The following is a 72,089-nucleotide window of genomic DNA, read 5'->3' as shown; positions in this document are numbered from 1 at the left end:
TTGCGTGACTAAGTTTTTTCTCGCTCGCTATTTTGATTCAAGTGCTGTTTATGTTTTGCAGGTTGGCCCCTGAGGAATGCTGTTTTGATTGGCTAAATTCATGTCTGGTGAAATGATAACTAAACTTAAATTTTAATTACGTAGATTTCTCTAGCTTCTGGCAACCACTACCCTCTGCCCCCCCTTTAATTGTTCCCTCCCCATTTCAGTGGCCCTTCCATAATAGAACATAGAACGTAGTACTGTACAGCACAGGAACAGGCCATTCGGCCCACAACGTTATGCTAGACCAGCTAAAAAGAAAATCAAAAACACCCAAACACTAATCCTTCCTACCTACACCATGTCTATATCCCTCCTTTTTCCTCATATTCATCTGCCTACCCAAACGTCTCTTAAAAACCTCTAATGTATCTGCCTCTACCACCATACCAGGGATCCACCATTCTCTGAGTAAAAAATTCCTCCTCACATCCCCTTTGAACCTACCCCCTCTCACCTTCAACGCATGCCCTCTGGTATTAGACATTTCAATCCGAGGAAAACAATGCTCCCTGTCTACTCTATCTCTAGCTCTCATAATCTTATAAACCTCTATCAGATCTCCCCTCTACTTTTCGTGATTTTTATTAACGACCTGGATGTTGGGGTAGAAGGGTGGGTTGGCAAGTTTGCAGACGACACAAAGGTTGGTGGTGTTGTAGGTAGTGTAGAGGATTGTTGAAGATTGCAGAGAGACATTGATAGGATGCAGAAGTGGGCTGAGAAGTGACAGATAGAGTTCAACCTGGAGAAGTGTGAGGTGGTACACTTTGGAAGGACAAACTCCAAGGCAGAGTACAAAGTAAATGGCAGGATACTTGGTGGTGTGGAGGAGCAGAGGGATCTGGGAGTACGTGTCCACAGATCCCTGAAAGTTGCCTCACAGGTGGATAGGGTAGTTAAGAAAGCTTATGGGGTGTTAGCTTTCATAAGTCGAGGGATAGAGTTTAAGAATCGCGAGGTAATGATGCAGCTCTGTAAAACTCTGGTTAGGCCACACTTGGAGTACTGTGTCCAGTTCTGGTCACCTCACTATAGGAAGGATGTGGAAGCATTGGAAAGGGTACAGAGGAGATTTACCAGGATGCTGCATTATGCATTATGATCAGAGATTAAGGGAGCTAGGGCTTTACTCTTTGGAGAGAAGGAGGATGAGAGGAGACATGATAGAGGTGTACAAGATAATAAGAGGAATAGATAGAGTGGATAGCCAGCGCCTCTTCCCCAGGGCACCACTGTTCAATACAAGAGGACATGGCTTTAAGGTAAGGGGTGGGAAGTTCAAGGGGGATATTAGAGGAAAGTTTTTTACTCAGAGAGTGGTTGGTGCGTGGAATGCACTGCCTGAGTCAGTGGTGTAGGCAGACACACTAGAGAAGTTTAAGGGATTACTAGACAGGTGTATGGAGGAATTTAAGATGGGGGCTTATATGGGAGGCAGGGGTTGGCACAACATTGTGGGCCGAAGGGCCTGTACTGTGCTGTACTATTCTATGTTCTATGTTCTACCCCTGCTGCTCCAAAGAAAACAAGCCTAGTTTGTCCACCCTCTCATGACAGCACAGACAGCTTCCTGGTAAACCTCTTCTGCACGCTCTCCAAAGCCTCGACATCCTTCCTAGAGTGGGGTGACCAGAACTGTACGTAACACTCCAGATGTGGCCCAACCAGAGTTCCCTTCTCTTATTCTCTCCGAACTCATGAGCTCCCCAACACCTCCCTCTGGTTCCCCCTTCTCCTGTTTCCATTGTCCACTCTCCTCTCCTATCATGTTTCCTTTTCTTTAGCTCTTTGCTTCTTTCACCTATCCCCCCCCCCCACCTTCTCAATATCATCTCCCTCCCCACCCGCTCACCTTCCTCTTCACCTGGTTTCACCCATCACCCGCCAGCTCGTAGTCCTTCCCCCTTCCCTACCTCCTTCTTATTCTGGCTTCTAACCCTTCCCTTCCAGTTCCGATGAAGGGCCTCAGAGCGTGGAACGTTCACTGCTCACCCTCCTCCATAGATGTTGACTGATTTGTTGGTCTCCAGCGTTTTGTGTGTGTTGTTTAAGATGAGGTGATGGGCGTGTAAATGTGAGGGACTTCTCCTCGAGATGTTGGAGGGGATATCTAAACTGGAGGATTGTGGAGGTTACACCAATGCAGAGATTGAAGGAGGAGGGAGATAAATATTTGAAAACTCAGGGAATTGAGGGCTGTGAGGAAATTACACAGTAGAAGAAGAGGCCTGGGATGATCGACCCTGATTAAACTGAATGCTAGAACAGATTCCAGGGGCCGGGTGGCCTCCTCCTGCTCTCATTTCCTCGTGAATGTTCTTTGGAGGAAAACTTATGTTCATGCCCAACGTGGTGCCACCCCAGGCAGTCACTGAAATTGATGTGTTGGTGGGTGGGTGGGGGTATGTGTGTGAGATTGTGTGATTGTGCATGTGTGTGTGTCACCAGTTAAAGAGGGAATCTGTCCCCCATCAGGAACCTCTGAGACAGAGAGAATCTTCCTCCCATTAAAGACCCCAATTAAAGGGGAAGTCTGTGTCTGATCGACTGTTCCTAAAGAGGGAGTGCTTTTCTCACCACTTACCCTTGTCAAAGTGGGGGTGTCCACCAGCCCAATCCAGGAACATCAGTGTTATTGGTTAAAGACGGTGTCTCTCCCCGACGGTCTCTGTGGTGTGTGTTGTGGTGTTGATCTCTGTCCCTGCAGATTCCTGCTTCTCCAATCTCCCATGTTCCTCCCATCAAACCGCACTGGGGACAATACCCTTCCTCCCCCTCCCCCTCTCCCCCCTCCCTGTCCCACGTTCCTGTCCTCACCACCCCGGAACGCCACATCCCAGATCACCACGGTAACCATTCACACCCAAAAGCTAAATGATGCTCAGTGATGTTTATTGCAAAAACACAAGTGGTACAAAGAAGGCAAGAGGCAATCAAACAATCTCTTCTGTCTCCAAAGCAGCTCTTTGCAAAGCTTCTCGTGCACAGGGAGGCGTACGATGTTCCTGTGATGATGCTCGTGCTCCGACACAATCCACCCGTCCTGGGACACAGGTCAGCCGGAGACTCTCCAGTTGGTCCCTGTCAGCAACCGGATTGTGGGAAATGGAGCCTATGAGTCACCTCCCGCACGGGCCAAGTGGATCTGTAAATGACGTTACGCTCAAGCCGTTAAGCTGCCTGCAGTTTGGCAAGCTGGTTGGGGCACCTTCCCTCCAACACAGGTCTTTGTTCGGGCGAGGGGGGGTTTCCACTGGGGTGATACAGTGGCGATATGACAAATACAGAGTGGTTGGTTCCTCAATGGCCTTCCCACCCTGTACCCTTCCCCAGCCCCCAAACACCAGTGACTGAAAGCTTGGTGCAGTCAGGCAAGCCGGGACTCCCATTCCCACTGGGAATTCCTAGTGCCCAGAGAATCCGAGGAATTGGGAAAGTGTCAGTGTTATGTGGGGTCTCTCACTGAGAGGCTGAGCCTGGGACTGGTGGGAGTGTGGGATATTGTGACCTGGACTATTAAGGGTGATAGTGCAAAGGTCGGGAGATTGGACTGAAGACAAGGTGACCTTGGCAACAGAGGATCATGGGAATGGATGTGAGGAAGGAGTCCTGGAGAGAATTGTTCCTTGGGCCAGAGTGGGTGAGAGGGGAAAGGTCAGGGCAATGGGACTGATGAGACACAGAGGATGATGGGTACAGGGTCATGGAGAATAGGGGGAAAAATATCTGGGCAATGGGAATGATGAACGGGGGAGAGGGAAAGAGGGGAGGGGTGGTATGATAGCAGGACCGGGGGGATGGAAAGCAGCGTTGGGCCTGGGAGTGAGGTTGGTGAGAGGTCAAGGGTTAGGGGTAGATAACTTTGAGGAGGGCATTCCCTGAAGGAAGGGCGGTGGGGGAGTCAGACGAGTGGGAGGAGTGGTTGGTCCACAGGAGCCTGGTGAACCCACGGGCTCCTGGACTCGGGGCACACTGGTGGCAGGTGGGACCCTGCAAGTGTGGGACACAGGTGAAGGAAATTTGGTAGGTGACATTGCCATGGTTAAGGTGGCAGGTGTGATTGGTGACACCAGAGATCAGAGGCACCTGGCAGGTCCCCAGATGGTTGTTCCAAAAGATATCTTCATCATAGACATCCAGGGTGAGATTCACGTTTCTGTGGGCAACCACCACCCCCAGGTCCAGTCTGGTGTTCCAGGTAGGGTTGTTGTTGTTATTTATCACCTTGGTCCGACCTTTGGCATTACCGTAGGAGACCACCACAAAACTGTCCGTGCCTGTTATGTAGTCGCCCCAGAGACTGAAGCCTCTCTTGACAGTGACAACCAGGTGCCCCATGCCCTTCTGCTTGGGGCAGCGGTGACGGTCTACCCAGAAACTCTTCTGACATTGGCTGGAACAGGGATCGGATCTGCTTCTGCTCCCAGGAGTGGGGCAGGTGGTTTTGGAGCAGTCCCGTTTCATGGCGTTGGCCAAAATGTACTCGCTGAGGTAGAGCCTCAGCTGTTCCCGGCGGTGGTCAGTGCTAGGTAGCAGGAGATGGAGAGGGGCCAGCTGGTATTTTATGATACCTGGTGAGACCTCAAGGCTCTTCAGCCATCGGGTGAAGCTGGCAGGGTCAGAGGAAAAGGGGATGTCTGTGTCACCACTGGAATGACCTCCCACGGCTTCTGTCAGCCTCTCGTTGAAGGCCTGGTGGAAAGTTTTGGCCTGGTTCAGGGACCTAGCCTTCTTCTTACAGAATCCTGTGCCAGCTCTGCCCTTGCCCACCGCCACCACCTGATAACTGGCCTCTATCCCCAGGCAGTCCTTCACCTGCTCGGGGGTGATGCCCTCCACAGCAGCTTGGCAGGTGTGAATGGCTGTCACATCCTGGAAGGAGCCGCCCATATCGACCGAGTGAATGAAGTGAGTTCCAAAAGTCTGCACTAGTTGGCGGTAGTGGTGCCGGGCTCCCTCGTAGGAGGTGTTGGTGATCTGGTCCAGACGGGCAGAGAACTGGGGTGCCAGGGGGGGTTGGTCCTTCAGGCGGTAGCGGTAAAGACGGCAACGGAACTCATGTTTAGCGAAGCTGTAGCAGCCTGATTTGGCCTTCCGTATGGCAAAATTCATGAGCTTGGATTTGGAACCAATTGACTGCAAGTGCTGGGTGGGTAGATTTAGGCCAGTGCTCCAGCTGTTGTCCACACTGGAGCCGATTGACTTTATGAGCTCAGAGAGCGAGTGGAAGAGCTGACTGGAAACAGCCCGGGGACAATTACGCAGAGCCCGCCAGTCTGCTGCGGCCAGGGGGAGCCGCTGCCGTGTACCCCCCATCAGTGAGTTCTTACAGAGGGTGCAGGCCCCATCCCGATGACTCCAACTCTCCACGTTCACCACGTACGCCCCCTTGCGTGACAGTGTCACCACATCGAAACCCACTCCAGCCAGACTGGACCCTGGTACCGGGAGCGCTCTTTGGCATTCGCTGGCACTGCCCGTCTGGCAGATGGCTCCCACCCCCCCCAGGAACAGCAGCGCCCAGAGTAAAATCCCCACTCTCTCTCCCATCCTGGGATCCATCACAGCATGGACAGGGCTCCCCTCGGCCAGTGAAGGGTGGTCGGTCTGTAATGAGAATAGGAAATGACGTTACACATGGTTTGCACCCTACATCCACACCCAACCCTTCGCAGAGCATCCTTCTGTTGGACATGAATGTATTAGACATGATGACAGCTAACTTGAATGTGTCAAAGAAATTGCAAGTAGACAAAGCAAGTGTCTTTGTCTTTGCTGTGTGGCATTTGGATAAGTATGTGGTGGGTAGGAAAGGCTGAGAGGGATATGGACCAAATGGAGGATATGTCATGGTCCGGTCCGTGAAGTCTGCATTCTGGTTCATGGTCCGGTCCATCGACCCTTGCTCCAGGTTTTCCTGTCTACCCTGTTTCTGTTCCTGTTCTGTTGAGCACTAATTTGAGGCAGCTGATTCTCGCTGGGGCTGGCTGCATAAATACCTACAGAGACTAGGCTATGGTGGCTGGATTGTTCTTGTCTTTACTCCTTATATCCCTTCCCTTCCCTTCTATTTCCTCGCCTGAAGCCTTGCCCTGTCTTTCCAGTAACTCTTGCCTTGCCTGAAGTTCATGTCTCACCTTGCATTACCTAAAGTCTTGCCTTGTCTTGCCAGTAACTCTCACCTCGCCTGAAATTCTTGTCTCGCCTTGCATTGCTGGAAGCTTTGCCTTGTCTTGCTGGTAACCCTTGTCTCATCTTGCCTGAAGTCTTGTCCTGGAGCCACCCTGTACCTAGCTCCCTTCTTGTCCCTTTCCTCTGTTGGGTAAGCCTGGCCAGATTCCCATTACCGTGCAGTGGGTCCTGTCCCTTCCTGCCGTTGGGTAAGTCAGGCCAGATTGCCGTTACCCTGCGGTTGGTTCTGTCCCTTCTTGTCCCTCATGTCCGTCGGGTGGAGTACTACGCCCTGCCTGCCCAGGAGCACCGCACCCTGCCCAGGAGGAGCTTCAAGACCCCAAGCCTTGAGCCTCGCCTCAAGTCTCAAGCCCGGGCTCCTCGCTCTCTTGTCCAGTCCTGTTCCGGGTTCCCGGTTTCTGTGTCCATGTCCTTGCCCTCCCTGTATCCTAGTCCTGTCCCTAGTACTTCAGTGTCTGTGTCTTGTACTTGGGTCCATTCCCAGCCACCACCTTATAGCAGGATAATGTCACCGTGGACAAAACCACCAGCAGGCTGAACAGGTAATTTCCCAGCACACGTTCTGGAGCGCGAAGAGCACGGTAAGACAGCTCGATCACCCTGATCACCCACTGCATCCCGACCCATCCCCAGTCGCCTTGACTCTCGTCTCGTCACTGGATCCAGATCGACGAGGGCGAGAGAGTGAGGCTGACGACCTGCGCATCTCTCCCTCACTTCACAAACTGACGTGCAAGTCAGTGTTTCTCATCGCTTGCGATGGACACACACACTACAGACAACTTTGGCCAAATTACCTGTTTCTGTGCTGATTTATTCAGTGACTTTATTAACAAAAGCAGCAGACCAGATCCTGACCCAGGTGAACTCCACCGCCCATCGCCCTCCAGTCCGAACTTCGACCTTCTACCACCGCTCTCTGTTTCCCATTACTAAACCACTTTCCCCCGCACGCTGCCACAGAATCTTTCATTCCATGAACTGCAAATAAGTCTGTTATCAAGTGATCTTAACGAATACTTCATTAATACTTGATGTCTTATATGAACAAGGTTTGTGTTTTTTTTCCTTTTCTCTTGTGCATTGGGTGTAATAACCATATAAACATATAACAATTACAGCACAGAAACAGGCCATCTCAGCCCATCTAGTCCGTGCTGAACTCTTAATCTCACCTAGTCCCACCGACCTGCACTCAGCCCATAACCCTCCATTCCTTTCCTGTCCATATATCTATCCAATTTAACTTTAAACGACAACATCGAACCTGCCTCAACCACTTCTGCTGGAAGCTCGTTCCACACAGCTACCACTCTCTGAGTAAAGAAGTTCCCCCTCACGTTACCCCTAAACTTTTGCCCTTTAACTGTCAACTCATGTCCTCTTGTTTGAATCTCCCCACTCTCAATGGAGAAAGCCTGTTCACGTCAACTCTATCTATCCCCCTCATAATCTCCGGTTGTGTAATTTATACTTTCTTTGATAATAATTGAACTTGGATCTTTGAATTTTCTTGTCAGTGTTTACTGTGGGGATGCTCATGGGAGGCAGTGAGTTCAGGGAAGAGAACAATGACGAAAGGTTATTGATACTACAAAGGGAGGGGGAGATGTTGGGGGTCTTGAGACATATAAAGGTGAACCAATCCCCAGGACTGGACCAAGTGCATCCTAAGACACTGTGGGAAGCAATTGAAGAAATTACCGGCACTCTGCAGAGACTTTTTGTATTTTGCTTCGTCCCAGTTGAGGAAAGGACAGACTGAAAGGGGCTAATGTTGTGATTTTATTTTAGCAGGTCCGCCTGGCATCAGGGGCTGGAAATTTACTGGAGGGGGTTGAGAGTCAGGAGTCCACCTGCATTTGCAAAGGGAAGGACTGATTTGGGAAAGTCGGCATGGCTTTGTACAGGGGGAGTTGTGTCTCATCAGTTAGTCTGAGTGTTTAAAAGAGATGCCCAAGAGACCCGATGAGGGCAGGGTGGTGTAGCGTCAATGTGGATTTTAGTTTGGCTTTTGACAAGGTCCTGCACAGTTGTATGGTTGGGAAGGAGGGATCACGTGGGAAACAGGGTGAGCGAGCTACTTGGATCTAAAATCAGAGGTGGAAGGAGTCAGAGGTCTGTGGTCAGTGGTGTGCTCCAGGAGTCTGTTGTTTGTCATTTGTACAATCAACTTGGAAGAGAATGGAGGAGAATAACTGATAAACTAGTGGGCGACACGAAAATTGGTGGTGTGGTGGGCAGTAAAGAATGTTAGTGTAAGGTTATAACAGGATCCAGATGGAGCAAAGACTGGATGGTTCGACCGGAGAGGGAGGGAGGGAGGGAGAGGGAGAGACTGGGAAAGAGATGGACTGAAGGATTCAGTCATAGCATAAATGACGGGGAGAGGTACAACCACAGAGAGGGAGGGAGAGAGAAAGTGAGGGAAAGACGGAGGGAGAGAAAGAAAGCAAGGATGAGCAAGAGGCAGTGAGAAAGGGGGGACAGGTGGGGAGAGAGGGAGGGGTAGAGAGGGAAAGTGAGGGTAAGACAGGGTGAGAGAGGTGGAGGAAGAGAAAAAAGAGGGTGAGAGAGGGAGAGAGATAAACGGAGAGACAAATGAAAAATGGAGAGAGCGAGAGAAAGTAATAGATCCAGTCCTGTCCATCACAGGCAAATCGCTCCCCACCACTGTGTACATTTACATGGAGTGCTGCCGCATCCATCATCAAAGACCCTCTCCATCTGGACCATACTCTCTCTTCACCTCTGTCATCAGGCAGGAGATACAGAAACCTCAGGTCCCACACCACCAGGTTCAGGAACAGTTATACTCCTCAATTATCAGGCTCTCTCACTCACAGGTTCACTCACCTCTACGCTGAACAGTTTGACTTCGTTTTGCACATCGGTTGTTTTTTACTCTTTGTTTAATTTAATTTAAACTTAATTATATTTTAATATATAATCTGTTGTATTTCTTTTTCCCTATAAGTGCCAGCAAGAAAATAAATCTCAAGGGAGTAAATGGGAGTAAATTCCTCCTCATCTGCATTCTAAATGGACGTCCGTCTATTCTGAGGTTGTGTCCTCTGGTCTTAGATTCTCCCACCATAGGAAATGTCCTCTCCACATCCACTCTATCGAGGTCTTTCAAACATTTTATCAAAGGCTTCAATGTGATCATCCCTCATTATTCTGAAACCAGTGAGTAGAGACCCAGAGTCATTAAACGCTCCTCATATGACAAGCCTTTCAATCCTGGAATCATCTTTGTGAACCTCCCTTGAACCCTCTCCAATGTCAGCACATCCTTCCTTAGATAATGGGCCCTAAACTGCTGACACATACCCCGTGAGGCCTCACCAGTGATTTATTCAGTTTGAAATTTGAACAGAAGCAGAAAGAGGTGAATAAAGGGAGAGAAAAGTGAGAATTATCCAGAGGGAGAGAGAGGAAAGAGATATAGGTCGTGAGAGAGAAGGAGTAATGGAGGGAGAGGGACGGGGAGAGGAAGAGAGAATTAATATTGGATATGAGAGAGGGAGAGATGGGTGAGTTAGTGAGGCAGTGGAGTATTTTAAACATTGCTCGTCACAGTGTTTACAGCATTGACTGTGGGTCTAATGAGGAAAGGCGAGGAGGGTATTGGAAGGAGATTATTCCGGAGAGGGGAGAGAGAGGTTGAGTGATGGAGAGAAGGGGAGGGAGAGGATCGGTCCACACTAGGGTAGCATTGCCGAATGGACACCCTCCTACCCCTGAGACAGAGAAGTGGGCCTACCTGTCTCTGTTCTTCCAGGAACTTTCAGCTTCTCCCAGGTCTGCTCCAGCTGGGGCCTGTCTCTGTGCCTCCCGCTCTCCCTTTGTGGCTGAGGTCTGTCTCAGCCCTGACTCCAGAGTCTGAGCTACTGAGAGAGTCACAGACCTTTTATTAAGGTTCAGAACATGTCGCCAGGAGGGGAGGGGCTGTCTTGAGGAACTCACACTCGTGGGCTACCTCAATCATGGAAGTGAGAAGTAACAATGGGAGGCTTAAAGACGAGACCTGTCCCTGTGGTGACTCTTCCCTCCCTCCTACAGTGGGTTTGGAAAGGAGAGAAAGGTGGGAACATGGGGAAGATGAGGTGCTGGATCTAAGAGTTGTTGGTTTCAAGCAGCATTTTATAAAATGGATGGAATGGTAAAATGGATGAAAGAGAGAGGGAGGGGAGTGGGAGAAAGAGGTGAGGGGGAGAAAGGGGGAAGAAGGGATGGGGTGAAGGAGAGGGACAATGGGAGGAAGGGAGATGAGGAGAGCCAGAGGGAAGGAGAGAGACAGAGGCAGACAGAGAGGGAGGGACAGAGAAGGGAGAGCGAGAGAGGGAGGGGGAGAGGCAGGGAGACGAGAAAAGGAGGCAGTGAGAGATAGAGAGAGAGAGAATTGAGGATGAGATGCAGGAGTGTCTGGGGATGTTGAGGAAAGGGGAGAGGGGTCGAAATCACGGGACAGCACAAGAGATGGATGGGAGGGTGTTGGTAAGTTGAGGAGTGGAGTGTGGTAGATGGAGAAGGAGGGGAGGGAAGGGATAAGGGAAGGAATGCCTAACACATCCAGGCCCGATACTGGTATCTCTCTGGATTGTGAGAGTGGGACGAGGTGTCTCCATCCAGCCTTGTCACCCGTCAGTCTGGAGACTGCTTGAGATTTGAATGCTATGTCTCTACCTGATAACAAGGGAAGTCAAAGCCAACATAAAATCGAAAGAGAGAGCACATAATAGAGCAAAAATTAATGGGAAGTTAGAGGATTGGGAAGCTTTTAAAACCAACAGAAGGCAACTAAAAAGGGCATTAAGAAGATAAAGATGGAATATGAAAGTAAGCCAGCCAATAATATCAGAGAAAATACCAAAAGTTTCTTCAGATACATAAAGTGTAAAAGAGAGGTGAGAGTGAATATCGGACCGCTGGAAAACGATGCTGGAGAGGTAGTAATGACGGACATTGAAAGGGTGCTCGAATTGAATAAGAATTTTGCATCAGTCTTCACTGTGGAAGACACTAGCAGTATGATGGAAGTTCCAGGTGTCAGGGTCTTGAATGTGTGAATTTACCATAACTAGGAAGAAGGTTCTTTGGGAAACTGAAAGGTCTGAAGGTAGATAAGTCACCTGGACCAGATGATATACACCCCATGGTTCTGAAAGAGGTGACTGAAGAGGTCTTGGAGGCATTAGTAATGATGTTTCAATATTTACTAGATTCTTGGAATGGTTCCGGAAGATTGGAAAGTTGCCAGTCCACTCTTCGAGAAGGGAGAGAAGCAGAAGAAAGGGAACTATAGGCCAGTTAGTCAGACCTCAGTGGCTGGGAAAATGTTGAAGTCGATTATTAATTAAGGGGTCTGAGGGTCTCAGGAAATATCCGTAGTCAGCATGGTTTCCTCGAGGGAAAATCTAGCCTGACAGATTTGTGTACTTGGATTTTCAGGAGGCCTTTGACAATGTGCCGCACATGAGGCCACTTAACAAGCTCCGAGCCCATGGGATTAGAGGAAAGATTCTGGCTGACTGGCAGGAGGCAAAGACTGGGAATAAAGGGAGCCTTTCCCAGAGATTCACAAATATGATTCCAGGATTGAATGGCTTGTGATATGAAGAAAGCTTGATGGCTCTGGGCCCTGTATTCACTAGAATTCAGAAGAATGAGGGGTGACCTCATTGAAACCTAATGATGAAACCTATATAGTGAAAGGACTCGATGGGCCAAATGGCCTAATTCCACTCCTATATCTTATGGCTTTATGATCTAAGAAACCTCACTGACTCCCCCATCCATCGTGTCTCAACTCCAGAAACAGCTTGTACATGTGAGCCACAAGAAGCCCGGGGTCAGAGAATTATCATTATCACCATCAAAAACCAGCATTGACACTCTCCCACTGAGAATCTCACACCCTGATTCACACCATCCTGGTGGACCATGACCACTAAACCAGCTGAGCTCGGCCAGGAAACAGTGCAGACATCCTGTTGAAAAGGCAAGAGTAGGCCGAGGCCTACATGGTTAGGCTTGATCTTCACCAACTGGGACAGGACCTGCTTGATCTGCCCTGTTACCCTGGGACCCCCAAGTCAATGTCAGTCACTCAGAGGGGCACACAGTAAGTTCATCAACATTTGGACAAACCACAGACAGATTCCACACTGGGGGTGAGATTGCTGGTGAGAGTCTAAACACAGTTCAATGAATCATGAGACCCGGCCTTTGCAAAGAGAGTTGAGGAGGAGAACATAAACAGACTGTTCCGGCCACCCACACGTCAGTGCACAGCAAGATCAAAACACCAACTGCAAGGAACTGAGGCATGAGACACCAGTCAGTGGACCGAATATCCCTGGATGGCAGTGATATCGAGGGCCGGACAGTAGGTTTGGAGAAAGTCACAAATACAGGTCAGTTGACTGTGACTTTTGAGGTGGTTGCGATGGTGATTGTTGGCAGTGGACGTTGTCAAAATAGATTTCAGTAAGATATTTGCCAAAGTCCCTCATGATAGAAGATTAAGATGTAGGTATTCTCTGGATTTATTGAGTACTCCAGTAAGAAGATGAATCTTAAGGTTGTCTATGGTGACACATATGTACTGATAATAAATTTACTTTGAACTTTGAGGTCTCCACTGTGACTTGGTCATTTGGATTCAGGATTAGCTTGCCCCTAGAAGGCAAAGGATGGCAATCTTTATATCTGCTCAGCTAGGACAGTACAGATGCCAGGTAGGATAGTGGAATGCCCCTCTTGCGGGAGGTGAGAAGGCAGGGAGACCTCCAGTGTCGCTGACGACTACCACTGTGAGAAGATCATCCAGCTGCAGCTTCCAACAATCCGCATTAAGGAGGTGGATCTGGAACCAGATGAGCTCCGGATCATCCGGGAGGTTGATGGGGAGATAGATAGGTAGCTACACCCAGGGTGCGGGACACAGGCAAGTGGGTGACAGTCAGGAGAAGGAAAGGGGTTAAGGGGGCCAGTGCAGGGTATCCCTGTGGGCATCTCCCTCAAAAACAGGTAATACACTTTGGATGCTGTCGGGGGTCAGGGGTGGTGACATATCAGAGGAAAGTCACAGTGGTCAGTTCTCTGGCACTGAGTCTGTCTCTGTGACTCAGAGGGGAAAGGGGGAGAATAGGAACACTGTGGTGAAAGGGGATTTGCTAGTTGGGGGAATGGACAGGAGGTTCCATGGGCAAGAATGAGATTCCTGGATGGTTTGTTGCCTCCCAGGTGCCAGGTTTTGGGATACTTAGATCCAGTCGTCAGTATTCTTAAGTGGGAGTGTGAACAGCCAGAAGTTGTGGTTCATGTAGGTACCAATGACATGATTAGGACGAGTGATGAGGTTCTGCACAGATACTCAGGGAGTTAGGTGCGAAGTTAAAAGGCAGGACCTCTAGAGTTGTGATCTTAGGATTGCTACCCATAACACGTGCTACTGAAGCCAGAACGAGGAAGATTATACAGATCAGTACATGGCTAAGGAGTTGGTGTAAGAGGGAGGGAGTAAGATTTTTGGATCATTGGTTTCTCTTCCAGTGAAGGTGGGATCTATGCAGAAGGGATGGTTTTCAAATGAACTGGAGGGGGTCTAATATTCTAGTAGGAAGGTTTGTTAATGCTACATGGTGTGGTTTAAACTAGAGTTGCAGGGGGATGGGAACCAGAGGGCCAGAACAGTTAGTGGAGTGGTTTTGAGAGCAGATGTTGGTTAGAACATAGAATAGTACAGCACAGTACAGGCCCTTCGGCCCACAATGTTGTGCCGACCCTCAAACCCTGCCTCCCATATAAGCCCCCACCTCAGATTCCTCCATATACCTGTCTAGTAGTCTCTTAAACTTCACTAGTGTATCTGCCCCCACTACTGACTCAGGCAGTGCATTCCACGCACCAACCACTCTCTGAGTAAAAAACCTTCCTCTAATATCCCCCTTGAACTTCCCACCCCTTACCTTAAAGCCATGTCCTCTTGTATTGAGCAGTGGTGCCCTGGGAAAGAGGCGCTGCCTATCCACTCTATCTATTCCTCTTATTATCTTGTACACCTCTATCATGTCTCCTCTCATCCTCCTTCTCTCCAAAGAGTAAAGCCCTAGCTCCCTTAATCTCTGATCATAATGCATACTCTCTAAACCAGGCAGCATCCTGGTAAATCTCCTCTGTACCCTTTCCAATGCTTCCACATCCTCCCTATAGTGAGGTGACCAGAATTGGACACAATACTCCAAGTGTGGCCTAACCAGAGTTTTATAGAGCTGCATCATTACATCGCGACTCTTAAACTCTATGCCTCAACTTATGAAAGCTAACACCCCATAAGCTTTCTTAACTACCCTATCCACCTGTGAGGCAACTTTCAGGGATCTGTGGACATGTACCCCGAGATCCCTCTGCTCCTCCACACTACCAAGTATCCTGCCATTTACTTTGTACTCTGCCTTGGAGTCTGTCCTTCCAAAGTGTACCACCTTACACTTCTCCGGGTTGAACTCCATCTGTCACTTCTCAGCCCACTTCTGCATCCTATCAATGTCTCTCTGCAATCTTTGACAATCCTCTACACTATCTACAACACCACCAACCTTTGTGTCGTCTGCAAACTTGCCAAACCACCCTTCTACCCCCACATCCTGGTCGTTAATAAAAATTACGAAAAGTAGAGGTCCCAAAACAGATCCTTGTGGGACACCACTAGTCACAATCCTCCAATCTGAATGTACTCCCTCCACCACCACCTTCTGCCTTCTGCAGGCAAGCCAATTCTGAATCCACCTGGCCAAACTTCCCTGGATCCTATGTCTTCTAACTTTCTGAATAAGCCTACCGTGTGGAACCTTGTCAAATGCCGTACTAAAATCCATATAGATCACATCCACTGCACTACCCTCATCTATATGCCTGGTCACCTCCTCAAAGAACTCTATCAGGCTTGTTAGACACGATCTGCCCTTCACAAAGCCATGCTGACTGTCCCTGATCAGACCATGATTCTCTAAATGCCTATAGATTCTATCTCTAAGAATCTTTTGCAATAGCTTTCCCACCACAGACGCAAGGCTCACTGGTCTATAATTACCCGGACTGTCCCTACTACCTTTTTTGAACAAGGGAACAACATTTGCCTCCCTCCAATCCTCCGGTACCATTTCCGTGGACAACGAGGACATAAAGATCCTAGCCAGAGGCTCAGCAATTTCTTCTCTCGCCTCGTGGAGCAGCCTGGGGAATATTCCGTCAGGCCCCGGTGACTTATCTGTCCTAATGTATTTTAACAACTCCAACACCTCCTCTCCCTTAATATCAGCATGCTCCAGAACATCAACCTCACTCATATTGTCCTCACCATCATCAAGTTCCCTCTCATTGGTGAATACCGAAGAGAAGTATTCATTGAGGACCTTGCTCACTTCCACAGCCTCCAGGCACATCTTCCCACCTTTATCTCTAAATGGTCCTACCTTCACTCCTGTCATCCTTTTTTTCTTCACATAATTGAAGAATGCCTTGGGGTTTTCCTTTACCCTCCTCGCCAAGGCCTTCTCATGCCCCCTTCTTGCTCTTCTCAGCCCCTTCTTAAGCTCCTTTCTTGCTTCCCTATATTCCTCAGTAGACCCATCTGATCCTTGCTTCCTAAACCTCATGTATGCTGCCGCCTTCCACCTGACTAGATTTTCCACCTCACTTGTCACCCATGGTTCCTTCACCCTACCATTCTTTATCTTCCTCACCGGAACAAATTTATCCCTACCATCCTGCAAGAGATCTCTAAACATCGACCACATGTCCATAGTACATTTCCCTGCAAAAACGTCATCCCAATTCACACCCGCAAGTTCTAGCCTTATGGCCTCATAATTTGCCTTTCCCCAATTAAAAATTTTCCTGTCCTCTTTGATTCTATCCTTTTCCATGATAATTATAAAGGCCAGGGAGTGGTGGTCACTGTCCCCCAGATGCTCACCCACTGAGAGATCTGTGACCTGACCCGGTTCATTACCTAGTACTAGATCTAGTATGGCATTCCCCCCGGTCGGCCTGTCCACATACTGAGACAGGAATCCATCCTGGACACACTTAACAAACTCTGCCCCATCTAAACCCTTGGAACTAATCAGGTGCCAATCAATATTAGGGAAGTTAAAGTCACCCATGATAACAACCTTATTATTTTTGCACCTTTCCAAAATCTGCCTTCCAATCTGCTCCTCTGTATCTCTGCTGCTACCAGGGGGCCTATAGAATACCCCCAGTAGAGTAACTGCTCCCTTCCTGTTCCTGACTTCCACCCATATTGACTCAAAAGAGGATCCTGCTACATTACCCACCCTTTCTGTAGCTGTAATAGTATCCCTGACCAGTAATGCCACCCCTCCTCCCCCTTTTCCGCCCTCTCTATCCCTTTTAAAACACTGAAATCCAGGAATATTGAGAATCCATTCCTGCCCTGGTGCCAGCCAAGTCTCTGTAATGGCCACTATATCATAATTCCATGTATGTATCCAAGCTCTCTGTTCATCACCTTTGTTCCTGATGCTTCTTGCATTGAGGTACACACATTTCAGCCCTTCTACCTTACTGTCTTTACACCGTTTATTCTGCTTCTCTTTCCTCAAAGCCTCTCTGTATGTTAGATCTGGCTTTACTCCATGCACTTCTTTCACTGCTCTATCGCTCTGGGTCCCATCCCCCTCGCAAATTAGTTTAAACCCTCCCGAACCATGCCAACGAATCTACCTGCAAGGATATTGCTCCCCCTCGAGTGCAGGTGCAACCCATCCAATCTGTACAGGTCCCACCTTCCCCAGAAGAGATCCCAATGATCTAAAAATCTAAAACCCTGCTCCCTGCACCAACTCCTCAGCCACGCATTCAACTGCCATCTCCTCCAATTCTTACCATCACTGTCACGTAGCACTGGCAGCAATCCTGAGAACGCCACCCTTGAGGTCCTGTTCTTCAGCCTTCTGCCTAATTCCCGAAACTCACACTTCAGGACCTCATCCCTCTTCCTGCCTATGTCGTTGGTCCCAACATGTATCACGACTTCTGGTTGCTTTCCCTCTCGTACCAGGAGGTCGTGCACCCGGTCAGAGACATCCCGGACCCTGGCACCCGGGAGGCAACACACCATGCGGGTGTCCTTCTCACGTCCACAAATCTCCTGTCTGCTCCCCTGACTATAGAGTCTCCAATGACAACAGCTCTCCTCTCCTCCGTCCCACCCTTCTGCACCACGGGGTCAGACTCAGTGCCGGAGGCCCTGCCACCGTGGCTCACACCTGGTCGGTCGTCCCCGCCAACAGTATCCAGGACGGTAAACTTATTATTCAGGGGAATGGCTACAGGGGTGCTCTGCACTACCTGTCTGCTCACCTTTGCTCTTCCGCCCTCTGACTGTCACCCAATGACCTGCTTCCGACAACCTAGGTGTGACTACCTCCCTGTAGCTCTCATCTATGACTGCCTCGTTCTCCCTTATGAGTCAAAGGTCATCCAACTGCTGCTCCAGATTCCTTACACGGTCTTCCAGATCGCCCAGCCATATGCACTTCTGGCAGATGTGACTCTGCGGGAGAGAGGCGTTCCCCCAAGACTGCCACATCTCACATGAGAGGCACATCACCGTCTCAGGAGACATTGTAAAAACTAACTGCGAGCTAGACCTCAGAAAAAGTTATGATCAAAAGGTTGTGCACAGTGTGACTAGTATTCTGAGCTGCCTATTTTTCAATGCAAAAAGTATCGTAGGAAAGGCAGATGATAGTGCTGAAGATGAGGTAGCTGGTTTACAAACAGTGGCGATGTGTAGTGAGGAGGGGCTGTTGATAGGGCAACATTGCAGACAACAGGATGAGTTGCAACGTAAAAGGTGGACAAAATCAAAAAGGATGAATACAGGACTGAAGGTGTCATATTTGAATTGCACAGTATACGGAATAAGCTGGATGAACTTGCAGCACAACTGCAGATTGGTGGTTATGATGTTGTAGGCTCGCTGAATCAAGGCTGAAAGAAGATTACAGCTGGGAGCTTAATCTTCAAGGACACACATTGTGTCGAAAGAACAGGCAGGAAGGCAGAGAGGGTGACATTGCTCTGTTGGTGAAAAATGAAATCAAATCATTAGAAAGAGGTGACGTAGGGTCGGAAGGTATTAATTCATTGTGGATAGAGCTAAGGAACTGCAAGGATAAAGAGACCCTCATGGGAATTGTATACAGGCCCCCAAACAGTAGTATGGATGTGGCCTACAGATTACAATGTGAGGTTGAAAATGCATGCCAAAAGGGCAATGTTACAATAGTCATGGGGGATTTCAATATGCAGGTAGATTGGGAAAATCAGGTTGGTGCTGGATTCCAGGAGGGGTAGATGTTGGAGCTGATCATTAAGGATGAGGTCTGAGGGTACTTGGAGGCACATGACAAAATAGGCAGCAGTCAGCATGGTTTCCTCAAGGGGAAATCTTGTATGGCAAATCTCTTGGAATTCTTTGAAAAAAATAACATGTAAAATAGACAAAGGAGAATCAGTTGTTGTCACGAACTTGGATTAAAAGGAGGCAAAGAATGGGAATAAAGGAAGCCTTTTCGGTTGGCTACCAGTGACTAGTAGTGTTCAACTGAGTTGGGACCAGTTCTTTTTCGGTTATATGTCAATGATTTGAATAATGGAATTGATGGCTTTGTTGGGGATATGAGGGTCAAATTTTCCTGCAGAGGGTGGTGGAACGAGCTGCAAAGGAAGTGGTCGAGGTGGTACAATTATAACAAATAAGGATATTTGGACAGGAACAAGAATCCAAAAGCTTTAGAGGGACATGGGCCAATTGAGGGGAAATGGGATTAAGTTGTGTAGATAGCTTGGTTAGCAATGATGTGCTGGGCTGAATGGCCTGTTTCAGTACTGTATAACACACTTCACATATCAACAATGATGATGGGAAAAGATTCTCCAAGCCCAGTTGTCCATTCAAGTGGACAACAACCACGTTGTAGGGTTTGGAGGATGCATGCCTCAATGATCGAGAGGGCTATGTTGGCTGGGGTCAGGGCTGGATGCTTTGGCTCCTGGTAGGGTCGCCCATGCCAAACAGGTTGAAGGGTAGAGACTAGACTGAGAGTGGTTCACAGGTCCTCCTGGTTCGGGGGTTCAGCTCAGGGCTAACAACCCTGATGGGCAAAACAAAATTGCTACTGAAACAGCAATGAAGAATCCTTCTACATCTGAGTGTGACGGTATTCCTGAGTCTCCACCTGGGACTTGCATAACTGACAGTAGTGATAACTGAGAGGAAGCTACTGCCATGATGAAGGGAGCCCTGAACACTGCCATGAGATGGGGGACCTTCATTGTTGCCCTAAATGCCAGAGGCATATGGGAGGTAAGTCAGTAAGTCCAGTTGTCCTTGGGACCCAAGCCAAGGTTAGTCACCCAGTGTGACAAGCAACACATTCATTGACACTGGGACAAATCCAGAACTAGGGAGGTATGATTGCTGGTGAGAATGCATCTCCGATGCGAAGCCTTGGTGTTAAGACCCAACCCGTGAAAAGCGAAGTGAGGATGAGTAAACAGACGGGATGGCCACAGAGCTGTCAGTAGCCAGCAGAGTTAAACCCCAAAAGAAAGGGTGAGGACAACAAAAGCAGCTATGGTACAACAACTTGAGAGAGATAGATAGCCAGTGGTCAGTGTACAGATCCTCCCCTGAGAGTGAGGGACTGAGACACCAGTCATTGTACAGATCTCCATGAGAAAGCAAGGGACTGAGAGACACCGGTCAGTGTAGAGATCTACCCCTGAGAGAGAAGGTCTGAGAGACATCTGTCAGTGTGCAGATCTCCATGAGAGAGAGGGGCTGAGAGACACCGGTCAGTGTACAGATCTCCCCCTGAGAGAGAGAGAGAGAGAATGAGAGACACCGGTCAGTGTACAGATCTCCCCCTGAGAGAGAGAGAGACTGAGAGACACCGGTCAGTGTACAGATCTCCCCTGAGAGAGAGGGACTGAGAGTCACCAGTCAGTGTACAGATCTCCCCCTGAGAGAGAGGGACTGAGAGACACCGGTCAGTGTACAGATCTCCCCTGAGAGAGAGGGACTGAGAGACACCGGTCAGTGTACAGATCTCCCCCTGAGAGAGAGGGACTGAGAGACACCGGTCAGTGTACAGATCTCCCCCTGAGAGAGAGGGACTGAGAGACACCGGTCAGTGTACAGATCCCCCCTGAGAGAGAGGGACTGAGAGACACCGGTCAGTGTACAGATCTCCCGCTGAGACGAACGGACTGAGAGACACTGGTTAGTGTACAGATCTCCCACTGAGAAGCACCAGTCCATGTATAGGTATCTGTTTGGGTGAGTGCTACCAATCATGGCTGGGATTCCTCTGTCACTTTTCCTTATCAACGGACTTCAGCTTTAAGTTGTCTCTCAAGGGAAGTCAAATCCAATCTAAAAGCCAAAGAAAGTGTATACAACAAAGCAGAAATTAATGGGAAGGCAGAGGATGGGAAACTTTTAATTCGTTAGGAGGGAAAAGAAGACATATGAAAGCAAGCTAGCAAACGATATGAAAGTGGAAAGTAAAAGCTTTTTCATGTATGTAACAAATAAAAGAAAGACAAGAGTGGATATTGGACAGTGAGAAATGAGGCTGGAGAAATCATAATAGGGGCCAAGGAGGTGGGAGATAAACTAAATGAGTATTTTGCATCAGTCATCACTGTGGAAGACACTAGCAGTGTGTCAGGTGTTGCAGGGTGTGAGGGAACATAAGTGAGTGCAGTTATTATTACAAGAGAGAAGGCACTGAAAAAGCTGAAAGTCCTACAAGTGCATAAGTTACCCAGAAGAGGTGAACTGCACCCTAGGGTTCTGAAAGAGGTTGTGGAGGCATTAGTAATGATCTTTCAAAAATCATTGGACTATCATGGTTCTGGATGACTAGAAAATTGCAAATGTCACTCCACTCTTTAAGAAAGGAGGAAAGCAGCAGTTAGCCTGACCTCAATGATTGGGAAAATGTTGGAGTCAATTGTTAACAATGAGGTAATGGAGTATTTGGTGACACATGAGAAGATAGGACAAAGTCAGCATGGTTTCCTTGAAGGACAATCCTGTCTAATGAACCTGCTGGAATTCTATGAGGAGATTACAGGTAGAATAGATAAAGGGATGCGGTGGATGTTGTATATTTAGATTTTCAGAAGGCCACTGACAAGATGCCACACATGAGGCTGCTTTCCAACTTAAGAGCCCATGATATTACAGGGGAGTTATTAGCATGGGTAGAGCATTGGGTGATCGGTAGAAAGCAGCGAGTGATTGGCTGCCAGTGACTGGTGGTTTTCTGCAGGGGTCGGTGCTGGGATTGCTTTACTTTATGTTCTAGATCAATGATTTAGATGATGGAAGAGGTGGCTTAGTTGCCAAGTTTGCAGATGATACGAAGATTGGTGGAGGGGCACTAGTGCAGAGGAAACAGGAAGGCTGCAGAAGGACTTGGAGGGATTAGGAGAATTGGCAAGAAAGTGGCAAATGAAATACAATGTTGGAAAGTGCATGGTCATGCACTTTGGTAGAAGAAATAAAAATGCAGACTTTTTGCTAAACGGGGGAGAAAATACCAAAAACCTGAGATGCAAAGGGACTTGGAAGTCCTTGTGCAGAACACCCTAAAGGTTAACTTGCAGGTTGAGTCAGGTGTGAGGAAGGCAAATGCTGTCACAGAGTGGGGCGTTGGAAATGGACCCAAATGCAAGACACAGACACTGAAGTACTATGAAAAGGACTTGACTAGAGTAGGGACGTGACAGGGTACAGACAAGGAGCAGGGATAAGAACGCAGACTTGGGCTAGGACATGGACTAGACAGGGAACCCGGACAGGGAACCATGAACTAGGAGCCTGTGCTTGGTCTTCGAGCCAGAGACTGGACAAGGACCCAGAACCTTGGTCTTGCCTCAGGCTCAGACCCCAGAACTAGGCAAGGACATGACATGGCTACAGGACAGGACGTGGCTGGGGTCTTGAGGCTGGAGGCTGCAGGCTGGGGTCTCGAGGCTGATAGCTCAGAGGCTGGAGCTCGGAGACAGACTGGGAACTGTTCATCAACATAGAGCCGGGACTTATCCTTCGAAAAGCTGGGACTCATCTTTAACATGACACTAACATGAGACTGGACAGTACATAGACATAGAACTGGGACTTATCCTTAGACAAGCTGGGACTCAACTTTATCTCCACACCAAGGTGGGACAGGTCCATCCATCGGGTAACGGCAGAACGGCAGTTCTTACCCAACAGAGGCAAAGACAAGACAAGACAGATCCCCCCACAGGGCAACGGCAGACCGGCCTGACTTACCCCACGGTGGCGAGGACAAGAAGACAGATCCCCCTGTAGGGCAACGGCAGAATGGCCTGACTTATCCCATTGAGGCAAAGACAAGACAAAACAGTTTTGGGCTCCTTATCTAAGAGGTGGTGTGCTGTCATTGGAGAGAGTTCAGAGGAAGTCCACAAGGAAGATTTTGGGAATGAAAGGGTTATCATATGAGGAACACTTGATGACTCTGGTCCTGTACCTGCTGGAATTTAACAGGATGAGGGGGATCTCATTGAAACCTTCCGAATGTTGATAGGCCTTCATAGAGTAGATGTGGAGGGGTTGTTTCCCATGGTGTGGGAATCTAGGACTAGAAGGCATAGCCTAAGGAGAGAAGGAGTCTATTTAAAACAGAGGTGCGGAGAAATTTCTTTAGCTAGAGGGTGGTGAATTTGTGGAATTTGTTGCCGCAGGTAGCTGTGGAGGCCAGGTTGTTGGATATGTTTAAGGTGAGAATTGATAGGCTTCCTGATTGGACATGGCATCAAAGGTTATGGGATGAAGGCCGGGGAGTGGGGCTGAGGAAGGGGAAGAAAGGATCAGTGGAGCAGAGTGAATGGGCCCAAATAGCCTAATTCTGCTCCCATGTCTTACAGATTTATGTTCCTTTGAAGTCAGGGCTTTATGCTTTGGCTCTTGGTGGGGTCGCCCATAGCAAACAGGTCAAAGGGTAGAGGCCAGGCTAATCTTACAGGTTCAGGGGTTTAGTTCAGGGCTAACAACCTTGGCTGATCAAACAAGACTAATAGGGAAACAACAATGAAGGATCCTTCAACATCTGAGTGTGATGGTATTCCTGAGTCTCCACCCCGAGACTCACATGAGTGACAGTAGTGAAAACTGAGAGGAAGCCACCGGCATGATGAAGGAAGCCCTGAACACCACCAGAGATGGGGAACCTTCATTGCGGCCTGGAACACCAGTGGTGTAACGGGCAGTCAGTAAGTAAGAAAGACTCTGACCATGTATCCCATCTATTCTTCCGATGATTTTAGAAACATAGAAAGTCCACAGCACAATACAGGCCCTTCAGCCCACAAAGCTGTGCTGAACATGTCCTTACTAAAGAAATTACCTACGGTTACCCATAGCCCTCTATTTTTCTAAGCTCCATGTACCTGTCCAGGAGTCTCTTAAGAGACCCTATCACATCTGCCTCCACCACCATTGCCAGCGATGCATTCCACGTATTCACGACTCTCTGCGTGAAAAAAACCTACCCCTGATATCTCCTTTGTACCTACTTCCAAGCACCTTAAAACTGTGCCCTCTCATGCTAGCCACTTCAGCCCTGGGAAAAAGCCTCTGATTATCCACACGATCAATGCCTCTCCTCAGGTTTATATATAGTCATAGTCATACTTTATTGATCCCGGGGGAAATTGGTTGGAATATTTCTATCAGATCACTTGTCAGCCTCTGATACGCTGGAGAAAACAACCCAAGTTTGTCCAACCTCGCCCTTTTACTTGATCTCGCCAACCCAGGCTGTGTTCTTCTGCACCCTCTCCAAAATCTCCACACCCTTCCTGAAAATCGGGGGACCAGTACAGCACACCAATATTCCAAATATGGCCAAACCAAGGCTTTCTATGCTTCCTGTGATGTTGGAGTCTGAGACCTGAGGAAGCAACTTCAGAATTGAGGCGTGTCTATTTCGAATGAAGATGAGGAGAGTGATGAATCTGTGGAATCATTGTCACCAGCAGCTGTGGAGGCCAAGTGTTTATGTATATTTAAGGCAGAGGTTGATAGATTCTTGACTGGTCAGGGCATGAAGGGATACGAGGAGAAGGCAGGAGATTGGGGCTGAGAGGCAAAATGGATCAGCCATGATGAAATTGCGACACAGACTCGATGGGCCGAATGGACTAAACCTGCTTCCCTGTCTTATGGTTTTATGATCTGATAATATTGCACCTGCCACTCTGCCCACTCCCCCAAAGTATCTGAGACCTTCTGCGGGCACCCTGCTTCCTCAACACCACTTCCCCTTTCACCGATCTTCATATCGTCTGCAGATTTGGCCACAAAGCCATCGATCCGTTCATCCAAATCATTGACATACAGAAATAACCCTTGTGGAACACTGGCAGCCAACCAGAAAAAGGCACCTTTATTCCCACTTTTTACCTCCTGCCAATCAGCCAATCTTCTATCCATGTTAATATCTTTCCTGTAATACCATGGGCTTTTGCTAAGCAGCTTCACCTGTGGCACTTTGTCAGAGGCCTTCTGAACATCCAAATAAACAACATCCACTGACTCTCCTTTGTCTATCCTGCCTGTTATTTCCTGAAAGAATTCCAACAGATTTGTCAGACAAGATTTCCCCTTGTTGACTTTGGCCTATTTTATCATGTGCCTCCAAGTAGCCTGAAACCTCGTCCTTAATAATAGAGTCAAATATCTTACCAACCACTGAACTCAGGCTAACAGGCTTGTAATTTCCTTTCTTCTGCCTCATTTCCTTCATATAGGGTGGAGTATTATTTACAATTTTCTAGTCCTCCGGAAGCTTTCCAGATCCAAGTGGTTCTTAAAAGATCATTACTCGTGACTCCACAATCTTTCCACTAGCTTCTTTCAGAACCCTGGGGTGTAGTCCATCTGGTCCAAGTGACTTGTCTCCTTTCAGGCTTTTGAACTTCCCAAGTACTCACTTCTGCCCCCTGACAATCTCACGTTTCTGGCATTCTGCAAGTGTCTTCCACAGTGAAGACTGAATACTTATTAAATTCATCCACATTACAACATCACAACTTGTGTCACATTACAACTTCTCCTGTGTTTTTATCTAGCAGTCCACTCTTTTACTCTTTATATACATATATACCGTATATAAAGGAAAGGCAGCAGGTCCTGATGAATTAGTAATAGAACAAATTATCGCCCTTGAAGATTATGGAATTGAAAAATTTACTGATTTAATCAATGAGATGTGGTTTTTGAGGAGGATGCAAAGAATATCATGGATGAAGTGAATATTTAATGAGGATGTCATGAACAGAGCAAACACAAAGAGAAATAATGTATGAGATCATGAAAAGGCAATGTAACTTCATTGGACATGTGATTAGGAAAGAGGCGTTAGAATGCACGGTAATTATGGGAAAGATTGAAGGGAAGAAAGCAAGAGGAAGACAGACAAATGACGATGGAGACAGCAGCCAGAGAACTGGAAATGAATACCAATGAATTGATCCACTTGACATGAAACAGGAGTGTGTGGGCCATGGCAGTCTAATCTCAAACTGGGCACGGCACCTGATGGTGATGATGATGATACTGTATATATAAAATTATCCCTATCCTCTTTGATATTATTGGCCAACTTACCTTCCTATTTGACCTTTTCACTTATAGTTTTTTAGTTGCTTTCTGTTGGATTTTAAAAGCTTCTGAATTTTTAAAATTGCCTTTTTTACCAAGCCTTTTCTATTACCCATTGAAATTTATCCCACATCCTGGCTATTTACAGAGGGATCAGAAGTGGAGAGAGTGAGCAGCTTCAAGTTCCTGGGTGTCAAGATCTCTGAGGATCTAACCTGGTCCCAACATATTGATGTAGTTATAAAGAAGGCAAGACAGCGACTATACTTCATTAGGAGTTTGAAGAGATTTGGCATGTCAACAAATACACTCAAAAACTTCTATAGTTGTACCATGGAGAGCATTCTGACAGGCTGCATCACTGTCTGGTATGGAGGGGCTACTGCACAGGACCGAAAGAAGCTGCAGAGGGTTGTAAATCTAGTCAGCTCCATCTTGGGCACTAGCCTACAAAGTACCCAGGACATCTTCAGGGAGCGGTGTCTCAGAAAGGCAGCGTCCATTATTAAGGAGCCCCAGCACCCAGGGCATGCCCTTTTCTCACTGTTACCATCAGGGAGGAGGTACAGGAGCCTGAAGGCACACACTCAGCGATTCAGGAACAGCTTCTTCCTCTCCGCCATCTGATTCCTAAATGGACATTGATCCTGTGAATACTACCTCACTTTTTAAATATGTATTATTTCTGTTTTTTGCATGATTTTTAATCTTCAATATGCATATACTGTAATCGACTTATTTATATATTTATTCTTCTATATTATGTATTTCATTGAACTGCTGCTGCTAGGTTAACAAATCTCACGACACATGCTAATGATAATAAACCTCATTCTCACCTGATTCGATGCAGCTATAAAGAAGTCAAGACAGTGGCTATATTTCATTAGGAGTTTGAGGAGATTTGGTTTGTCACTAAAACACTTGAAAACTTCTACAGATGTACTGTGGAGAGCATTCTGACTGGCTGCATCACAGTCTGGTATGCGGGGGTCGGGGAGGGGGCTACTGCACAGGATCATAATAAGCTGCAGAGAGTTGTAAAGTTAGTCAGCTCCATCTTGGGTACTAGCCTCTGTAATATCCAAGACATCTTCAAGGAGCAGTGCCTCAGAAAAGTGGCTTCCGTCATCAAGGGCCCCCACCACCCAGGACATGCCCTCTTCTCACTGTTACCATCAGGAAGGAGGTACAGACTGAAGACACACACTCAGTGATTCAGGAACAGCTTCTTCCCCTCTGCCATCCGATTCCTAAATGGACATTGATCCTGTGAACACCACTTTTGGCTAATTTCTAATTTACTCTACTTATCTGAATTTAAAAAATTATTTACATGTATACTTAACGTAATTCAGATTTTTTTCTATATTATCACAAACATCCCACCCTGCAAAAACTCATTTCAGGGAGGTAGCAGCATCAATTTCCGGGAGAGGTGGGATGTCTGCAATAGAGTAGCTCCTGAGCAGCTAGCCAGCTAGTTTAAATAACGTTAGCTATGCTGATGAACAAATGACACCTGTTAAACTCACCTCAACATGTCTTTTACAGTCTTAACCCACCATGGGCAATAGAAAAGTCACTGTTGCAAACAGTGCAGCGAGCAACACTGTCATTATTTTTGACCCCTATTAGGCAGGGGTACACTTTAGTGTAGTCTGGGGTGACGTAAGTTTTATATTTTCTTTATTTGGAACACTCTGCCAAGGTGTGCTCTCTCTCTCTGTCTCTCTCTCTCTGTCTCTCTCTCTGTCTCTTTCTTTCTTTCTCTCTCTCTCTTTCTCTCTCTCTCTCTTTCTCTCTCTCTCTCTCTTTCTCTCTCTTTCTCTCTCTCGCCCCTTGAAAATGAGGGTGGATAAATCCCCAGGGCCTGGCCAGATGTTCCCTCGGACTGCGCGGGAGGCAAGTGCACAAATTACGGGGGACTTGGAAGAGGTTTTTAAAGCATCATTAGTTACGGGTGAGGTCTCTTTCTGTCCCTTCCTCTTTCTTTCTGTCCCTCTCTCTGACTCTCCCTTTCTGTTTCTCTCTCCTGTTCAGTCTCTCTCTCTGTCTTTCTTTCTTTCTTTCTTTCTGTCTCTTCATCTCCCTCTTTATGTCTCTCTCTTTCCCTCTCTCATTGTCTCACTCTTTCTGGCTGCATCTCTCTCCAGCTCTTTCTGTCTCTCTGATTAAACATAGAGCATGGAACATAGAACACTACAGCACAGGAACAGGCCATTCGGCCCGCATTTGTGCTGAACCAGCTAAAAGGTAATTTAAAACAAACCCCAAAATGAATCCCTCCTACCTACACCACCCATATCCACCAGTGTTCCCCACATCCATGTGCCTCTCGAAACGTCTCTTAAAAGCCTCTAATGTATTTGCCTCTACCACCACACCAGGCAGCACATTCCAGGCATCCACCTCTCTGAGTAAAAACTTACCCCTCACATCCCTTTTGAACCTATCCCAAGACCATAAGACACAGGAGCAGAATTAGGCCATTCCACCCATCGAGTCCATTCCACCATTCCATCATGGCTGATCCCGGATCCCACTCCATCCCATAACACCTGCCTTCTCGGCCTATCCTTTGATACCCTGACCGACCAGGAAACCATCAATTTCACCCATAGACTTGGCCTCCACTGCAGTCTGTGGCAGAGTATTCCACAAGTTCACTACTCTCTGGCTAAGAAAGTTCCTCCTTGCCTCAGTTTTAAAAGGTCACCCCTCAATTTTGAGGCTGCGTGCCCCCTAGTTCTGGATACCCCCCACCATAGGAAACATCCTCTCCACATCCACCCTATCTAGTCCTTTCAACATTTGGTAGGTTTCAATGAGATCCCCCCACATTGTTCTAAATTCCAGTGAGTACAGGCCGAAAGCTGCCAAACACTCCTCATATGTTAATCCCTTAATTCCCGGAATCGTCCTCGTGAACCTCCTCTCGACTGTCTCCAATGACAACACATTCTTTCTGAGATATGGGGCCCAAAACTGTTGACAATACTCGAAGTGCGACCAGCATTATCTCTTTGCTTTTATATTCTATTCCCCTTGAAATGAATGCCAACATACCATTTGTGTTATTTACCAGAGACTCAAACTGTAAATTAACCTTCTGGGGGTCTTGCACGAGAACTCCCAAGTTCTTTTGTACCTCTGATGTTTGGTCCAAGTCAGCATGGATTTATGAAGGGGAAATCGTGCTTGACTAATCTTCTGGAATTTTTTGAGGATGTAAGTATGAAAATGGACAAGGGAGAGCCAGTGGATGTAGTGTACCTGGACTTTCAGAAAGCCTTTGATAAAGTCCCACATAGGAGATTAGTGGGCAAAATTAGGGCACATGGTACTGGGGGCAGAGTACTGACGTGGATTGAAAATTGGCTGGCTGACAGAAAACAAAGAGTAGCGATTAACGGTCCCTTTCGGAATGGCAGGCGGTGACCAACGGGGTACCGCAGGGTTCAGTGCTGGGACTGCAGCTGTTTACAATATATATTAATGATTTAGATGAGGGATTTAAAAGTAACATTAGCGAATATGCCGATGACACAAAGCTGGGAGGCAGGGTGAAATGTGATGAGGATGTTATGAGAATGCAGGGTGACTTGGACAGGCTGGGTGAGTGGGCAGATGCATGGCAGATGCAGTTTAATGTGGATAAATGTGAGGTTATCCACTTTGGTGGTAAGAACGGGAAGGCAGATTAATATCTAAATGGAGTCAAGTTAGGAAAAGGGGAAGCACAACGAGATCGAGGTGTTCTTGTACATCAGTCACTGAAAGCAAGCATGCAAGTACAGCAGACAGTGAAAAAAGCTAATGGCATGCTGGCCTTCATAACAAAGGGAATTGAGTATAAGAGCAAAGAGGTCCTTCTGCAGCTGTACAGGGCCCTGGTGAGACCATACCTGGAGTACTGTGTGCAGTTTGGTCTGCAAATTTGAGGAAGGACATTCTTGCTATTGAGGGAGTGCAGCGTAGGTTCACAAGGTTAATTCCCGAGATGGCAGGACTGTCATATGTCGAAAGATTGGCGCGACTGGGCTTGTATACTCTGGAATTTAGAAAGCTGAGAGGGGATCTTATTGAAACATATAAGATTATTAAGGGATTGGACACGCTGGAGGCAGGAAGCATGTTCCCACTGATGGGTGAGTCCAGAACCAGAGGCCACAGTTTAAGAATTAGGAGTAGGCCATTTAGAACAGAATTGAGGAAAAACTTTTTCACCCAGAGAGTGGTGGATATATGGAATGCTCTGCCCCAGAAGGCTGTGGAGGCCAAGTCTCTGGATGCTTTCAAAAAAGAGATGGATAGAGCTCTTAAAGATAGCGGAATCAAAGGTTATGGGGATAAGGCAGGAACTGGATACTGATTGTGGATGATCAGCTATGATCACAGTGAATGGCGGTGCTGGCTTGAAGGGCCGAATGGCCTACTCCTTCACCTATTGTCTCTTGTCTCCCCCTTTACATAATAGTTTGCACTCTTGTTCCTTTTACCAAAATTCATTATCGCAACATATCCCAACATTGTATTCCATCTGTCACGTTTTTGCCCATTCTTCCAAATTGACAGGGTCCTGCTGCAATTACATTGCTCCTCAGCACTACCTACCCCTCCACCTATCTTCATATCATCTACAAACTTTACCACAAAGCCATCAATTCCATTACCTAAACCATTGACAAATAATGTGAAAAGTAGCATTCCCAATACTGATCCCTGAGGAACACCACTAGTCACTGGCAGTCAAACAGAAAAGGCCCCTTTTAGTCCCACTCACTGCCTCCTGCCTGTCAGCCATTCCTCAATGCATGCCAGTATCTTTCCTGTAACGCCACAGGATTTTATCTTGTTAAGCAGCCCCATGTGTGGCACCTAGTCAAAAGGCCTTCTGAAAATCCAAGTCAATGACATCCACTATCTCTCCTTTGTCCACCCTGCTTGTTACTTCCTCGAAGAACTCGAAGAGATTTGTCAGGAAAGATTTCCCTTCACAGAAACCATGCTGACTTTGACTTCTTTCATCATTACCTCCAAGTCCCCCAAAACCTCATCCTTAATAATAGATTTAATAATAATAATAGCCCTTAATAATAATAGACCTCATAGTTCATGTTTTCCCTTCTTACAACATTTTTAGTTGTCTTTTATTGCATTTTAACAGCTTCCAACTTCCCACTCACTTGTGCTACCTTATTTGCCCTTTCCTTGGCTTTGATGCCGTCCTCACCTTCCCTTTTCAGCCACGGTTGCCTAGCCCTGCAATTTGAGAAACTTCTTCTGTGGGACATATCTATCCTGCACCTTGTGAACTATTCTCAGAAACTTCATCCAACTCTGCTCTGCCATCATCCCCACCAGTGTCCCCCTCCAACCCACCTGGGCAAGCTCCTCTCTCATGCCTCTGTAATTCCCTTTATTCCATTGTGATATTGATACATGTGAGGTATGCTTCTCCCTCTCAATCATATTATGATCACTGCCTCCTAAGGGTTCCTTTACATGAAGGTCCCTAATAAGATCTGGGTTATTACACAACACCCAATCTAAGACAGCCTTTCCCCAAGTAGGCCCAAGCACAAGCTGCTCTAAAAATCCATTCGTAGGCATTCAATAAACTCCCTCTCTTGCCATCTGACGCCAGTCTGATTTCCCAATCTCCTTGCATATTATAATTGCGTCATTACCTTTATTTCATGCCTTTTCCAGCTCCCCTTGCAAACTCAACCCAATGTCTTAGCTACAATTTGGAGGGCTATATATGATCCAAATAATGTTCTTTTTATCCTTGCAGTTTCTTAACTCCACCCACAAAGATTCGACATTCTCTAACCCTATGTCACCTCTTTCTAAAGATGTCATTCCATCTCTTACCAACAAAGCCACACCACCACCTATATCTTCCTGCCTGCCCTTTCAATACAAAGTATATCCTTTGATGATATCCCCTCTCAGCTCAATGCACACACTCTGGCCGAACTAATGTCACCAAATGGCAGCTTTTTCGAGTTCATCTACAGGAACAGCTTAAGTTCTCTTTAATGTCTTGTTTTTTCCCCTTTTCAAGGTGACCGGGGTTCTGTTGAAGTCTGTGACCTGTAGCTGCACTCATCACGGACGAGGTCCTGCTCCTGGAGCTCACGGACCAGCTGTTTTCTGACGTTCCCCAGGAGCGACCTGAAGATGTGCACCTCCTGAGCGCCATTCTGCGCGGCCCTGCGGACAACCGATTCCCTGCCAGTGTCACCAACTGAGGCGTCCCGGGAGAAGGAAGATCTGGTCTCTCTTTGGAGGCTTTGCTGTTGCTTGGTGGGTGGTGGGAGCTGATACTTCCTGCTAAAGTGGATGGGGTGGAGGGGGAAGGTTGATTCTTTGACACTGTTTGTGTGAGGGAGGGGGAGAGGGGGCTTTGGGGCTCTCAGATTTTACAGTCACTCATTCTTTGGGGTTTTCTTCTGTTTTTGTGGATGTGTGATGTGGTGGGATTAAACTAATTTAGCAAGGGGATGGGAACCAAAGTGAAAAGTGTGAGAATGAGGCAGTTGCTATACAATTAGATGCAGTGTGTAGGGAGACTGCGAGGAAGGACAAGAAGGTGATAGGGGGAAAATTGCAGTCAGTTGGATGAGTTAAAGTGCAACAGGGAGACAAAATCAAAAACGGTGAGGAATACAGGACTGAAAGTGTCATATTTGAATGCACGTAGTATTCAGAATAAAGTAGATGATATTGTAGTGTCCTCTCTATACCTTTTAAAGCACTGAAATCCGGGAATATTGAGAACATTCAGAGTCCTCATGTAGGGTTCCCTAAAGGTTAACTTGCAGGTTGAGTCAGTGGTGAGGAAGGCAAATTAGCATTCATTTTGAGTGGACTGGAATATAAAAGCAAGGATGTAATGTTGAGGCTTTATAAGGCATTGGTCAGACCACACTTGGAATACTGTGAGCAGTTTCAGCCCCCATATCTAAGAATACATTTGCTGGCATTGGAGAGGGTCCAGAGGAGGTTCGTGAGAATGATCTCAGAAATGAAACAGATGAGTAGCATTTTGTAGATCTGAGCCTGTACTTGCTGGAGTTTAGAAGAATGAGGGGGAATCTCTTTGAAGCCTATCAAATATTAAAAGGTTTAGATAGAATGGGCGTGTTTCCTATTGTGTGAAAGTCTGGACCAGAGGGCACAGCCTCAGAATTGAGGGATGTCCATTAACAACAGAGATGAGGAGAAATTTCTTTAGCCAGAAGGTGCCGAATCTGTGGAATTCATTGCCGCTGACAGCTACGGGAGCCAGTTTATTGGGTGTATTTAAGATGGAGGTTGATACAATGAGTGTGGTTGTGATCTTTTGCACATCTCTGTCCGTGTGTGTGTGTGTGTGTGTGTGTCTGTCTGTTTGAACATCTACACACATTTCTCTGCCAGTGTATGAGTGTGTACACCCAGGTCTCTCTGGAGCTCTCAATTTGAGTGACTGTGTACATTTTGGGTCCTTATGCGTCCTTATGAAAATTATATTTTAATGTTCAATTCAAAGAACATTCTGGAGAAGAGATGTGCTCCTGGTAGCAAGAACAGTGTTAGACCACAGAGAATGAGCATTGGAAATTGTGATGAGATATCACACTTGCCTGGACTCTGTGCAGACTGGGTTCTCGTATCACAATACTCAAAGTATCACACATCAGAGTTCTGGCTGAAAGATCAGAAAACTCTTCATGGGAACAATCTCAACATCAAACCCCTTGTACAGATGTTTAACCTCAGCAACCGAACCTTTTCAGGCGGGGCTTCATATCAGAAGATATCCCAATTAAAGACGGGAACTCTCATTAACAGAGACCCCATTTAAAGAGACGCCTCGCACATTAAGAATCCCAATGAAAGAACAAATTGCTCTATTCGGAACTCCTACAGAATCCATCTCTCCCCATCCAGAAACTGTTAGCCTGTTTTGAAGATGAAATGCCTCCCCACAAGACACCAAATTTAAAGCTGAAGCACTTCGAAAATGAGAAGTGACAGAGAAATCCCAGCGGTGATTGCTAGCACTTAGACTACCAAACATTCACTGGTGTCTCTCAGTTTCTCTCTCAGGGACAGATCTGTACACTGACCGGTGTCTCTCAGTCCCTCTCTCTCAGGGGGAGATCTGTACACTGACCGGTGTCTCTCAGTCCCTCTCTCTCAGGGGGAGATCTGTACACTGACCGGTGTCTCTCAGTCCCTCTCTCTCAGGGGGAGATCTGTACACTGATTGGTGCCTCTCAGTCCCTCTCTTTCAGGGGGAGATCTGTACACTGACCAGTGTCTCTCAGTCCCTCTCTCTCAGGGGGAGATCTGTACACTGACCGGTGTCTCTCAGTCCCTCTCTCTCAGGGGGAGATCTGTACACTGACCAGTGTCTCTCAGTCCCTCTCTCTCAGGGGGAGATCTGTACACTGATTGGTGACTCTCAGTCCCTCTCTTTCAGGGGAAGATCTGTACACTGACCAGTGTCTCTCAGTTCCTCTCTCTCAGGGGGAGATCTGTACACTGACCGGTGTCTCTCAGTCCCTCTCTCTCAGGGGGAGATCTGTACACTGATTGGTGTCTCTCAGTCCCTCTCTTTCAGGGGGAGATCTGTACACTGACCAGTGTCTCTCAGTCCCTCTCTCTCAGGGGGAGATCTGTGCACTGACCAGTGTCTCTCAGTCCCTCTCTCTCAGGGGGAGATCATTACACTGACCGGTGTCTCTCAGTCCCTCTCTCTCAGGGGGAGATCTGTACACTGATTGGTGTCTCTCAGTCCCTCTCGTTCAGGGGGAGATCTGTACACTGACCAGTGTCTCTCAGTCCCTCTCTCTCAGGGGGAGATCTTTACACTGACCGGTGTCTCTCACTCACTCTCTCTCAGGGGGAGATCTGTACACTGACCGGTGTCTCTCAGTCCCTCTCTCTCAGGGGGAGATCTGTACACTGACCGGTGTCTCTCAGTCACTCTCTCTCAGGGGGAGATCTGTACACTGACCGGTGTCTCTCAGTCCCTCGCTCTCAGGGGGAGATCTGTACACTGACCGGTGTCTCTCAGTCCCTCTCTCTCAGGGGGAGATCTGTACACTGACAGGTGTCTCTCAGTACCTCACTCTCAGGGGGAGATCTGTACACTGACCGGTGTCTCTCAGTCACTCTCTCTCAGGGGGAGATCTGTACACTGACCGGTGTCTCTCAGTCCCTCTCTCTCAGGGGGAGATCTGTACACTGACCGGTGTCTCTCAGTCCCTCTCTCTCAGGGGGAGATCTGTACACTCACCGGTGTCACTCAGTCCCTCTCTCTCAGTGGGAGATCTGTACACTGACCGGTGTCTCTCAGTCCCTCTCTCTCAGGGGGAGATCTGTACACTGACAGGTGTCTCTCAGTACCTCACTCTCAGGGGGAGATCTGTACACTGACCAGTGTCTCTCAGTCCCTCTCTCTCAGGGGGAGATCTGTACACTGACCGGTGTCTCTCAGTCCCTCTCTCTCAGGGGGAGATCTGTACACTGACTGGTGTTTCTCAGTCCCTCTCTCTCAGGGGGAGATCTGCACACTGACTGGTGTCTCTCAGTCCCTCTCTCTCAGGGGGAGATCTGTACACTGACCGGTGTCTCTCAGTCCCTCTCTCTCAGGGGGAGATCTGTACACTGACCGGTGTCTCTCAGACCCTCTCTCTCAGGGGAGATATGTACACTGACCGGTGTCTCTCAGTCCCTCTCTCTCAGGGGAGATCTGTACACTGACCGGTGTCTCTCAGTCCCTCTCTCTCAGGGGGAGATCTGTACACTGACCGGTGTCTCTCAGTCCCTCTCTCTCAGGGGGTGATCTGTACACAAACCGGTGTTTCTCAGTCCCTCTCTCTCAGGGGGAGATCTGTACACTGACTGGTGTCTCTCAGTCCCTCTCTCTCAGGGGGAGATCTGTACACTGACCGGTGTCTCTCAGTCCCTCTCTCTCGGGGAGATCTGTACACTGACCGGTGTCTCTCAGACCCTCTCTCTCAGGGGAGATCTGTACACTGACCGGTGTCTCTCAGTCCCTCTCTCTCAGGGGAGATCTGTACACTGACCGGTGTCTCTCAGTCCCTCTCTCTCAGGGGAGATCTGTACACTGACCGGTGTCTCTCAGTCCCTCTCTCTCAGGGGGAGATCTGTACACTGACCGGTGTCTCTCAGTCCCTCTCTCTCAGGAGGAGATCTGTACACTGACCGGTGTCTCTCAGACCCTCTCTCTCAGGGGAGATCTGTACACTGACCGGTGTCTCTCAGTCCCTCTCTCTCAGGGGAGATCTGTACACTGACCGGTGTCTCTCAGTCCCTCTCTCTCAGGGGAGATCTGTACACTGACCGGTGTCTCTCAGTCCTTCTCTCTCAGGGGAGATCAGTACACTGACCGGTGTCTCTCAGTCCCTCTCTCTCAGGGGGAGATCTGTACACAGACCGGTGTCTCTCAGTCCCTCTCTTTCAGGGAGAGATCTGTACACTGACCGGTGTCTCTCAGTCCCTCTCTCTCAGGGGGAGATCTGTGCCTTGACCGGTGTCTCTCAGTCCCTCTCTCTCAGAGGGAGATCTTTACACTGACCGGTGTCTCTCAGTCCCTCTCTCTCAGGGGGAGATCTGTACACTGACCGGTGTCTCTCAGTCCCTCTCTCTCAGGGGAGATCTGTACACTGACCGGTGTGTCTCAGTCCCTCTCTCTCAGGGGGAGATCTGTACACTGACCGGTGTCTCTCAGTCCCTCTCTCTCAGGGGAGATCTGTACACTGACCGGTGTCTCTCAGTCCCTCTCTCTCAGGGGGAGATCTGTACACTGACCGGTGTCTCTCAGTCCCTCTCTCTCAGTGGGAGATCTGTACACTGACTGGTGTTTCTCAGTCCCTCTCTCTCAGGGGGGAGATCTGTACACTGACTGGTGTCTCTCAGTCCCTCTCTCTCAGGGGGAGATCTGTACACTGACCGGTGTCTCTCAGTCCCTCTCTCTCAGGGGGAGATCTGTACACTGACCGGTGTCTCTCAGACCCTCTCTCTCAGGGGAGATATGTACACTGACCGGTGTCTCTCAGTCCCTCTCTCTCAGGGGAGATCTGTACACTGACCGGTGTCTCTCAGTCCCTCTCTCTCAGGGGGAGATCTGTACACTGACCGGTGTCTCTCAGTCCCTCTCTCTCAGGGGGAGATCTGTACACTGACCGGTGTCTCTCAGTCCCTCTCTCTCAGGGGAGATCTGTACACTGACCGGTGTGTCTCAGTCCCTCTCTCTCAGGGGAGATCTGTGCACTGACTGGTGTCTCTCAGTCCTTCTCTCTCAGGGGGAGATCTGTGCACTGACCGGTGTCTCTCAGTCCCTCTCTCTCAGGGGGAGATCTTTACACTGACCGGTGTCTCTCAGTCCCTCTCTCTCAGGGGGAGGTCTGTACACTGACCGGTGTCTCTCAGTCCCTCTCTCTCAGGGGAGATCTGTACACTGACTGGTGTCTCTCAGTCCCTCTCTCTCAGGGGGAGATCTGTACACTGACTGGTGTCTCTCAGTCCCTCTCTCTCAGGGGGAGATCTGTACACTGACAGGTGTCTCTCAGTACCTCACTCTCAGGGGGAGATCTGTACACTGACCGGTGTCTCTCAGTCACTCTCTCTCAGGGGGAGATCTGTACACTGACTGGTGTCTCTCAGTCCCTCTCTCTCAGGGGGAGATCTGTACACTGACCGGTGTCTCTCAGTCCCTCTCTCTCAGGGGGAGATCTGTACACTGACCGGTGTCTCTCAGACCCTCTCTCTCAGGGGAGATATGTACACTGACCGGTGTCTCTCAGTCCCTCTCTCTCAGGGGAGATCTGTACACTGACCGGTGTCTCTCAGTCCCTCTCTCTCAGGGGGAGATCTGTACACTGACCGGTGTCTCTCAGTCCCTCTCTCTCAGGGGGTGATCTGTACACAAACCGGTGTTTCTCAGTCCCTCTCTCTCAGGGGAGATCCGTACACTGACCGGTGTCTCTCAGTCCCTCTCTCTCAGGGGGAGATCTGTACACTGATTGGTGTCTCTCAGTCCCTCTCTTTCAGGGAGAGATCTGTACACTGACCGGTGTCTCTCAGTCCCTCTCTCTCAGGGGGAGATCTGTGCCTTGACCGGTGTCTCTCAGTCCCTCTCTCTCAGGGGGATATCTTTACACTGACCCGTGTCTCTCAGTCCCTCTCTCTCAGGGGGAGATCTGTACACTGACCGGTGTCTCTCAGTCCCTCTCTCTCAGGGGGAGATCTGTACACTGACCGGTGTCTCTCAGTCCCTCTCTCTCAGGGGGAGATCTGTACACTGACCGGTGTCTCTCAGTCCCTCTCTCTCAGGGGGAGATCTGTACACTGACCGGTGTCTCTCAGTCCCTCTCTCTTAGGGGGAGATCTGTACACTGACCGGTGTCTCTCAGTCCCTCTCTCTCAGGGGGAGATCTGTACACTGACCGGTGTCTCTCAGTCCCTCTCTCTCAAGGGAGATCTGTACACTGACCGGTGTCTATCAGTCCCTCTCTCTCAGGGGGAGATCTGTACACTGACCGGTGTCTCTCAGTCCCTCTCTCTCAGGGGGAGATCTGTACACTGACCGGTGTCTCTCAGTCCCTCTCTCTCAGGGGGAGATCTGTACACTGACCGGTGTCTCTCAGTCCCTCTCTCTTAGGGGGAGATCTGTACACTGACCGGTGTCTCTCAGTCCCTCTCTCTCAGGGGGAGATCTGTACACTGACCGGTGTCTCTCAGTCCCTCTCTCTCAGGGGAGATCTGTACACTGACCGGTGTGTCTCAGTCCCTCTCTCTCAGGGGAGATCTGTGCACTGACTGGTGTCTCTCAGTCCTTCTCTCTCAGGGGAGATCTTTACACTGACCGGTCTCTCTCAGTCCCTCTCTCTCAGGGGGAGATCTGTACACTGACCGGTGTCTCTCAGTCCTTCTCTCTCAGGGGCGATCTGTACACTGACCGGTGTCTCTCAGTCCCTCTCTCTCAGGGGGAGATCTGTACACTGACCGGTGTCTCTCAGTCCCTCTCTCTCAGGGGGAGATCTGTGCACTGACCGGTGTCTCTCAGTCCCTCTCTCTCAGGGGGAGATCTTTACACTGACCGGTGTCTCTCAGTCCCTCTCTCTCAGGGGAGATCTGTACACTGACTGGTGTCTCTCAGTCCCTCTCTCTCAGGGGGAGATCTGTACACTGACTGGTGTCTCTCAGTCCCTCTCTCTCTGGAGAGATCTGTACACTGATTGGTGTCTCTCAGTCCCTCCCTCTCAGGGGGAGATCTGTACACTGACCGGTGTCTCTCAGTCACTCTCTCTCAGGGGGAGATCTGTACACTGACCGGTGTCTCTCAGTCCCTCTCTCTCAGGGGGAGATCTGTACACTGACTGGTGTCTCTCAGTCCCTCTCTCTCAGGGGGAGATCTGTGCACTGACCGGTGTCTCTCAGTCCCTCTCTCTCAGGGGGAGATCTGTACACTGACCGGTGTCTCTCAGACCCTCTCTCTCAGGGGAGATATGTACACTGACCGGTGTCTCTCAGTCCCTCTCTCTCAGGGGAGATCTGTACACTGACCGGTGTCTCTCAGTCCCTCTCTCTCAGGGGGAGATCTGTACACTGACCGGTGTCTCTCAGTCCCTCTCTCTCAGGGGGTGATCTGTACACAAACCGGTGTTTCTCAGTCCCTCTCTCTCAGGGGGAGATCTGTACACTGACTGGTGTCTCTCAGTCCCTCTCTCTCAGGGGGAGATCTGTACACTGACCGGTGTCTCTCAGTCCCTCTCTCTCAGGGGGAGATCTGTGCACTGACCGGTGTCTCTCAGTCCCTCTCTCTCAGGGGGAGATCTTTACACTGACCGGTGTCTCTCAGTCCCTCTCTCTCAGGGGAGATCTGTACACTGACTGGTGTCTCTCAGTCCCTCTCTCTCAGGGGGAGATCTGTACACTGACTGGTGTCTCTCAGTCCCTCTCTCTCTGGAGAGATCTGTACACTGATTGGTGTCTCTCAGTCCCTCCCTCTCAGGGGGAGATCTGTACACTGACCGGTGTCTCTCAGTCACTCTCTCTCAGGGGGAGATCTGTACACTGACCGGTGTCTCTCAGTCCCTCTCTCTCAGGGGGAGATCTGTACACTGACTGGTGTCTCTCAGTCCCTCTCTCTCAGGGGGAGATCTGTGCACTGACCGGTGTCTCTCAGTCCCTCTCTCTCAGGGGGAGATCTGTACACTGACCGGTGTCTCTCAGACCCTCTCTCTCAGGGGAGATATGTACACTGACCGGTGTCTCTCAGTCCCTCTCTCTCAGGGGAGATCTGTACACTGACCGGTGTCTCTCAGTCCCTCTCTCTCAGGGGGAGATCTGTACACTGACCGGTGTCTCTCAGTCCCTCTCTCTCAGGGGGTGATCTGTACACAAACCGGTGTTTCTCAGTCCCTCTCTCTCAGGGGGAGATCTGTACACTGACTGGTGTCTCTCAGTCCCTCTCTCTCAGGGGGAGATCTGTACACTGACCGGTGTCTCTCAGTCCCTCTCTCTCGGGGAGATCTGTACACTGACCGGTGTCTCTCAGACCCTCTCTCTCAGGGGAGATCTGTACACTGACCGGTGTCTCTCAGTCCCTCTCTCTCAGGGGAGATCTGTACACTGACCGGTGTCTCTCAGTCCCTCTCTCTCAGGAGGAGATCTGTACACTGACCGGTGTCTCTCAGACCCTCTCTCTCAGGGGAGATCTGTACACTTACCGGTGTCTCTCAGTCCCTCTCTCTCAGGGGAGATCTGTACACTGACCGGTGTCTCTCAGTCCCTCTCTCTCAGGGGAGATCTGTACACTGACCGGTGTCTCTCAGTCCTTCTCTCTCAGGGGAGATCAGTACACTGACCGGTGTCTCTCAGTCCCTCTCTCTCTGGAGAGATCTGTACAATGATTGGTGTCTCTCAGTCCCTCCCTCTCAGGGGGAGATCTGTACACTGACCGGTTTCTCTCAGTCCCTCTCTCTCAGGGGGAGATCTGTACACTGACCGGTGTCTCTCAGTCCGTCTCTCTGAGGGGAGATCTGTACACTGACCGGTGTCTCTCAGACCCTCTCTCTCAGGGGGAGATCTGTACACTGACCGGTGTCTCTCAGTCCCTCTCTCTCTGGAGAGATCTGTACAATGATTGGTGTCTCTCAGTCCCTCCCTCTCAGGGGGAGATCTGTACACTGACCGGTTTCTCTCAGTCCCTCTCTCTCAGGGGGAGATCTGTACACTGACCGGTGTCTCTCAGTCCGTCTCTCTCAGGGGAGATCTGTACACTGACCGGTGTCTCTCAGTCCCTCTCTCTCAGGGGGAGATCTGTACACTGACCGGTGTCTCTCAGTCCCTCTCTCTCAGGGGGAGATCTGTGCACTGACCGGTGTCTCTCAGTCCCTCTCTCTCAGGGGGAGATCTGTACACTGACCGATGTCTCTCAGTCCCTCTCTGCCTCATGGGCAGACCTGTGCCCTCACTGCTGTCTATGTTACTCTGAAGTGGGCTATTTTGATCCTTCTGTGCCCTGTTATTGTTGTCGTCAGGGCTGTTTCGCCCCACACTATCTCCTCTCCCCCTTGCTCAATTTTGTTTATTTATAACTTTTCCGGTGTCACGCTGTAGTTTTTGAGACTTCAGACCTGCTAACCACTGCCTCTGAGTTATCGTGCCCCTCATCACTGCCATTGATGCTGGTAGAGATTAGTCTGAGGCTGTGCAAATAACTTGTTTTATTTTGAATTTTGTTTTTAAGTCAAACGTTGACTACAAGCTGGTTCTGGGCCCAGGTCACAGGCTTCGGCCTTCTTTGCTGCTCATTCTCTGCATCCAAGTACACCAGTTGGCAGAACGATCTCCCCTTGAGACTGCTCAGAGCTCTTGTTCTACTCTCAGCCTGACAATCTCCAACATAATCACCTCTTGGCAGTCTCCTGTCTGGGCTCACAGCCGTTGTTCTACCCTGAAGCTGACTGTCTCCAGCTCAGCACAAGTGCTGTTGGGCTGCTCTACCCAGCTCTCAGTTTTCACTTTATTCACTCAGAACCCAAAACCTGGATTGGCCGTTGCTGTCTCTGCTGGCCTCAGGACACAGGACTGAAAGCTCCAGTACTGATCTCCGGCTTGATCCCCAGTTTGGTCATCAGACAGGTTTGAGAGAGAGAGCATGAGAGAGGGAGAGCGCGAGAGAGAGACAGAAAGTCTCATGCAAGTCTCGGGGTGGAGACTCAGGAATACCATCACACTTGGATGTTGAAGGATCCTTCATTGTTGTTTCCCTATTAGTCTTGTTTGATCAGCCAAGGTTGTTAGCCCTGAACTAAACCCCTGAACCTGTAGGATTAGGCTGGCCTCTACCCTTTGACCTGTTTGCTATGGGCGACCCCACCAAGAGCCAAAGCATAAAGCCCTGACTTCAAAGGAACTTAAATCTATAAGACATAGGAGCAGAATTAGGCCATTTGGGCCCATTCACTCTGCTCCACTGATCCTTTCTTCCCCTTCCTCAGCCCCACTCCCCGGCCTTCATCCCGTAACCTTTGATGCCATGTCCAATCAGGAAGCCTATCAATTCTCACCTTAAACATATCCAACAACCTGGCCTCCACAGCTACCTGCGGCAACAAATTCCACAAATTCACCACCCTCTAGCTAAAGAAATTTCCCTGCACCTCTGTTTTAAATAGATGCCCTCTACCCTTCGGCTATGCCCTCTCGTCCTAGACTCCCTCACCATGGGAAACAACCTCTCGACATCTACTCTATGAAGGCCTATCAACATTTGAAAGATTTCAATTAGATCTCCCTCATCCTTCTAAATTCCAGCAGGTACAGGACCGGAGTCATCAAGCGTTCCTCATATGATAACCTTTTCATTCCTGAAATCTTCCTTGTGGACTTCCTCTGAACTCTCTCCAATGACAGCACACCACCTCTTAGATACGGAGCCCAAAACTATCTTGTCTTGTCTTTGCCTCAATGGGATAAGTCAGGCCGTTCTGCCGTTGCCCTACAGGGGGATCTGTCTTCTTGTCCTCGCCACCGTGGGGTAAGTCAGGCCAGTCTGCCGTTGCCCTGTGGGGGGATCTGTCTTGTCTTGTCTTTGCCTCTGTTGGGTAAGAACTGCCGTTCTGCCGTTACCTGATGGATGGACCTGTCCCACCTTGGTGTGGAGATAAAGATGAGTCCCAGCTTTTCGAAGGATAAGTCCCGGCTCTATGTTGATGAACAGTTCCCAGTCTGTCTCCGAGCTCCAGGCCTCTGAGCTATCAGCCTCGAGACCCCAGCCTGCAGCTTCCAGCCTCAAGACCCCAGCCACGTCCTGTCCTGTAGCCATGTCATGTCCTTGCCTAGTTCTGGGGTCTGAGCCTGAGGCAAGACCCAGGTTCTGGGTCCTTGTCCAGTCTCTGGCTCGAAGACCAAGCACAGGCTCCTAGTTCATGGTTCCTAGTCCTGGTCCCACTTTCCCAAACCCAGGCTCCTAGTTCATGGTTCCTTGTCCGGGTTCCCTGTCTAGTCCATGTCCAAGCCCAAGTCTGCATTCTTGTCCCTGCTCCTTGACTGTATCCTGTCACATCCCTACTCTAGTCAAGTCCTGTTCCTAGTACTTCAGTGTCTGTGTCTTGCATTTGGGTCCATTTCCAACGCCCCACTCTGTGACAGCATTTGCCTTCCTCACACCTGACTCAACCTGCAAGTTAACCTTTAGGGTGTTCTGCACAAGGACTTCCAAGTCCCTTTGCATCTCATATTTTTGGTATTTTCTCCCCATTTAGCAAAAAGTCTGCATTTTTATTTCTTCTACCAAAGTGCATGACCATGCACTTTCCAACATTGTATTTCATTTGCCACTTTCTTGCCAATTCTCCTAATCCCTCCAAGTCCTTCTGTAGCCTTCCTGTTTCCTCTGCACTAGTGCCCCTCCACCAATCTTCGTATCATCTGCAAACTTGGCAACTAAGCCACCTCTTCCATCATCTAAATCATTGATCTAGAACATAAAGTAAAGCAATCCCAGCACCGACCCCTGCAGAAAACCACCAGTCACTGGCAGCCAATCACTCGCTGCTTTCTACCGATCACCCAATGCTTTACCCATGCTAATAACTCCCCTGTAATATCATGGGCTCTTAAGTTGGAAAGCAGCCTCATGTGTGGCATCTTGTCAGTGGCCTTCTGAAAATCTAAATATACAACATCCACCGCATCCCTTTATCTATTCTACCTGTAATCTCCTCATAGAATTCCAGCAGGTTCATTAGACAGGATTGTCCTTCAAGGAAACCATGCTGACTTTGTCCTATCTTCTCATGTGTCACCAAATACTCCATTACCTCATTGTTAACAATTGACTCCAACATTTTCCCAATCATTGAGGTCAGGCTAACTGCTGCTTTCCTCCTTTCTTAAAGAGTGGAGTGACATTTGCAATTTTCTAGTCATCCAGAACCATGATAGTCCAATGATTTTTGAAAGATCATTACTAATGCCTCCACAACCTCTTTCAGAACCCTAGGGTGCAGTTCACCTCTTCTGGGTAACTTATGCACTTGTAGGACTTTCAGCTTTTTCAGTGCCTTCTCTCTTGTAATAATAACTGCACTCACTTATGTTCCCTCACACCCTGCAACACCTGACACACTGCTAGTGTCTTCCACAGTGATGACTGATGCAAAATACTCATTTAGTTCTTCTCCCACCTCCTTGGCCCCTATTATGATTTCTCCAGCCTCATTTCTCACTGTCCAATATCCACTCTTGTCTTTCTTTTATTTGTTACATACATGAAAAAGCTTTTACTTTCCACTTTCATATCATTTGCTAGCTTGCTTTCATATGTCTTCTTTTCCCTCCTAACGAATTAAAAGTTTCCCATCCTCTGCCTTCCCATTAATTTCCGCTTTGTTGTATACACTTTCTTTGGCTTTCAGATTGGATTTGACTTCCCTTGAGAGACAACTTAAAGCTGAAGTCCTTTGATAAGGAAAAGTGACAGAGGAATCCCAGCCATGATTGGTAGCACTCACCCAAACAGATACCAAAACATGGACGGGTGCTTCTCAATGGGAGATCTGTACACTGATCAGTGTTTCTCAGTCCGTTCCTCTCGGGGGAAATCTGTACACTGACTGGTGTCTCTCAGTCCCTCTCTCTCAGGGGGAAATCTGTACACTGACTGGTGTCTCTCAGTCCCTCTCTCTCAGGGGGAGATCTGTACACTGACCGGTGTCTCTCAGTCCCTCTCTCTCAGGGGGAGATCTGTACACTGACCAGTGTCTCTCAGTCCCTCTCTCGCAGGGGATATCAGTACACTGACCAGTGTCTCTCAGTCCCTCTCTCTCAGGGGATATCAGTACACTGACCAGTGTCTCTCAGTCCCTCTCTCTCAGGAGGAGATCTGTACACTGACCGGTGTCTCTCAGTCCCTCTCTCTCAGGGAGAGATCTGTACACTGACCGGTGTCTCTCAGTCCCTCTTTCTCAGGGGGATATCTGTTACACTGATCGGTGTCTCTCAGTCCCTCTCTCTCAGGGGGAGATCTGTACACTGACCGGTGTCTCTCAGTCCCTCTCTCTCAGGGAGAGATCTGTACACTGACCGGTGTCTCTCAGTCCCTCTCTTTCATGGGGAGATCTGTACACTGACCGGTGTCTCTCAGTCCCTCTCTCTCAGGGGAGATCTGTACACTGACTGGTGTCTCTCAGTCCCTCTCTCTCAGAGATCTATACACTGACCACTGGCTATCTATCTCTCTCGAGTTGTTGTACCATAGCTGCTTTTGTTTTCCTCACCCTTTCTTTTGGGGTTTAACTCTGCTGGCTACTGACAGCTCTGTGGCCGTCCCGTCTGTTACCTCATCCTCACTTCACTTTTCACGGTTTGGGTCTTAACACCAAGGCTTCGCATCGGAGATGCATTCTCACCAGCAATCGTATCTCCCTGGTGTGTAGATAGTTCTGGGTTTGTCCCAGTGTCAGTGAATGTGTTGCTTGTCACACTGGGTGACTAACCTTGGCTTGGGTCCCAAGGACAACTGGACTTACTGACTTACCTCCCATATGCCTCTGGCATTTAGGGCAACAATGAAGGTCCTCCATCTCATGGCGGTGTTCAGGGCTCCCTTCATCATGGCAGTAGCTTCCTCTCAGTTATCACTACTGTCAGTTATGCAAGTCCCAGGTGGAGACTCAGGAATACCGTCACACTCAGATGTAGAAGGATTCTTCATTGCTGTTTGAGTAGCAATTTTGTTTTGCCCATCAGGGTTGTTAGCCCTGAGCTGAACCCCCGAACCAGGAGGACCTGTAATCCACTCTCAGTCTGGCCTCTACCCTTTGACCTCTTTGGCATGGGCGACCCTACCAGGAGCCAAAGCATCCAGCCCTGACCCCAGCCAACATAGCCCTCTCGATCATTGAGGCATGCATCCTCCAAACCCTACAACGTGGTTGTTGTCCACTTGAATGGACAACTGGGCTTGGAGAATCTTTTCCCATCATCATTGTTGATATGTGAAGTGTGTTATACAGTACTGAAACAGGCCATTCAGCCCAGCACATCATTGCTAACCAAGCTATCTACACAACTTAATCCCATTTCCCCTCAATTGGCCCATGTCCCTCTAAAGCTTTTGGATCCTTGTTCCTGTCCAAATATCCTTATTTGTTATAATTGTACCACTTCGACCACTTCCTTTGCAGCTCGTTCCACCACCCTCTGCAGGAAAATTTGACCCTCATATCCCCAACAAAGCCATCAATTCCATTATTCAAATTATTCGCTTATAACAGAAAAAGAACTGGTCCCAACTCAGTTGAACACTACTAGTCACTGGCAGCCAACCAAAAAGGCTTCCTTTATTCCCATTCTTTGCCTCCTTTTAATCCAAGTTCGTGACAACAACTGATTCTCCTTTGTCTATTTTACATGTTATTTTTTTCAAAGAATTCCAAGAGATTTGCCATACAAGATTTCCCCTTGAGGAAACCATGCTGACTGCTGCCTATTTTGTCATGTGCCTCCAAGTACCCTCAGACCTCATCCTTAATGATCAACTCCAACATCTACCCCCTCCTGGAATCCAGCACCAACCTGATTTTCCCAATCTACCTGCATATTGAAACCCCCCATGACTATTGTAACATTGCCCTTTTGGCATGCATTTTCAACCTCACATTGTAATCTGTAGGCCACATCCATACTACTGTTTGGGGGCCTGTATACAATTCCCATGAGGGTCTCTTTATCCTTGCAGTTCCTTAGCTCTATCCACAATGAATTAATACCTTCCGACCCTACGTCACCTCTTTCTAATGATTTGATTTCATTTTTCACCAACAGAGCAATGTCACCCTCTCTGCCTTCCTGCCTGTTCTTTTGACACAATGTGTGTCCTTGAAGATTAAGCTCCCAGCTGTAATCTTCTTTCAGCCATGATTCAGCGAGCCTACATCATCATAACCACCAATCTGCAGTTGTGCTGCAAGTTCATCCAGCTTATTCCGTATACTGTGCAATTCAAATATAACACCTTCAGTCCTGTATTCATCCTTTTTGATTTTGTCCACCTTTTATGTTGCAACTCATCCTGTTGTCTGCAATGTTGCCCTATCAACAGCCCCTCCTCACTACACATCGCCACTGTTTGTAAACCAGCTACCTCATCTTCAGCACTATCATCTGCCTTTCCTACGATACTTTTTGCATTGAAAAATAGGCAGCTCAGAATACTAGTCACACTGTGCACAACCTTTTGATCATAACTTTTTCTGAGGTCTAGCTCGCAGTTAGTTTTTACAATGTCTCCTGAGACGGTGATGTGCCTCTCATGTGAGATGTGGCAGTCTTGGGGGAACGCCTCTCTCCCGCAGAGTCACATCTGCCAGAAGTGCATATGGCTGGGCGATCTGGAAGACCGTGTAAGGAATCTGGAGCAGCAGCTGGATGACCTTTGACTCATAAGGGAGAATGAGGCAGTCATAGATGAGAGCTACAGGGAGGTAGTCACACCTAGGCTGTCGGAAGCAGGTCATTGGGTGACAGTCAGAGGGCGGAAGAGCAAAGGTGAGCAGACAGGTAGTGCAGAGCACCCCTGTAGCCATTCCCCTGAATAATAAGTTTACCGTCCTGGATACTGTTGGCGGGGACGACCGACCAGGTGTGAGCCACGGTGGCAGGGCCTCCGGCACTGAGTCTGACCCCGTGGTGCAGAAGGGTGGGACGGAGAAGAGGAGAGCTGTCGTCATTAGAGACTCTATAGTCAGGGGAGCAGACAGGAGATTTGTGGACGTGAGAAGGACACCCGCATGGTTTGTTGCCTCCCGGGTGCCAGGGTTTGGGATGTCTCTGACCGGGTGCACGACCTCCTGGTACGAGAGGGAAAGCAACCAGAAGTCGTGATACATGTTGGGACCAACGACATAGGCAGGAAGAGGGATGAGGTCCTGAAGTGTGAGTTTCGGGAATTAGGCAGAAGGCTGAAGAACAGGACCCCAAGGGTGGCGTTCTCAGGATTGCTGCCAGTGCTACGTGACAGTGATGGTAAGAATTGGAGGAGATGGCAGTTGAATGCGTGGCTGAGGAGTTGGTGCAGGGAGCAGGGTTTTAGATTTTTAGATCATTGGGATCTCTTCTGGGGAAGGTGGGACCTGTACAGATTGGATGGGTTGCACCTGAACTCGAGGGGGAGCAATATCCTTGCAGGTAGGTTTGCTAGCATGGTTCGGGAGGGTTCAAACTAATTTGCGAGGGGGATGGGACCCAGAGCGATAGAGCAGTGAAAGAAGTGCATGGAGTAAAGCCAGATCTAACATACAGAGAGGCTTTGAGGAAAGAGAAGCAGAATAAACGGTGTAAAGACAGTAAGGTAGAAGGGCTGAAATGTGTGTACCTCAATGCAAGTAGCATCAGGAACAAAGGTGATGAACAGAGAGCTTGGATACATACATGGAATTATGATGTAGTGGCCATTACAGAGACTTGGCTGGCACCAGGGCAGGAATGGATTCTCAATATTCCTGGATTTCAGTGTTTTAAAAGGGATAGAGAGGGCGGAAAAGGGGGAGGAGGGGTGGCATTACTGGTCAGGGATACTATTACAGCTGCAGAAAGGGTGGGTAATGTAGCAGGATCCTCTTTTGAGTCAATATGGGTGGAAGTCAGGAACAGGAAGGGAGCAGTTACTCTACTGGGGGTATTCTATAGGCCCCCTGGTAGCAGCAGAGATACAGAGGAGCAGATTGGAAGGCAGATTTTGGAAAGGTGCAAAAATAACAGGGTTGTTATCATGGGTGACTTTAACTTCCCTAATATTGATTGGCACCTGATTAGTTCCAAGGGTTTAGATGGGGCAGAGTTTGTTAAGTGTGTCCAGGATGGATTCCTGTCACAGTATGTGGACAGGCCGACCGGGGGGAATGCCATACTAGATCTAGTACTAGGTAATGAACCGGGTCAGGTCACAGATCTCTCAGTGGGTGAGCATCTGGGGGACAGTGACCACCACTCCCTGGCCTTTATAATTATCATGGAAAAGGATAGAATCAAAGAGGACAGGAAAATTTTTAATTGGGGAAAGGCAAATTATGAGGCCATAAGGCTAGAACTTGCGGGTGTGAATTGGGATGACGTTTTTGCAGGGAAATGTACTATGGACATGTGGTCGATGTTTAGAGATCTCTTGCAGGATGGTAGGGATAAATTTGTTCCGGTGAGGAAGATAAAGAATGGTAGGGTGAAGGAACCATGGGTGACAAGTGAGGTGGAAAATCTAATCAGGTGGAAGAAGGCAGCATACATAAGGTTGAGGAAGCAAGGATCAGATGGGTCTACTGAGGAATATAGGGAAGCAAGAAAGGAGCTTAAGAAGGGGCTGAGAAGAGCAAGAAGGGGGCATGAGAAGGCCTTGGCGAGGAGGGTAAAGGAAAACCCCAAGGCATTCTTCAATTATGTGAAGAAAAAAAGGATGACAGGAGTGAAGGTAGGACCATTTAGAGATAAAGGTGGGAAGATGTGCCTGGAGGCTGTGGAAGTGAGCAAGGTCCTCAATGAATACTTTTCTTCGGTATTCACCAATGAGAGGGAACTTGATGATGGTGAGGACAATATGAGTGAGGTTGATGTTCTGGAGCATGCTGATATTAAGGGAGAGGAGGTGTTGGAGTTGTTAAAATACATTAGGACAGATAAGTCACCGTGGCCTGACGGAATATTCCCCAGGCTGCTCCACGAGGCGAGAGAAGAAATTGCTGAGCCTCTGGCTAGGATCTTTATGTCCTCGTTGTCCACGGAAATGGTACCGGAGGATTGGAGGGAGGCAAATGTTGTTCCCTTGTTCAAAAAAGGTAGTAGGGACAGTCCGGGTAATTATAGACCAGTGAGCCTTACGTCTGTGGTGGGAAAGCTATTGCAAAAGATTCTTAGAGATAGAATCTATAGGCATTTAGAGAATCATGGTCTGATCAGGGACAGTCAGCATGGCTTTGTGAAGGGCAGATCGTGTCTAACAAGCCTGATAGAGTTCTTTGAGGAGGTGACCAGGCATATAGATGAGGGTAGTGCAGTGGATGTGATCTATATGGATTTTAGTACGGCATTTGACAAGGTTCCACACGGTAGGCTTATTCAGAAAGTTAGAAGACATGGGATCCAGGGAAGTTTGGCCAGGTGGATTCAGAATTGGCTTGCCTGCAGAAGGCAGAGGGTGGTGGTGGAGGGAGTACATTCAGATTGGAGGATTGTGACTAGTGGTGTCCCACAAGGATCTGTTTTGGGACCTCTACTTTTCGTAATTTTTATTAACGACCTGGATGTGGGGGTAGAAGGGTGGTTTGGCAAGTTTGCAGACGACACAAAGGTTGGTGGTGTTGTAGATAGTGTAGAGGATTGTCAAAGATTGCAGAGAGACATTGATAGGATGCAAAAGTGGGCTGAGAAGTGACAGATGGAGTTCAACCTGGAGAAGTGTAAGGTGGTACACTTTGGAAGGACAGACTCCAAGGCAGAGTACAAAGTAAATGGCAGGATACTTGGTAGTGTGGAGGAGCAGAGGGATCTCGGGGTACATGTCCACAGATCCCTGAAAGTTGCCTCACAGGTGGATAGGGTAGTTAAGAAAGCTTATGGGGTGTTAGCTTTCATAAGTTGAGGCATAGAGTTTAAGAGTCGCGATGTAATGATGCAGCTCTATAAAACTCTGGTTAGGCCACACTTGGAGTATTGTGTCCAATTCTGGTCACCTCACTATAGGGAGGATGTGGAAGCATTGGAAAGGGTACAGAGGAGATTTACCAGGATGCTGCCTGGTTTAGAGAGTATGCATTATGATCAGAGATTAAGGGAGCTAGGGCTTTACTCTTTGGAGAGAAGGAGGATGAGAGGAGACATGATAGAGGTGTACAAGATAATAAGAGGAATAGATAGAGTGGATAGCCAGCACCTCTTCCCCAGGGCACCACTGCTCAATACAAGAGGACATGGCTTTAAGGTAAGGGGTGGGAAGTTCAAGGGGGATATTAGAGGAAGGTTTTTTACTCAGAGAGTGGTTGGTGCGTGGAATGCACTGCCTGAGTCAGTGGTGGGGGCAGATACACTAGTGAAGTTTAAGAGACTACTAGACAGGTATATGGAGGAATCTGAGGTGGGGGCTTATATGGGAGGCAGGGTTTGAGGGTCGGCACAACATTGTGGGCCGAAGGGCCTGTACTGTGCTGTAATATTCTATGTTCTAACCAACATCTGCTCTCAAAACCTCTCCACTAACTGTTCTGGCCCTCTGGTTCCCATCCCCCTGCAACTCTAGTTTAAACCTCACCGTGCAGCATTAACAAACCTTCCTACTAGAATATTAGACCCCCTCCAGTTCACTTGAAAACCATCCCTTCTGCATAGATCCCACCTTTACTGGAAGAGAAACCAATGATCCAAAAATCTTACTCCCTCCCTCTTACACCACTCCTTAGCCATGTACTGATCTGTATAATCTTCCTAGTTCCGGCTTCAGTAGCACGTGTGATGTGTAGCAATCCTGAGATCACAACTCTGGAGGTCCTGCCTTTTAACTTCACATCTAACTCCCTGAGTGATTGTGCAGAACCTCATCACTCGTCCTAATCATGTCATTGGTACCTACATGAACCACAACTTCTGGCTGTTCACACTCCCACTTAAGAATACTGATGACTGGATCCGAGTATCCCAAAACCTGGCACCTGGGAGGCAACAAACCATCCAGGAATCTCATTCTTGCCCATGGAACCTCCTGTCCATTCCCCCAACTAGCAAATCCCCTTTCACCACAGCGTTCCTATGCGTCACCATAGACAACCTTAAGATTCATCTTCTTACTGGAGCACTCAATAAATCCAGAGAATACCTACATCTTAATCTTCTGACTATCATGAGGGACTTTGGCAAATATCTTACTGAAATCTATTTTGACAACGTCCACTGCCAACAATCACCATCGCAACCACCTCAAAAGTCACAGTCAACTGACCTGTATTTGTGACTTTCTCCAAACCTACTGTCCGGCCCTCGATATCACTGACATCCAGGGATATTCGGTCCACTGACTGGTGTCTCATGCAGTTCCTTGCAGTTGGTGTTTTGATCTTGCTGTGCACTGACGTGTGGGTGGCCGGCACAGTCTGTTTATGTTCTCCTCCTCAACTCTCTTTGCAAAGGCCGGGGCTCATGATTCATCGAACTGTGTTTAGACTCTCACCAGCAATCTCACCCCCAGTGTGGAATCTGTCTGTGGTTTGTGCAGATATTGATGAACTTACTGTGTGCCCCTCTGAGTGACTGACATTAAGTTGGAGGCCCAAGGGTAACAGGGCAGATCAAGCAGGTCCTGACCTGGTTGGAGAAGATCAGGCCTACCCTGGTAGGCCTCGGCCTACTCTTGCCTTTTCAACAGGATGTCTGCACTGTTTCCTGGCCGAGCTCAACTGGTTTAGTGGTCATGGTCCACCAGGATGGTGTGAATCAGGGTGTGAGATTCTCAGTGGGAGAGTGTCAAGGCTGGTTTTTGATGGTGATAATGATAATTCTCTGACCCCGGGCTTCTTGTGGCTCACATGTACAATCTGTTTCTGGAGTTGAGACACGATGGATGGGGGAGTCAGTGAGGTTTCTTAGATCATAAAGCCATAAGATATAGGAGTGGAATTAGGCTATTTGGCCCATCGAGTCCTTTCACCATATAGGTTTCATCATTAGGTTTCAATGAGGTCACCCCTCATTCTTCTGAATTCTAGTGAATACAGGCCCAGAGCCATCAAGCTCTCTTCATATCACAAACCATTCAATCCTGGAATCATATTTGTGAATCTCCGGAAAAGGCTCCCTTTATTCCCAGTCTTTGCCTCCTGCCAGTCAGCCAGAATCTTTCCTCTAATCCCATGGGCTCGGAGCTTGTTAAGTGGCCTCATGTGCGGCACATTGTCAAAGGCCTCCTGCAAATCCAAGTACACAAATCTGTCAGGCTAGATTTTCCCTCGAGGAAACCATGCTGACTACGGCCTATTTCCTGAGACCCTCAGACCCCTTAATTAATAATCGACTTCAACATTTTCCCAGCCACTGAGGTCTGACTAACTGGCCTATAGTTCCCTTTCTTCTGCTTCTCTCCCTTCTCGAAGAGTGGACTGGCAACTTTCCAATCTTCCGGAACCATTCCAAGAATCTAGTAAATATTGAAACATCATTACTAATGCCTCCAAGACCTCTTCAGTCACCTCTTTCAGAACCATGGGGTGTATATCATCTGGTCCAGGTGACTTATCTACCTTCAGACCTTTCAGTTTTCCAAAGAACCTTCTTCCTAGTTATGGTAAATTCACACATTCAAGACCCTGACACCTGGAACTTCCACCATACTGCTAGTGTCTTCCACAGTGAAGACTGATGCAAAATTCTTATTCTTATTCAATTTGGCTTTTATGTTGGCTTTGACTTCCCTTGTTATCAGGTAGAGACATAGCATTCAAATCTCAAGCAGTCTCCAGACTGACGGATGACAGGGCTGGATGGAGACACCTCGTCCCCCTCTCACAATCCAGAGAGATACCAGTATCGGGCCTGGATGTGTTAGGCAATCCTTCCCTTATCCCTTCCTTCCCCTCCTTCTCCATCTAGCACACTCCACTCGTCAACTTACCAACACCCTCCCATCCATCTCTTGTGCTGTCCCGTGAACTCGACCCCTCTCCCCTTTCCTCAACATCCCCAGACACTCCTGTATCTCATCCTCAATTCTCTCTCTCTCTATCTCTCACTGCCTCCCTTTCTCGTCTCCCTGCCTCTCCCCCTCCCTCTCTCGCTCTCCCTTCTCTGTCCCTCCCTCTCTCTCCCTTTCTCTCTGCCTCTGTCTCTCTTCTTCCCTCTGGCTCTCCTCGTCTCCCTTCCTCCCTTTCTCCTTCTCCTTCTCCCCGTCCCTTCTTCCCCCTTTCTCCCCTTCCCTCTCTCTCTCCCTCACCCTCACCTCTTTCTCCCACTCCCCTCCCTCTCTCTTTCATCCATTTTACCATTCCATCCATTTTATAAACTGCTGCTTGAAACCAACAACTCTTAGATCCAATACTTCATCTTCCCCATGTTCCCACCTTTCTCTCCTTTCCAAACCCACTGTAGGAGGGAGGGAAGAGTCACCACAGGGACAGGTCTCGTCTTTAAGCCTCCCATTGTTACTTCTCGTTTCCATGATTGAGGCAGCCCACGAGTGTGAGTTCCTCAAGACAGCCCCTCCCCTCCTGGCAACATGTTCTGAACCTTAATAAAAGGTCTGTGACTCTCTCAGTAGCTCAGACTCTGGAGTCAGGACTGAGACAGACCTCAGCCACAAAGGGACAGCGGGAGGCACAGAGACAGGTCCCAGCTGGAGCAGACCTGGGAGAAGCTGAAAGTTCCTGGAAGAACAGAGACAGGTAGGCCTACTTCTCTGTCTCAGGGGTAGGAGGGTGTCCATTCGGCAATGCTACCCTAGTGTGGACCGATCCTCTCCCTCCCCTTCTCTCCATCACTCAACCTCTCTCTCCCCTCTCCGGAATAATCTCCTTCCAATACCTTCCTCGCCTTTCCTCATTAGACCCACAGTCAATGCTGTAAACACTGTGACGAGCAATGTTTAAAATACTCCACTGCCTCACTAACTCACCCATCTCTCCCTCTCTCATATCCAATATTTATTCTCTCTTCCTCTCCCCGTCCCTCTCCCTCCATTACTCCTTCTCTCTCACGACCTATATCTCTTTCCTCTCTCTCCCTCTGGATAATTCTCACTTTTCTCTCCCTTTATGCACCTCTTTCTGCTTCTGTTAAAATTTCAAACTGAATAAATCACTGGTGAGGCCTCACGGGGTATGTGTCAGCAGTTTAGGGCCCATTATCTAAGGAAGGATGTGCTGACATTGGACAGGGTTCAAAGGAGGTTCACAAAAATGATTCCAGGATTGAAAGGCTTGTCATATGAGGAGCGTTTAATGACTCTGGGTCTCTACTCACTGGATTCAGAATAATGAGGGATGATCACATTGAAGCCTTTGATAAAATGTTTGAAAGACCTCGATAGAGTGGATGTGGAGAGGACGTTTCCTATGGTGGGAGAATCTAAGACCAGAGGACACAACCTCAGAATAGACGGACGTCCATTTAGAATGCAGATGAGGAGGAATTTCTTTGGCTACAGGGTGGTGACTCTGTGGACTTTGTTGCCATAGATGGCTATGCAGGCCATGTCATTGGGTATATTTAAGACAGGGGTTGATTGATTCTTAATCAGTCAGGGCATGAAGGGATATGAGGAGAAGGCAGGAGATTGGGGCTGAGAGGAAAATCGGATCAGCCATGATGAAATGGTGGAGCAGACTCGATGGACCAAATGGCTTCGTTCTGCTCCCATATCATATGATCTTAAATTGTATAAATTTATCATAACAGTGCATATGTGTTACCACATACTCCCTTGAGATTCATTTTCCTGCTGGCATTTATAGGGAAAAAGAAATACAACAGAATTTTACCAAAAAAACATTTTACATGAAGATTCTCAGACTCAGAAACTCAGAATCAGGTTTGTTATCGTCGACATAGAGTGTGTCATGAAACTTGTTTGCGGCAGCAGTACAGTGCAAGACATAAAATGTACTGTAAATTACAATGAGAAATATATATTTAAAAGTTACAAATTATATATTAAAATATAATTAAGTTTAAATTAAATTAAACAAAGAGTAAAAAACAACCGATGTGCAAAACGAAGTCAAACTGTTCAGCGTAGAGGTGAGTGAACCTGTGAGTGAGAGAGCCTGATAATTGAGGAGTATAACTGTTCCTGAACCTGGTGGTGTGGGACCTGAGGTTTCTGTATCTCCTGCCTGATGACAGAGGTGAAGAGAGAGTATGGTCCAGATGGAGAGGGTCTTTGATGATGGATGCAGCAGCGCTCCATGTAAATGTACACAGTGGTGGGGAGCGATTTGCCTGTGATGGACAGGACTGGATCTATTACTTTCTCTCGCTCTCTCTATTTTTCCTTTGTCTCTCTCCGTCTGTTTATCTCTTTCTCTCTCCCTCTCTCTCACCCTCACTTTCTCTTTCTCTCTTTTCTCTCTCTTCCTCCCTTCTGTCTTTCCCTCACTTTCCCTCTCCCCTCTCTCTGTCTCTCTCTCCCACTCTCTCACTCATCATTGCTTTCTTTCTCTCTCTCTCTCCCTCCCCTTCACCCTCTCCCTGTCCTTCCGTCACTTTCTCTCTCTCTCCCTCCCTCTCTGTAATTGTATCTCTCCCCGTCATTTATGCTCAATCCTTCCGTCCATCTCTTTCCCAGTCTTTAACACTCTCTCTCTCCGGTCAAACCATCCAGTCTTTGATCCATCTGGATCCTGTTATAATCTTACACTAACCTCCTTTACTGCCCACCACACCACTAATTTTTGTGTCACCTACTAATTTATTGATCATGCACCTCTATTCTCATCCAAGTTGATTGTACAAATGACAAACAACACTGACCCCTGGAGCACACCACTGACCACAGACCTCTGACTTCTTCCACCTCTGATTTTAGATCCAAGTAGCTCGCTCACCCTGTTTCCCACGTGATCCCACCTTCCCAACCATACAACTGTGCAGGACCTTGTCAAAAGCCAAACTAAAATCCACATTGACGCTACACCACCCTGCCCTCATCAGGTCTCTTGGGCATCTCTTTTAAACACTCAGACTAACTGATGAGACACAATTCCCCCTGTACAAAGCCATGCCGACTTTCCCAAATCAGTCCTTCCCTTTCCAAATGCAGGTAGGCTCCTGTCTCTCAACCCCCTCCAGTAAATTTCCAGCCCCTGATGCCAGGCGGACCTGCTAAAATAAAATCACAACATTAGCCCCTTTCAGTCTGTCCTTTCCTCAACTGGGACGAAGCAAAATACAAAAAGTCTCTGCAGAGTGCCGGTAATTTCTTCAATTGCTTCCCACAGTGTCTTAGGATGCACTTGGTCCAGTCCTGGGGATTGGTTCACCTTTATATGTCTCAAGACCCCCAACATCTCCCCCTCCCTTTGTAGTATCAATAACCTTTCATCATTGTTCTCTTCCCTGAACTCACTGCCTCCCATGAGCATCCCCATAGTAAACACTGACAAGAAAATTCAAAGATCCAAGTTCAATTATTATCAAAGAAAGTATAAATTACACAACTGGAGATTTATTTACTCACAGGCAGCCATGAAGCAAGAAACAAGAAAGAACCCAAGTGAAGAAAAAAAAATTAAAAGACCAGTGGGGTGGGAATCAAATTGAAGAGACTAGCAGAGAGGAGGTTAGCTCACAAATAGAGAACGCTAGTAGACAGTGTGTGAGGGAGGATAGGCAGGGGCCAGAGAAAGGGAGCACTCAGACCGAAGATGTAGGGGAGAAGGAAGAAAAAGATAACAAAGTTGTTTGCACCATTAGGGATAAACAGAGAGTAAGAGGTGGAGAGTTTCTTACATGTATCTATTTTAATGCTGGGAGCATTGTAAGAAAGGTGGATGAGCTTAGAGCATGGATTGATACCTGGAAATATGATGTTGCAGCTATTAGTGAAACATGGTTGCAGGAGGGGTGTGATTGGCAACTAAATATTCCTGGATTTCGTTGCTTCTGGTGTGATAGAATCGGAGGGGCAAGAGGGGGAGGTGTTGCATTGCTTGTCAGAGAAAATATTACATCGGTGCTTTGGCAGGATAGATTAGAGGGCTCGTCAAGGGAGGCTATTTGGGTGGAATTGAGGAATAGGAAAGATGTAGTAACACTTATAGGGGTGTATTATAGACCACCTAATGGGGAGCGAGATTTGGAGGAGCAAATTTGTAAGGAGATAGCAGATATTTGTAGTAAGCACAAGGTTGTGATTGTGGGAGATTGATTTCCACACATGGACTGGGAAACCCATTCTGTAAAAGGTTGGATGGTTTGGAGTTTGTAAAATGTGTGCAGGATAGTTTTTTTGCAGCAATACACAGAGGTACCAACTGGAGAAGGGGTGTTGGATCTCCTGTTAGGGAATGAGATAGGGCAGGTGACGGAGGTATGTGTTAGGGAGCACTTCGGGTCCAGTGATCACAATGCCATTAGTTTCAATATAATTATGGAGAAGGATAGGTCTCGATCCAGGGTTGAAATTTTTGATTGGAGAAAGGCTAACTTTGAGAAGATGCAAAAGGATTTAGAAGGAGTGGATTGGGACAATTTGTTTTATGGGAAGGATGTAATAGAGAAATGGAGGTCATTTAAAGGTGAAATTTTGAGGGTACAGAATCTTTATGTTCCTGTTAGGTTGAAAGGAAAGGTTAAAAGCTTGAGAGAGCCATGGTTTTCAAGGGATATTGGAAACTTGGTTCAGAAAAAGAGAGAGATCTACAATAAATATAGGCAGCTTGGAGTAAATGAGGTGCTCGAGAATATAAAGAATGTGAAAAGAATCTTAAGAAAGGAATTAGAAAAGCTAAAAGAAAATATGAGGTTGCTTTGGGAAGTAAGGTGAAAATAAATCCCAAGGGTTTCTAGTTATACTAATAGGAAAAGGATAGTGAGGGATAAAATTGGTCCCTTAGAGAATCAGAGTGGATGGCTATGTGTAGAGCCAAAAGAGATGGGGGAGATTTTGAACAATTTCTTTTCTTCGGTATTCACTAAGGAGAAGGATATTGAATTGTATAAGTTAAGGGAAACAAGTAGGGTAGTTATGGAAACTATGATAATTAAAGAAGAGGAAGTACTGGCACTTTTAAGGAACACAAAAGTGGATAAGTCTCCGGGTCCTGTCAGGATATTCCCTTGGACCTTGAGGGAAGTTAGTGGGGAAATAGCAGGGGCTCTGACAGAAATATTTCAGATGTTATTAGAAACGGGGATGGTGCCGGAAGATTGGTGTATTGCTCATGTTGTTCCATTGTTTAAAAAGGGTTCTAAGAGTAAACCTAGCAATTATCGGCCTGTGAGTTTGACGTCAGTGGTGGGTAAATTGATGGAAAGTATTCTTAGAGATGGTATATATAATTATCTGGATAGACAGGGTCTGATTAGGAACAGTCAACATGGATTTGTGCGGGGAAGGTCATGTTTGACAAATCTTATTGAATTTTTTGAAGAGGTTACTAGGAAAGGTGACAAGGGTAAAGCAGTGGATGTTGTCTATATGGACTTCAATAAGGCCTTTGACAAGGTTCCACACGGAAGGTTAGTTAGGAAGGTTCAATCGTTAGGTATTAATATTGAAGTAGTAAAATGGATTCAGCAGTGGCTGGATGGGAGACGCCAGAGAGCAGTGGTGGATAACTGTTCGTCCGATTGGAAGCCGGTGACTAGTGGTGTGCCTCAGGGATCTGTACTGGTCCAATGTTGTTTGTCATATATATTATTGATCTGGATGATGGGGTGGTAAATTGGCGGAGTAAGTATGCAGATGATACTAAGACCGGTGGAGTTGTGGACAATAAACAACAGGAATTCTGCAGATGCTGGAAATTCAAGCAACACACATCAAAGTTGCTGGTGAACGCAGCAGGCCAAGCAGCATCTATAGGAAGAGGCGCAGTCGACGTTTCAGGCCGAGACCCTTCGTCAGTCCTGACGAAGGGTCTCGGCCTGAAACATCGACTGCGCCTCTTCCTATAGATGCTGCCTGGCCTGCTGCGTTCACCAGCAACTTTGATGTGTGTTGTGGACAATAATGTAGGTTTTCAAAGCTTGCAGAGAGATTTAGGCCAGTTAGAAGAGTGGGCTGAAAGATGGCAGATGGAGTTTAATGCTGATAAATGTGAGGTGCTACATTTTGGTAGGACTAATCAAAATAGGACATACACGGTAAATGGTAGGGCATTGAAGAATGCAATAGAACAGAGGGATCTAGGAATCATGGTGCATAGTTCCCTGAAGGTGGAATCTTATCTGGATAGGATGGTGAAGAAAGCTTTTGGTATGCTGGCCTTTATAAATCAGAGCATTGAGTATCAGAGTTGGGATGTAATGTTGAAATTGAACAAGGCATTGGTAAGGCCAAATTTGGAGTATTGTGTACAGTTCTGGTCACTGAATTATAGGAAGGATGTCAACAAAATTGAAGGAGTACAGAGAAGATTTACTAGAATGTTATCTGGATTTCATCTCCTAAGTTACAGAGAAAGGTTGAACAAGTTGGGTTTTTATTCTTTGGAGCGCAGAAGGTTGAGGGGGGACTTGATAGAGGTGTTTAAAATTATGAGGGGGATAGATAGAGTTGACGTGGATGGGCTTTTTCCATTGAGAGTGGGGGAGATTCAAACAAGAGGACATGAGTTGAGAGTTAAAGGGCAAAAGTTTAGGGGTAACATGAGGGGGAACTTCTTTACTCAGAGAGTGGTAGCTGTGTGGAACGAGCTTCCAGCAGAAGTGGTTGAGGCAGGTTCGATGTTGTCATTTGAAGTTAAATTGGATAGATATATGGACAGGAAAGGAATGGAGGGTTATGGGCTGAGTGCAGGTCGGTGGGACTAGGTGAGATTAAGAGTTCAGCACGGACTAGATGGGCTGAGATGGCCTGTTTCTGTGCTGTAATTGTTATATGTTTATATGGTTATTACACCCAATGCACAAGAGAAAAGGAAAAAAACACAAACCTTGTTCATATAATACATCAAGTATTAATGAAGTATTCGTTTACATCACTTGAAAACAGACTTATTTGCAGTTCATGGAATGAAAGATTCTGTGGCAGCGTGCAGGGGAAAGTGGTTTAGTAATGGGAAACAGAGAGCGGTGGTAGAAGGTCGAAGTTCGGACTGGAGGGCGATGGGCGGTGGAGTTCAGCTGGGTCAGGATCTGGTCTGCTGCTTTTGTTAATAAAGTCACTGAATGAATCAGCACAGAAACAGGTCCTTTGGCCAAAGTTGTCTGTAGTGTGCGTGTCCATCGCGAGCGATGAGAAACACTGACTTGCACGTCAGTTTGTGAAGTGAGGGAGAGATGCGCAGGTCGTCAGCCTCACTCTCTCGCCCTCGTCGATCTGGATCCAGTGACGAGACGAGAGTCAAGGTGACTGGAGATGGGTCGGGATGCAATGGGTGACCAGGGTGATCGAGCTGTCTTACCGTGCTCTTCGCACTCCAGAACGTGTGCTGGGAAATTACCTGTTCAGCCTGCTGGTGGTTTTGTCCACGGTGACATTACCCTCCATTTGGTCCATATCCCTCTCAGCCTTTCCTACCCACCACATACTTATCCAAATGTCACACAGCAAAGTCAAAGACACTTGCTTTGTCTACTTCCAATTTCTTTGACACATTCGAGTTAGCTGTCGTCATGTCTAATGCATTCATGTCCAACAGAAGGATGCTCTGCGAAGGGTTGGGTGTGGACGTAGGGCGTAAATCATGTGTAACATCATTTTCTATTCTCATTACAGACCGACCACCCTTCACTGGCCGAGGAGAGCCCTGTCCATGCTGTGATGGATCCCAGGATGGGAGAGAGAGTGGGGATTTTGCTCTGGGCGCTGCTGTTCCTGGGGGGGGGTGGGAGCCATCTGTGAGACGGGCAGTGCCAGCGAATGCCAAGGTGCGCCCCCAGTACCAGGGTCCAGTCTGGCTGGAGAGGGTTTCGATGTGGTGACACTGTCACGCAAGGGGGCGTACGTGGTGAACGTGGAGAGTTGGAGTCGTCGGGATGGGGCCTGCACCCTCTGCAGGAACTCACTGATGGGGCGTAGGCGGCAGCGGCTCCCCCGGCCGCAATAGACTGGCGGCCTCTGCGTAATTGTCCCCGGGCTGTTTCCAGTCAGCTCTTCCACTCGCTCTCTGAGCTCATAAAGTCAATCGGCTCCAGTGTGGACAACAGCTGGAGCACTGGCCTAAATCTACCCACCCAGCACTCGCAGTCAATCGGTTCCAAATCCAAGCTCATTAATTTTGCCACGCAGAAGGCCAAATCAGACCGCTACAGCTTCGCTAAACAGGAGTTCCGTTGTCGTCTTTACCGCTACCGCCTGAAGGACCAACCCCCCTTGGCACCCCAGTTCTCTGCCCGTCTGAACCAGATCACCAACACCTCCTACGAGGGAGCCCGGCACCACTACCGCCAACTAGTGCAGACTTTTGGAACTCACTTCATTCACTCGGTCGATATGGGCGGCTCCTTCCAGGATGTGACAGCCATTCACACCTGCCAAGCTGCTGTGGAGGGCATCACCCCTGAGCAGGTGAAGGACTGCCTGGGGATAGAGGCCAGTTATCAGGTGGTGGTGGTAAGCAAGGGCAGAGCGGGCACAGGTTTCTGTAAGAAAAAGGCTTCTTCCCTCAACCAGGCTGAAAGCTTCCACCAGGTCTTCAACGAGAGGCTGACAGAAGCCGTGGGAGGACATTCCAGTGGTGACACAGACATCCCCTTTTCCTCTGACCCTGCCAGCTTCACCCGATGGCTGAAGAGCCTTGAGGTCTCACCAGGTATCATAAAATACCAGCTGGCCCCTCTCCATCTCCTGCTAGCTAGCACTGACCACCGCCGGGAACAGCTGAGGCTCTACCTCAGCGAGTACATTTTGGCCAACGCCATGAAACGGGACTGCTCCAAAACCACCTGCCCCACTCCTGGGAGCAGAAGCAGATCCGATCCCCGTTCCTGCCAATGTCAGGAGAGTTTCTGGGTGAACCACCACTGCTGCGCCAAGCAGAAGGGCATGGGGCACCTGGTTGTCACTGTCAAGAGAGGCTTCGGTCTCTGGAGCGAATATTTTTCCCGCACTGACGGTTTTGTGGTGGTCTCTTATGGTAAGGCCAAAGGTCGGACCAGGGTGATAAACAACAACAACAACCCTGAATGGAACACCAAACTGGACCTGGGGGTGGTGGTTGCTCAGAGCACCGTGAAACTCACCCTGGATGTCTATGATGAAGGTACCTTTTGAAATAGCAAACTGGGGACCTGCCAGGTGCCTCTGATCTCTGGTGTCACTGATCTTACCTGCCACCTTAAGTATGGCAGGGTCACCTACCAATTGTCGTTCACCTGTGGCCTCCACTTGCAGGGTCGCCATTGCCGCCAGTATGCCCCGAGTCCAGGAGCCCGTGGGTTCACCGGGCTCCTGAGGACCAACCACTCCTCCCACTCGTCTGACTCCCCCACCGCCCTTCCTTCAGGGAATGCCCTCCTCAAAGTTATCTACCCCTAACCCTTGACCTCTCACCAACCTCACTCCCAGGCCCAACGCTGCTTTCCATCCCCCCAGTCCTGCTATCATACCACCCCTCCCCTCTTTCCCTCTCCCCCTGTTCATCATTCCCATTGCCCAGATATTTTCCCCCCATTCTCCATGACCCTGTACCCATCATCCTCTGTGTCTCATCAGTCCCATTGCCCTGACCTTTCCCCTCTCACCCACTCTGGCCCAAGGAACAATTCTCTCCAGGACTCCTTCCTCACATCCATTCCCATGATCCTCTGTTGCCAAGGTCACCTTGTCTTCAGTCCAATCTCCCGACCTTTGCACTATCACCCTTAATAGTCCAGGTCACAATATCCCACACTCCCACCAGTCCCAGGCTCAGCCTCTCAGTGAGAGACCCCACATAACACTGACACTTTCCCAATCCCTCGGATTCTCTGGGCACTAGGAATTCCCAGTGGGAATGGGAGTCCCGGCTTGCCTGACTGCACCAAGCTTTCAGTCACTGGTGTTTGGGGGCTGGGGAAGGGTACAGGGTGGGAAGGCCATTGAGGAACCAACCACTCTGTATTTGTCATATCGCTACTGTATCACCCCAGTGGAAACCCCCCTCGCCCGAACAAAGACCTGTGTTGGAGAGAAGGTGCCCAACCAGCTTGCCAAACTGCAGGCAGCTTAACGGCTTGAGCGTAACGTCATTTACAGATCCACTTGGCCCGTGCGGGAGGTGACTCATAGGCTCCATTTCCCACAATCCGGTTGCTGACAGGGACCAACTGGAGAGTCTCCGGCTGACCTGTGTCCCAGGACGGGTGGATTGTGTCGGAGCACGAGCATCATCACAGGAACATCGTACGCCTCCCTGTGCACGAGAAGCTTTGCAAAGAGCTGCTTTGGAGACAGAAGAGATTGTTTGATTGCCTCTTGCCTTCTTTGTACCACTTGTGTTTTTGCAATAAACATCACTGAGCATCATTTAGCTTTTGGGTGTGAATGGTTACCGTGGTGATCTGGGATGTGGCGTTCCGGGGTGGTGAGGACAGGAACGTGGGACAGGGAGGGGGGAGAGGGGGAGGGGGAGGAAGGGTATTGTCCCCAGTGCGGTTTGATGGGAGGAACATGGGAGATTGGAGAAGCAGGAATCTGCAGGGACAGAGATCAGCACCACAACACACACCACAGAGACCGTCGGGGAGAGACACCGTCTTTACCACGGGTCTGTGAGTGGGAGAGATTTACTCTTTAAAAGCGATCTGTGATGGTAGAGAGAATCCCTCCCTGATGGGAGACGGTCACTTTACACACACCATTCCTGCTCTTCACCTTTTCATTCCTCCTTTTCACTCTCTCCCTCTCTCTCGCTCCAGTTGCACGCTCATTTTTTCCCTCCCCTGTCGCCCACCCCTCATTCTCCCCACCCCCACTCACCCTCGTCGTCTGCCCCTCACTCTCCCCTCATCACTCACCCCCTCACCCCAACTGTCACCTGCCCCCTCACACTCCCCCGTCCCTGGTTACCTGTCCATCACTTTCCCCCTTCCCTGGTTGCCCACCCCCCACTCTCCCCTCTCCCCAGTCACAAACAGATCACATCAGCCAACTGGGTCATAACCAATTCCTATACAGGCCTGACATTCCTGTCACCACCTGTACAACCAAACTGAAAGGCCACACAGACTTGGTGTTTGAGATAACGGGTGATTTATCAAAAAAACTGCTGTGCACCAGGAGACCAGTCAAAGCTCATCCACTGAGCATGAATTTGGTATGGATTTTACATTCCAGTAAAACTACATTTTGAGAATAGAATGGTGGCTACAGAGCGAATTAATTAAGTAACAGACTAAGTCCTGAGTACAGAATAAATTAGAGGCATAGAGTCTCAGAAAAGTATAGCTCAGAAACAGGCCCTTTGGCCCATCTTGTCAATGCTGAAATCATTTAAACTGCCTTCGTCCATCAACCTGCACCGGGACCATCGCCCTCCGCACCCCTACCATCCATGTACGTATCCAAACCTCTCTTAAGCATTGAAATCGAGCTCACATCCACCATTTCAGCTGGCAGCTCATTCCACACTCTCATGACCCCCTGAGTGAAGATGTTTCCCCTCTTGTTGCTCTTGAATATGTCACCTTACACCCTTAACCTATTACCTCTGGTTATAGTCCCACCCAACCTCAGTGGAAAAAGCCTGCTTGCATTTACCCTATCTATACCCCTCATAATTTTGTATACCTCTATCAAAATTACTCTTGATCTTCTACGTTACAAGGTACACAGGCCCTGGTTTTAAAGCTTGTTGATAGCTGTGTACATACATCTGTTGATGCTTCTGGTCACATCTTTAGTGATGTTCCTGGAATCATCGGGTGTTTCGGGTCTTTCAACATCATACAGCCTCCTCCAGGTGACCCAGCCGGGGCTGATCAGACCCCAGCTTGTGTCCAGATGGCTAGCTACTTATGACTCCATGGCTCCCCTCTTTTGAGCCACAGCCATCTTGAGGCCCTCTCTACCGCATCGGTGGTACTGCGGATGGCTCTCCTCTTCCTCTCTCCCTCGATGCCCAAAATGCTGAAGGCTCTAACTAAGGAACTAAGTAACTTAATACTGAGGGATAATAATTTTTTTTTGTCTTTCTCTGTGTCCCTTTCACTTCTGTTTTATTGCGAGCCTGGGCACTGGGAAAGGCTCAATGCATAAAGGATACATCAGTCAGGATGTCAAATTATTGCCAGAAGGGTGACGTTGAAACTGGCCGGTGACGTTGATCAAATTTACCTGATGTAAGAACCAAATTAAACTGTGTTATTGTAAGTGCTTCAAGTGAGAACCAAAGGTTTATCATTTACATTGAGAACATACAAATATGCAGAAATAGACAGGGAAGCAGACTGTCAGCCCTTTCAGTTCTGCTCCAACAATTCATACAATCATGGCTGATTGTCTGCCTCATGGATACCCATGGTCTCCCCACCTCCCTTTTGTGTCACTAAATCTATCAATACATTCGCCTCTCACAATCAAAATCAGGTTTAATATCACCGGCATATGTAGTGAAATTTGTTAACTTAGCGACAGCAGTACAACACAATACATGATAAAATAGAGAAAAAAATAAATAAGTCAATCAATTACAGTAGGTATGCAAAAAATGTTTTTCTGGCATATATTATGAATAAACTGTTGTTGGGTTTCCAGCTGGGTCCAGGTATCGACTGTAACCAACATTTCAATGACAAACTCTGCCATCTTCATCAGGGATGATGCCTGGGCATGTCTAGTCGGATGGTATTTATACCCCCTCGTCTGTCCCTCCCGATTGGTTAGTCCTCATCCAATCAGGTTTCCGCTCTCTCACCTTCTTTACAATCAAATTCCAGTTCTTACGCAGAGCCAGACCTTTGTTTTGTCTTCGTCATTGGTTTTATTTTTATTTTAGTTTTATTCTTCAAGTTTATTCATATTTATACGTATATTAAATAGTTAAATTGAAAATAGTGCAAAAACAGAAATAATTTTTAAAACAGTGAGATAGTTTTCATGGGTTCAATGTCCATTCAGAAGTCTGATGGTAGAGGGGAAGAAGTTGTTCGTGAATCGCTGAGTGTGTGCCTTCAGGTGTTGAAACAACAACCTCTCACGCAATGTCAATAAGACCAAGGAACTGACTGTAGACTTCAGGAGAGGGAAACCAATGGTCCGTGAGCCAGAAATCATCGGAGGTTTAGGTGTGGAGAGGGTCAGTAAGTTTAAATTCCTGGGTGTCACTATCTCAAAGGATAGTGCCGTAGAAAAGCAGCATCCATCATCATAGATTCTCACCACCCAGGCCATGCTCTTTTCCCCTCAACCATCAGGCTCTTGAACAAAGGGGGATAACTACACTCACTTGCCCATCCATTGAGATGTTTCCACGTTTGGACTGTGTAACACCTGTGTAGAACCGGTCTTATCGCGTCTCTCCCTCCCTCTCACAGCTCCTCCGTTATTTAGTTTTTGACCTACATTCTCTAGTGTCTCCTTTCTTTCTCTCTCTCTCAACCGTCAACCAATTTCCCATCCACCCTGACACAAATGTTGTTCTAACTGATTGCCCAACTCCGGCTGCCCAATGACCAGAGAGAGAAACAGATGGAACCACAACATGGAAGGACAAAATAAAGACAGAGGGGAGATTTTAAATGGATTTTTGCATCTGTATTTACTCAAGAGGTGGATGCAGAGTTTATAGAACTGAGCCAAAACACTAGTGGGGTCATGGACCACATACAGAATACAGAGGAGGAGGAGCTTGTTGTCTTGAGGCAAATGAGGGTGGATAAAACCCCAGGGCCTGGCCAGATGTTCCCTCGGACTGTGCGGGAGGCAAGTGCAGAAATTACGGGGGACTTGGAAGAGGTTTTTAAAAAAATCATTAGTTACAGGTGAGGTCTCTTTCTGTCCCTTCCTCTTTCTTTCTGTCCCTCTCTCTGACTCTCCCTTTCTGTTTCTCTCTCCCGTTCAGTCTCGCTCTCTGTCTTTCTTTCTTTCTTTCTCTTCATCTCCCTCTTCATGTCTCTCTCTTTCCCTCTCTCATTGTCTCACTCTTTCTGGCTGCATCTCTCTCCAGCTCTTTCTGTCTCTCTGATTAAACATAGAGCATGGAACATAGAACACTACAGCACAGGAACAGGCCATTCAGCCCGCATTTGTGCTGAACCAGCTAAAAGGTAATTTGAAACAAACCCCAAAATGAATCCCTCCTACCTACACTATCCATATCCACCAGTTTTCCTCACATCCATGTGCCTCTCTAAACGTCTCTTAAAAGCCTCTAATGTATTTGCCTCTACCACCATACCAGGCAGCACATTCCAGGCATCCACCACTCTCTGAGTAAAAACTTACCCCTCACATCCCTCTTGAACCTATCCCAAGACCATAAGACACAGGAGCAGATTTAGGCCATTTCACCCATTGACTTCACTCCACCATTCCATCATGGCTGATCCCGGATCCCACTCCATCCCATAACACCTGCCTTCTCGCCCTATCCTTTGATACCCTGACCGACCAGGAAACCATCAATTTCACCCGTAGATGTGGCCTCCACTGCAGTCTGTGGCAGAGTATTCCACAAGTTCACTACTCTCTGGCTAAGAAAGTTCCTCCTTGCCTCAGTTCTAAAAGGTCACCCCTCAATTTTGAGGCTGCGTGCTCTCTAGTTCTGGATACCCCCCACCATAGGAAACATCCTCTCCACATCCACCCTATCCAGTCCTTTCAACATTTGGTAGGTTTCAATGAGATCCCCCCACATTCTTCTAAATTCCAGTGAGTACAGGCCCGAAGTTGCCAAACACTCCTCATATGTTAATCCCTTAATTCCTGGAATCGTCCTCGTGAACCTCCTCTCGACTGTCTCCAATGACAACACATTCCTTCTGAGATATGGGGCCCAAAACTGTTGACAATACTCGAAGTGCGACCAGCATTATCTCTTTGCTTTTATATTCTATTCCCCTTGAAATGAATGCCAACATACCATTTGCGTTATTTACCAGAGCCTCAACCTGTAAATTAACCTTCTGGGGGTCTTGCACGAGAACTCCCAAGTTCATCTGTACCTCTGATGTTTGAACCTTCTCCCCTTTTATATAATAGTTTGCACTGTTGTTCCTTTTACCAAAATTCATTATCGCAACATTTCCCAACATTGTATTCCATCTGTCACCTTTTTGCCCATTCTTCCAAATTGACTAGGACCTGCTGCAATTACATTGCTCCTCAGCACTACCTACCCCTCCACCTATCTTCATATCATCTACAAACTTGACCACAAAGCCATCAATTCCATTACCTAAACCATTGACAAATAATGTGAAAAGTAGCATTCCCAATACTGATCCCTGAGGAACACCACTAGTCACTGGCAGTCAAACAGAAAAGGCCCCTTTTAGTCCCACTCACTGCCTCCTGCCTGTCAGCCATTCCTCAATGCATGCCAGTATCTTTCCTGTAATGCCACAGGATGATATCTTGTTAAGCAGCCTCATGTGTGGCACCTAGTCAAAAGGCCTTCTGAAAATCCAAGTCAATGACATCCACCATCTCTCCTTTGTCCACCCTGCTTGTTACTTCCTCGAAGAACTCGAAGAGATTTTTCAGGAAAGATTTCCCTTCACAGAAACCATGCTGACTTTGACTGATTTTGTCATTACCGCCAAGTACCCCGAAACCTCATCCTTAATAATAGATTTAACAATAATAATAGCCCTCATATTTCATGTTTTCCCTTCTTACAATCCAGGAATATTGAGAATCCATTCCTGCCCTGGTGCCAGCCAATTCTCTGTAATGGCCACTATATCATAATTCCATGTATGTATCCAAGCTCTCAGTTCATCACCTTTGTTCCTGATGCTTCTTGCATTGAGGTACACACATTTCAGCCCTTCTACCTTACTGTCTTTACACCGTTTATTCTGCTTCTCTTTTCTCGAAGCCTCTCTGTATGTTAGATCTGGCTTTACTCCATGCACTTCTTTCACTGCTCTATCGCTCTGGGTCCCATCCCCCTTGCAAATTAGTTTAAACCCTCCTGAACCATGCTAGCAAACCTACCTGCAAGGATATTGCTCCCCCTCGAGTTCAGGTGCAACCCATCCATCTGTACAGGTCCCACCTTCCCCAGAAGAGATCCCAATAATCCAAAAATTTAAAACCCTGCTCCCTGCACCAACTCCTCAGCCACGCATTCAACTGCCATCTCCTCCAATTCTTACCATCACTGTCACGTAGCACTGGCAGCAATCCTGAGAACGCCACCTTTGAGGTCCTGTTCTTCAGCCTTCTGCCTAGTCCCCAAAACTCACACTTCAGGACCTCATCCCTCTTCCTGCCTATGTCGTTGGTACCAACATGTATCACGACTTCTGGCAGCTTTCCCTCTCATACCAGGATGTCGTGCACCCGGTCAGAGACATCCTGGACCCTGGCACCCTGGCACCCGGGAGGCAACAAACCATGCGGGTGTCCTTCTCACGTCCACAAAATCTCCTGTCTGCTCCCCTGACTATAGAGTCTCCAATGACGACAGCTCTCCTCTTCTCCGTCCCACCCTTCTGCACCACGGGGTCAGACTCAGTGCCGGAGGCCCTGCCACCATGGCTCACACCTGGTTTGCTGCATATTCTCAACTCAGAGAGTCTCGGACTTAAAAGCAACACAGCAGACTGTAACAATTGAACAGTGACTGTTAAGTCTCCCCTGTCGCTGTGAAATGGCAGACGCCTCTCTGCCCCTTGTTAGTGAGAGAGAGAGCCTGTGGCATGTCAGGTAAACAGTAGTTTTAGCTGCTGGTCTCTCTTTGGAGGCTTTGCTGTTGCTTGGTGGGTGGTGGGAGCTGATACTTCCTGCTGAAGTGGATGGGGTGGAGGGGGAAGGTTGATTCTTTGACACTGTTTGTGTGAGGGAGGGGGAGAGGGGGCTTTGGGGCTCTCAGATTTTACAGTCACTCATTCTTTGGGGTTTTCTTCTGTTTTTGTGGATGTGTGATGTGGTGGGATTAAACTAATTTAGCAAGGGGATGGGAACCAAAGTGAAAAGTGTGAGAATGAGGCAGTTGCTATACAATTAGATGCAGTGTGTAGGGAGACTGCGAGGAAGGACAAGAAGGTGATAGGGGGAAAATTGCAGTCAGTTGGATGAGTTAAAGTGCAACAGGGGGAAAAAATCAAAAAAGGTAAGGAATACAGGACTGAAAGTGTGATATTTGAATGCACGCAATTGTCAGAATAAAGTAGATGATATTGTAGTGCAGTTAGAGATTGGCAAGTATGATGTTTTAGGTATCTCTGAGTTGTGGCTAAAAGAAAATCATCGTTGGGAGCTTAACATCCAAGGATACACCTTGTATCAACAGGACAGGCAGGTAGGCAGAGTGAGTGGGTGACCCTGTTGGTAAAAAATGAAATCAAATGCTTGGAAAGCAGTGACATGGAATTGGAAGGTGTAGAATCCTCATGGGCAGAGGTAAGAAACTGCAAGGGTAAAAAGAACCTGATGGGAATTATATACAGGCCTCTGAACAATAGACAGGACATGAGCGTCAAGTTGTAGCAGGAGATAGTAAAGGTATGTCAAAAAAGTAATGCTATTGAATTGAAAATACACATGGACTAAGGTGTTGACTGTCCTGTGCTATCACCCATGGTATCATCAGTTGATCTGCCACCTGTCTTTAGGAGTTTCGGCCCGCTTATAATCAAGACTCTCTCGAGGTCGTGGGCCAGCAGTGCTAAAGCACCACCTCCCACTGGTGAGCTTAAAAACTTGGCATCTGCTTCTATCAGAGTTGTTGGTCACTTCCCTCCAACAGATAGTCTACTCTTCAGGTGTCTATGCAACTGCTGA

The 72,089-nt window shown here is 48.1% G+C and overlaps 1 protein-coding gene and 1 pseudogene across 1 annotated transcript; one reads left to right on the top strand and one right to left on the bottom strand.

Annotated features, from left to right (window-relative positions):
* Window positions 1-3,891: 3,891 nt before the first annotated feature.
* Window positions 3,892-5,607, bottom strand: LOC134354417 (perforin-1-like). Its single transcript, XM_063063419.1, has one exon. The coding sequence runs from the start codon at window positions 5,605-5,607 to the stop codon at window positions 3,892-3,894; it is 1,716 nt and encodes a 571-aa protein (XP_062919489.1).
* A 49,226-nt stretch (window positions 5,608-54,833) lies between these two features.
* Window positions 54,834-64,651, top strand: LOC134354416 (perforin-1-like; annotated as a pseudogene).
* The last annotated feature ends 7,438 nt before the right edge of the window (window positions 64,652-72,089 follow it).

This window comes from Mobula hypostoma, chromosome 11, assembly GCF_963921235.1.
Source record: "Mobula hypostoma chromosome 11, sMobHyp1.1, whole genome shotgun sequence".
NCBI lineage: Eukaryota > Metazoa > Chordata > Chondrichthyes > Myliobatiformes > Myliobatidae > Mobula > Mobula hypostoma.
Note: the sequence above shows the minus strand (reverse complement) of the source record. Positions and strands in the feature narration are given on the sequence as shown.

What these genes read in the sequence shown, in the direction of transcription:
- LOC134354417 (XM_063063419.1), bottom strand. Translation starts at nt 5,607, where the DNA reads ATGGATCCCAGGATGGGAGAGAGAGTGGGGATTTTACTCTGGGCGCTG.